We start from the raw sequence: 72,089 nt of genomic DNA, 5'->3' as shown, positions 1-72,089 counted from the left end.
TTCAATAAGACGCCAGCTCTGAATTGCACACAGCTGTTTCTCTAACTCAAAGAGGCCTTTGTTCAAGCGAGACGTGTTTGTGTGTATTCGGCCACCTATCAGATTTAGCATCATGGAAGAAGAAAAAAAGACACGAGGGAGCATTACGTTACGCAGCCAGCCTTGGCAAGCGGACGCTCCGCGAAGCCACAGTGGTGGCCCAACACGTCACCTCTTTTGTCGTCATTACGGGGCAAATTCGAGATTTGCCGAGACGTTTGGTTACCAGTAGTTTTTATTTGGTGCGCCATGGGGGGGGGGGGGGGTGGCAGCTGCTAGCTGCTCAGATGAAGGCCTCCATGACTGCTCAGCTGCTCTGCCTGTATCTCTGGTCACATTTTTCTCCAAGTGCTTCTTCCGCTTCGGTCGTTTCCTGCAAGCAGTGCTCTTCACTTTGGACGAGTTGTGAGAGGTTCACTATCCACCAAAGTCAGCGCATTTAGGCTACAGGTATACTTTGGCCGAAGTAACCAGACCGTTGTGAGCGATAATAACCGATATGTATTCGTCCCCTTTTTGACTGAGACCTTGCCCGTGTGTACTTTGCCCTGTTATGCGCTCTTTATTGATTTACATTGTCGCTGGATCAATGGCATCTTACGCATGAGGATTTGCGTGCATGCGAATGATCGCATTGCTGGAGCGGAGTCATCCTTGGAGGTCAAACGCGGTGGAGCTTATAGCCTCAGATAACGCTGACTCCTGCAAGAAATGGTGAGTTGCACTTGCTACGTACGTGCTGTGCTGTTTTCTCATGAAACGCGGTGCGTTGCCAATTTATCTACTCCAAAGAAAAGCAGCAGCAACTGCAAAGAGAGCTTGTTCCAGCTTTTGGAGTTTCAGACCCATATACGGCCGGGTCATGCGGTCTCGGCTATGTTCCCAAGCACTGACCCTGCTTCGAGCAGTGCGTACTGCAAACATGAACAAGGGGTAGGTCATCCAACGCATACGATGCTATTACAAAAAAACATGGGATTTTACGCGCCAAAGTTACGATCTCATCATCTGGCATGCCTTAGGGGAGGACACCGGTATAATTTGGGCCACCCGGAGTTCTTTAAAGTGCACCTAAATCTGAGTACACGGGTGCTTTCGCATTTCGCCCCCATCCACATTACTATGCAATTTACTGCAGCATGAACCGCAGCGTACACTTACAGCAAAAGCAGTCAGCAGTGTAGCAATGCCACGCACTTTCCAGAGAGGTCTGCAACATTTGCCTTCAGCTTACGACACGCTTGAGAAGCTTTTTCTCTGATGTGGCTCGCCGAACAGACACGCATAGCGCCGCAACGCGATTAGGCGCCACAATCCAGACACATCAGCGCCGCATTGAGCGAAAGTGTGGTGGTCGTAATCATATTTTTTTATTTGAAGAGATTGAAATGGTTTCGAAGGCGCCTCGAAAAAAAAATGATATCAACTGGGAGTACTAGAACGCATCGCGCGCTTTGACGTTTTTACCACGTGTTGGGCCGCCACATAGGCTTCAATCGCGTTGCGGCATGCTCCCACCTATTATTTCCTTGCTCCCTGTTTAGCAGCTTACTGCTCCCGGACAACATGCAAGTAACCAGAAGCGCATACGCTCTTTTAAACACATCGGAACCAGCTCACTGACTCACCTTCATTGCAACCTTGCTCAGCATATATATACGTGTTGGGCTGCTGAGCACAAGGTCGCGGGATCGAATCCCGGCCACGGCGGCCGCATCTCGATGGGGGCGAAATGCGAAAATACCCGTGTAAATAGCAGTGTACTTAGATGTAGGTGCACGTTAAAGAACCACAGGTGGCCGAAATTTCCGGAGTCCTCCACTATGGCGTGCCTCATAATCAGAAACTGGTTTTGGAGCGTAAAACCCCATAATTTAATTTCTTAAAGCATATATATATATATATATATATATATATATATATATATATATATATATATATATATATATATATATATATATATATATATATATATATACACGCATGGGTGTGTGTGTGTGTGTGTGTGTGTGTGTGTGTGTCATCGCTCTGCTTGAATTTGTCATCCCTGTTTGATCATTGAGCACGTTGCTCATGTGCGAGCTGGCTGTACAAGAATTAGGAATTTCACAATTTAGCCAAACAATTTTAAAATGAACACAATAACTGCCTGCCATGCAAGCTGGCTAAGGAGTACGTAGACTTACATATCTGTAGAGAGAAAGAGAGAGAAATACAGGAAGGCAGGAATGCTAACCAGTCAAGAATCTGCTTGGCTACCCTACGCTGGGGGAAGGGAGGAGGGGAAGATGGGGAAGGGAGAGAGAAGGCGTAGAGCCGTGCACAGACTGTACTTGAGTTAAAACCGCTTGCGCAAACCAGACGTTCTGAGAAAGCCCAAAAGTTCCTCCACTGCCTTCTGAGCCGAGGATCGTTGGGGACGGTGCTCTAGTACTCTGTGTTCACTCAGAGGACAATCATCTGATTTCCTCAATGTGTTGAACAAATATTGCCTCTGTGGTTGAAATTGAGGACAATGTCACAATAAATGGTCAGTGTTCTCCCTGCATCCGCAAACATCACATGCAGGACTATTAGCCATTCGAATTAGTGCTGAGTAGGCATTTGTGAATGCAACTTCAAGCTACAACCGACACATAAGAAGCGCTTCCCGTCGGTGTATTCCGGCCATAGAGAGAGAGAGAGACAAATGAGAGAAACGCAGGGAGGTTAATTAGAGTTTAAACCTCCCGGTTGCTACCCTGCACTAGGAGAAGAGAAAGGGGAAGCAAAGACGGAAAGGAAAGCGGTGACAAAAACAAAAGCGTGAAAAAAATGACAAGGGACAGAATGGGATCATTACAGTCTTTCTAAATGCCACTGCCACGTAAAAAGGTCAACAAAACATTGACCCACTTTCGGTGGTAGTGGTGGTGGTGGTGAATTGTAGGAACAGGCGGGTTTAGCCCGGTGATCAAGGCCGGCAATTACCCCGCCCGAGCGTCTCTTACAATACCGCTGAAGGGTTTCACCATATGTATACCAAACCAGACTCTCCTAAGAATTCGATAAGGAGACGTGAAGTTTCTTTGAGGGCTATAACTGATCCCTCGGGGAATATAAACTGGTGCAGGCACGCATGCCGAAGGTCCTTTTTTTTGCAGATTCTTCTGGAGAGCGTCCCTTGCATCTTGGAATTTCTGGCAGGGCCACAAACCACACCATGGACCACGTCCGTGTCTTACTTGTTGTGCAATTATACTTGAGTGAAGTTTGCAATTTCTGTATATGTGAATTTAGGTTTCGAGATAATTACGAACCCTTTGTTCTTATATTTTATGCATTTTGGTTTTGGAATGCCTACAGCCCTAAAAAAATGTTTTCGAGCGCTGGCAGCCGTTTTGTGGCAGATATCGGACATAATTTTCAATACTCCGAGAAAAATATACGCCACACCGACTATACATTTATAGGAAATCTGGGGCACATTAAGTTTAATGTGTCGCGAAACTGTCACATTTCGTGTTTACATTGGCGCTTTCGCAAGAAATAATAAAATGTCTTTCCTTTCTGTATTTTCATGCGTTATAGAAGGTTTTTAGTCTAAGCCTTACTTGGGAATCTAAACAAGGTACCTACTTTATATTTGGTGTAAATGAAAGCGAGGTAGTGGTTGCAGTTTAAATGAAGCTCAAAGCGGGTGGTCTAATTAAGGCATTTTACATAAATCGCTGATGTAAGCGCTCTGGAGCATTATATTTACGTTTAGGAACACCGAACAAAGTCCGCTACACAATGTTGGGAATGATGATGACAATGATGATGGTACTTCGGATAATTCTTGTGGCGATTTGTATTGGCATCTTTTTTCGAAATCGTGAGGTGACAAATATTCATGTAGCCGGCTTGAGCTAACCAGTCTTATCACCTATGGCAGTTTAGCATTTTCTCTCCTATTTCTGCGTAATAGTTATCTCTCCACAAAGACACCTATTCTCGTATTGTACAGTTATTTACGCTCAAGACGATTCCAACTCTATCAGTCTCATCTGTGCTTTTTGTCATTATTACTCGAAACGTATTTCGCTTATCTTGACTGTTGAGCCGTGAAGGCTTTCATCCGATTTGAATCTCGTCTCTTAGGTAAAATGAACGGTCCCTACGCGTTTTACTGGGGATATCTTTATTGCAAGGTATTGAGTCATGTCCGGACTTTCATTGCACCACGCAGCTGTATCATCCCGTTGCGAGTATTTCTTCCAGTATCTTTTTTTTATCCTAAGGCAGCCAGCTTCGGCCCCTAAATTGAAGGCCCTGCCCTTTGCGTTATCGCAGGCAAATTTCCTGCTGATTTCTTTGTAAATATTCATTGTTTTTTGCTTTCAGTTCACTGCATTCATTTAAACATGTCCATTTCACTCTATTTTATTTTGTGACTCCAGGTTGTCAATTTACACTTTTATTAATCTGTATTTGGTTGTGAGCATGCCTCAGCTACTCCACGATTCCGTAATCACTGCAAAACAGTGCCAAAACCAAGCTTTGATTATAAGGAACACCGTAGTGAGATATTGAGGATTACTTTTTGTCTCCTCGAATTCATTAACCTGCTCCCAATGCGACCGAGAAGCTTTCCAAAAGCTCATGTTTGTGCTTATGTTTAGAACAAATATTCTCTGATGGACTGAGGATGGGGCGTGAGAAGGTGCCGTGCCTTCTACTCCCTTATTACGCGACGCTAAGCACAATTACATGCGTAACCGATTGTCAAACAGCGAAAGAGGCGCACATCTGGAGCAATTCCAAGCCCATACGTTCAGGGTGACTCCACTTGTACTAAGCGCATGAGCCGACCATCCACAGGCAGCTAATATCTGTTGCGCAAGTCTTGGTTGTATACATGACGGCTTCTAAACAACTTTAACTATTTTATATTCCTTTTATCTGTGCAGCTTCTTCTTTTATTCCAGTGCATATTGAAGCGATATGCTTCAGCGTTTCTCGCGCATTGGCAAGCCATGATAGAAAAAAATGACCAGTGAGAAATTTAAAGGACGCGAGCCAACCATTACACCCTCACTATGTGTCGATCTACTCCTTCTACTTGTTTGTGTACCGTGTTCGAGCGATCCCCCCCCCTTCAGTAATCAGTATTCCACTCTCCTGCTAGTATATCAGCACTTGTAATCATTGAAAAATGTTTCATAAATACTTGGGCCAATGTCATAACCCATCCCAGATATCGTGAAAGTTAGTTGCATAAGTTAACATCTAGACTCTTCAAGACACGTTCTGGGTGTTGTTCCAGGTAAAGAAAAATGCTAGTATACGAAAACTAATGATACAAAAGAACGTGTATATTTGTTTTTTCTTTAACGATTGCTTAGTTCATCCATAATTCAAGGTGACCGTGCACGGATGGTTCACGCCCCGCCAATTTTGAACTCTTGAATTTGTATACCCCGTGGTCTATAGACCGGGAAATAAGTTATGTACAAGTTTTCTTGGGAATCGCAGTAAAAACAATGAAAATGACGGTAACACTCTTACAGCAGAAACAAGTGGAATTACAGCTTCTTATACATCTGCCAATACCTAGAGGTTGAGGAACAACATTCGGTGGTAGGTAATATTGAAATAATAGAAATATGCGGGGGAACTAAAGTCAGCCAGTACACAAACCATATCGCTCTTCCACAAACTAGGCGTCTTGCACCAGTCTTGTATCAATACTCAAAATACCTACTGAACTGCATTGTTGTTCCCATCAATTCGTTTACCCCTTGTGAAAATGTTTAGAGCGGAAAACTGTTCACGTGAGCACAAATAAATTGCATGTCAACTTTTGAGTTTGTATATTCTAAAAGTAGGGCCATATAGGCACAAGCATGTCGCTTGTAGGTTTGATTTTGACTGCTGGATTACCAGAATTGTACAATTCCTAATCGCTGCCTAAGATCACTAAACATAACAACCAATAAATTTGTTCAATTTGTTCGAAATTTTCAATAACAAAGCATGCGAAGGCAGCCAGTGTTACATGACTCGGTCAGCAACAACAATCTTTTCATCTCGTATCACTCTTCTTTTATATCAAGCACACTCCTCGCAGGAATTCGTGGCATAAACCACGCAATTCAGCTTCGCGAAGAGATTGTGATGATTTCAGGGGTTGGAAAAGTGCATATTCACGGGGCCGTACGGCTCCAATGGTTCGTCATTGATGACAACGCATGAAAGTAGACCCTGCGCGGAACCCATGATGCAAGAGCACTCAGCTTATGCGTTGCTCTAGAAATGCATTCTGTAATTGAATTTCTGCTCTATAGTTGTACATAATTGGCATCTAAAAACGGCATCAACGAATCTTTGTCCTTACAAGTCAACTATAACAAAGACATCGTGCAACATGTTATCGCATTCGTCTTTATTTGTTTTGCTGTGTCCACGAAATAACGAATATAAAGAATATACATTGCAAGGCTGCATCCAAATTATAAGACGTAGAAACGTAGTGCAGTGAATATATACAGCTGTTTCTGTTAGGTCTTTGTCTGACAGCTTGTCACTTTGACAGGCACGTGTCAAATTTAAACACTTTTGTACGATTTCCACAGTACTTCTGGAAATTATCTTCGCAAAGTTTAATGTGCTGTTTTTTCTTCTTTATTTCACTCAGTGTGTTTGCTCTTACGTGCAGCTCACATTCATAGCTTTCTGAAAAAATAAAATATTACCTTGTGTTATTAAATTGTAAACAATTTGGTTATTATTATTGTTAAACAAATCATGAGCCCAGATAAAATAAAATAATAACTATGTAATTTCTAAGGCTTTGAGCCCTTCACTGGAAGTCATTAAATGCATGGTGAAAGAATGCAAGAGGTTTCTTGCCTCAAGCAAGTTTATATAGACAAGTTACTGAAAAAATCGCCGAATACGTCTTATTTATAGGCAATGTGTTGGTGTCACTATTTATTGGACCAACATTGTTGTTCCCTGCATGCTGCGTCAAAAGTGAAATAATATTTATGGGAGTGTGTATGCGTTATCAGCCATATTCTGAGAGCAGGCTCTTCAAATATATCATTGCTGCATCGCCCCCTTTCTATTTGGTGAGCGGTATTTTTCAAAATTGCGCAGCAGAGGGCCGCTCAGTAAACACGCTGGCGGCCAAAGCGTACCGAACATGCGCAGCGGTGTCTCGCCTCGCCTGCTGGAGTTGTTGTTCCCACTTGCCTGCAAGCCCGCTCTGCTATAACTCTCTATGGTGTGTATGGGCGAATTCTCTGTTTTGTAGATTTCGCCCACCTTCTGCGCGTGGCCGTGTGCTCATTGAGAAACATACCTCCGTAAAGAGCAGTCACACGAACAGTTTCCTGGCCGAGCAAGTAAGGGTCTTACCACCCGCCAGGCGGCGTAGCAATGTGTGCTGCCACTTCACATCAAATGTATACGGCCTATTATACGTCTTGCACGGTTATGTCCACGCATCCCGTTTCCATAGAGACGATGATGCTGCGCCGGTCATGTGCCGCTGGTGACGCCCACCCCACTAGCACACTGTAACCCCAATGCGCTTTCCACGCGTCGCCTCGCTCGTGAGGTAAGGGGTTTCGTTTTCTCAGCAGAGATTATTTGGCTGTTTGTTGTGTTAAGAACATTCTCAGAGAGATGTTTGTTATGCTTGGTGGGCTTATTTCGCACGCGTAGCATGGAGTCTGAGCCGAGGCAACCGTTTACCATCCATCCACCAGTTTGTTTTAGCGCCTGTGTTTTCCGGAAGAGAATGTGCAGTATTTCCAACACGTAATTTTCCAAACGCCTCTTGTAAGAACTTTGGTTTGAAGCGCAGAATTTGTTATGTGTGGTTCTGCCGTAACATTACACAAACGTTTCATTTGGTGCGGCTCGAGCATGGGAATTCGCATTTGGGAATCGTTTTCTGAAGCACGTCTGCCTTACTGCAAATGCACGCTGCGTGCGCAAGTGCCACATTTACTTGCCGCGTTGCTTGGCATGGCTAAAACATTCTTCTTGTGGTTTGCGTCTGTATGCGCCTGTGTTGTGTGTGTGTGGGTAATCCAGTACTTCTTCTGTCCGATTCCTTATCTAAACAAGAAAAAAAATAAACTTTTTTGTATGGAACCACTGCTTATTGTTGTGTGCGACTGAGATAAGCGACTCATGAACGGCAAAAGAATTGCAATACAGAGCGCTCTGATCGCACTATTTTTCTAATCTGCATGTGCTGGTCCTGCCTTGCTGGTTCTTCGAGAAGCTTGGCGGCTTTTCCAGTAAAAAGGTTGTAGACCTCGAGTTTATTAAGTCTGCTTGAAGCATGCTTGAAAATTGAGTAATAAAGCTCTTGCACCCCACTTGAGCCAACTTAGTTGAACATTTTAGCAGCCAAAAGTAAACCTGAATCGCAAGCATCGCTTTCAACACCGAAAACAAAACAGAGTTAAACCACGCGTTTAACATCTCGGAAGACAAAATTAGCGGTCCCACCAGCCCCTCGGGACGCTGGCGGCAGGGCACTAGCTGGGTCGCAGGGCCCTGCGGGAGTGTACGCTCTTTACCAATATGTTTCTGTATAGTGCGCTGCTTCTGCGAAATGGACTACTTCACTGATTACTTTATCACCGTGTCCGCTGTTGAGCCCTGTAGGGCGCTGCTTCTGCAGCGCCAATGAAATGGACTGCTTCACTGATTATTTTATCACCGTTCCCGCTGTTGAGCCCTGTAGTGCGCTGCTTCTGCGGCGCCAATGAAATGGACTGCTTCCCTGATTACTTTATCACCGTTCCCGCTGTTGAGCCCTGTAGTGCACTGCTTCTGCGGCGCCAATGAAATCAACTACTTCACTGATTACTTTATCACCGTTCCCGCTGTTGAGCCCTGTAGTGCGCTGCTTCTGCGGTGCCAATGAAAGGCATTATGTCACCGAATACTTTATTACCGTTCCCGCTGTTCCCGCTGTTTATATCAGGAAGATCATCCCGTCACTTTCTGGCCTTGTGCTTCGTACTGCCACCACGGAGCCCATCGCATATTCAGCCGCGTGCCCTGCTAGGATCGCTATTCATGAAGCACTTTTCTTCAGGTTTTGGGTCCTGCGCAGAGAGCAGCCGAGCAGTTTCAGCCGAGCGCCAGGGCGAGGAAAGCAGTGACACCCATAGGACAGGACATGATAGGATATCCTTCTATGAAGGCGCATACCCACTGCAAGGAATTCGCCAAGATTTGGCTGGTCTTAAAAAAGATGCTGTTAATACAGAAATTGGTGAAAGTATCAGGTCGAATGGATAAAAATAAGGATTGTAGAATTTCAGAGAATCGCATTGACACAACTATGAATTCCACCACGGCTAAGCAAACATCCGTGTGGCAGTTTCCAAGAGAGGATGCTCCTATAAGACGAAAATTGAGAAATAAAAAATTGAAACCATGTTGCCTGAACGTTGATTTTAAGAATTTCTACTTAAATAAGAGAAACGGCGGCATAATAAGAGAAATATTAACTATGGTCTCACCTTCTGCACAAATTGGGCACAGCGGGGAGGGCGCCACACTAGTCCTGTGACAATAAAATCTTAATTCTGGTACTCAACTGCGTAATTGGACAAAAATTACTTCAGTTCCTTTCTGTGTGTGAAAGGAATTTTTCTGCTAAGAGAATAGGAGGTGTATACATTAGGTACAGTGATCCTTCCGTCTTTGACTTCTTCATTTCAGGAGCCATGCGACCGCAGTGACGCTCGTGCTATCTTCTTCATTGCACAAGTAGATTCCTGACCCTAGGTATCGACGTCGTATACAAGAGAACTTCCAGCGACGAGTACGCAGGCTGCTGGGCGAACTGTGGAAGTTTTGTGAATCACTTGACCCTTGCATGCAACTGTTCCTCATACGGAGTCCGGTGCATGGCCTTGGCCCGTTCCCGCAAGAGTCATACCTATTCTACGTTTCTCTCGTCCGTTCTGAGTGAGGTGGCCCCCACTAGGGCCAACAATCTAGAAAGAGTTCCCTGCAGTGGGCATCTCTGATGTGGACGCGTCTATCTCCCTGGGCCCACTCGACGCTGCTCTGGCTGCCCTCATAGGGTCGTGTTCGCTGGGTCGAGACGTCGTACACCGCTCCTCATGCTCCGTATGCGAAGACAGCCGACGTAAACGTTTCAAATTGTACAATAAACAAAGGTACAACAGTCTCGTTCCTGAACAGTGGAAGTTGAGATGCCTTGTGCACTGAACTACCACTGTTTCAAAGAACAACTGAGACGCCTGTCATTCGTAATTTTCGTGAATGTGAAAGACACATACAATATAGCAACACACGACGCCATCCTTGATGTTAAACGCAATGTTTGAATTGGTGGACAAATATTTTCTTATATTCGGCGCTACCGAGCCAGGAAATTGTTCATTATGCGAAGCACGGGTAGTCGAACCCCTGGCCCTTACATCAGCCATGTCGTAGCAAAAAGAATGGTCCTCAGTCACATTTTGTTCTCGCCTGCAGTCCTTTCAGTTGTCGGCACTCTGGTGCAGAGAGTTAACCTTATCGTGCCCACCGACGGCATGAGCGTTTTGACCTCAACTAAGAAATGTCTCCAGCTGTCTGCACATATTTAAAAGGTGACAACATTGACGACATCGTGCTAACGCACTCAAGCTTTTAGCATTTCCACTAAGAAGGTCGTCTTAGTGGCTTTTACCCTAGAGCAGTGACCTGGCACTCCATTTAAAATCATTGCCATTCAAGTCGGACGAGAAATCTCGCCCCGATCTCTCGGTGGTATTGTCGACGAAGACAGTCGCATAGCCTACATTTCTCGCCAGAACTTAAGGCTGAACTGTAAGGTTGACATACTTGAGTTTTGTGTCACTGAATCGCGGAACACATTTATCAGGTATATGATTTGACTACAGGAAGTGCTCCTTCTAGCGTTCTTGCTATACTGCATACCAGTGGTGGCAACGCTGGTGAAATTTATTTCGCATTCATGCAGAGCCTTACAGGCGGAGCCTTTTCCACATGTTACCGCTGCTAAGAGGTTACTACATTGTGGCTTAGCAGCTGAAAGAACTTCCATTGCCAAAACTACCCACTAGCAACGCATAGTATCGTCGACATACTATTCCCACTAGCAAAATAATAATAATAATAATAATAATAATAATAATAATAATCGAAACGCTGTTCATGCACTTGGACGACTAACTTTAACTTTCGCTCTTTTTCTTGTGGGTATTATCCGTTAGCTTGCCTTGTAAAATTGAAATAAAGTTTCCTGCCGCACACCCTTACAGGTGGCTTCCTCATTTCCTATTACTTTTATGATCGTGTTTTCTTTATCTTAATAATCTAAACTTAAAGCCGCATAGCTTCGTCAGAGGATGCTAAATATCACTGCTCATGAAATTGCGGATAGACTAAAGTAACTTGGTGTGTTATTATATGATATGATGCAGGCTGCCAGGCTCAATAACCCTGCTGTAGTGTCGGTTTGTGCTCACGTTACAATGATGTCCTGAGAGAGGCAGGCCTCTCAGCTGGCTTCATTCTTTGGTTCCACTAGGTGGACAAGTCAGAACTGCGCGTTCTGTGGATTGCCATTCGCCAGTCAGGCACGGGCATGCCCAGGCTTAGAAACGTTCGCAGAACGTGGGCTATAACTTTTCTCTTGGTGTGCATTGTTTCGTGAATGCGAGACGATGAGCACAACGAGATGCCTCGCCGTCTTGTGCGATCGGTTCTCCAATCGCGCAGTGCGTATCCGGCGCAATTTCACTGACTGACCACATAGGAGCGGGCCAGCAAGAATTGGTGCTCACAGACGCTTTGAGAGCAATCACACTGCTCCCCTATCTGACCCTCATTACCTATTCTGCAAGCATGTGCTCAAGTCAGCATCATATCAGCGATTGAAGCACATCCTGAACACGGTAGCTAATAGATGGCGCCCCAATCCTGTGGTAGCGGAAATTCAGTCGCATTTGTCAGATGGCCTTCTAAGACTGCTGCACAAGATAACTTTTCAGCCGGAGTACCTTTGTGCCCATTTGAACCAGTGGGTGCCCGGCGGCAGTGGGAATTGAACCTACAACCTCCCGCAACCGCGTCGAATGTTCTACAGCACGCCGCCTAGCATCCTCACGTGCACACTTTGCATTGCAGTTGCACATTATTGTACCAGGTGCCACACCGTGTAACAGTTGGATAGATCGCGGTACAAGGGAAGTTTTCAAGAAGAAAAGGAACATTAAAGAGATGTATAAAAATACTAGAATTAAGAACACCCCCAGCATGACTCAATAAATCAAGCAGGCTAATCAACTATTTCTCGCCGCCCCACTTCAAAGCGGATGGCATAAATCATCATCAGCAGCACTAGCAGCAGCAGCATCGTATCGCGCCACTTGTTACGCGACGTAAGATGCGAGCCGCCCAGCATCGACATGTGCCAACTTCACATTGCACTTGTATTCCATCAGGTGTCACGACATGTACCACTTGCATCGTATCGGCCTTAACTGTCAATGGATGTGACATGAGCGCCGCCTAGTCTAGCTAGATCCGTATACTCTTCCGTACACGCAATGGTGCGCCCTCGCAAGGTACGAATTGCTGCTGAAGAAGGGAATCGGAGAGCTACGTTCCCGGCTGCAACAAGCAACGTTAGGCTCAGCGGACTACGGTGTAGAAAGCAGCACAAGCCGCAGCGGGCCGTCGATGACGGGCGCACAGATCATTTCAAGCGCACGACGACGGGCGCACGACGAGGCGCACGCACCTTAATCCTCTGTGCGTCTGCTTCCTTCCTTGTCAGTTCCTTCATCGGCAGCTGGGTCTTGGGAGCGGCAACAGTCAACCATGGACTGCGATTGGCTGTGGCAGATACTCCACACAAGGTCTGTACCCGAACTCTACATCCAAGGTAACATGATCTTTTCTTCTAGGAATGGTGTTTCGTCTAAATGATGGCCAAAGCACCAATGCACTTGAAAAAAGCTCGGCTAGGCGAGCACTTGTGGCTATATGAAGGAATGAACAATCGTCAGCGGGTGCGCGCGCTCTGACTCCACTTCTCATATGTTCCCCCCTTTCGGTTTCTCCACTTGTTGGGTTGACATCATCATCATCAGCCTGCTTTATATCCACTGCAGGACGAAGTACTCTCCTTACCAGTCTGAAATTCTTCCTTTATCTCTCTCTTTTTCTCTCTGTCTCTTTAGGCATTTGCGCTGGCTTGACGCTGAAACACCGTCCAATCAGCCACAATATCCATCAACAGACCTGATTTAAGCCGGGAGTACTTGAGCAGTATAAGTGCTGTTACAAAAATGAAGAATTTTTTGAAGATATTGTTGCACGATGCATAGCTGCCCAATTTTGCACAGTTTTTAGGGCCGTTTTCTTTCTCTTCTTGCCCTACGGTGGATCTACCGAGCAAAAAAAGAAAGTTTCTGAACAAGAAGAATACCACTGTTCACTGCGGTGTGGTGATGCGCATGATGTGATATTCTTTTCTTTAATGCGTTGATTAAAAAACTGGTTCTGCAGAGATTGCATTCCCAATGTTAGAACTCAATGCATTAGCATTTTAACCATCATTATCATCATCGGACAGGCCGGACAGGCCGCCATTGGAATCTGAACCTGGCAACGTTTAACGTTAGAACGCTATCTAGTGAGGCGAGTCTAGCAGTATTATTGGAGGAATTAGAGGGTAGTAAATGGGATATAATAGGGCTCAGTGAGGTTAGGAGGACAAAAGAAGCATATACAGTGCTAAAAAGCGGGCATGTACTGTGTTACCGGGGCTTAGCGAAGAGGCGAGAACTAGGAGTCGGATTCCTGATTAATAAGGAAATAGCTGGTAACATACAGGAATTCTATAGCATTAACGAGAGGGTGGCAGGTCTTGTTGTGAAACTTAATAAGAGGTACAAATTGAAGGTGGTACAAGTCTATGCCCCTACATGCAGTCATGATGACCAGGAAGTCGAAAGCTTTTATGAAGACGTGGAATCGGCGATGGGTAAAGTCAAAACAAAATACACTATACTGATGGGCGACTTAAATGCCAGGGTAGGCAAGAAGCAGGCGGGAGACAAGTCAGTGGGGGAATATGGCATAGGCTCTAGGAATAGCAGAGGAGAATTATTAGTAGAGTTTGCAGAACAGAATAATATGCGGATAATGAACACCTTTTTCCGCAAGCGGGTTAGTCGAAAGTGGACGTGGAGGAGCCCGAATGGTGAGACTAGAAATGAAATCGACTTCATACTCTGCGCGAACCCTGGCATCATACAAGATGTAGACGTACTCGGCAAGGTACGCTGCAGTGACCATAGGATGTTAAGAACTCGAATTAGCCTAGACTTGAGGAGGGAACGGAAGAAACTGGTACACAAGAAGCCAATCAATGAATTAGCGGTAAGAGGGAAACTAGAGGAATTCCGGATCAAGCTACAGAACAGGTATTCGGCTTTAACTCAGGAAGAGGACCTTAGTGTTGAAGCAATGAACGACTATCTCATGGGAACCATTAAGGAGTGCGCAATAGAAGTCGGTGGTAACTCCGTTAGACAGGAAACCAGTAAGCTATCGCAGGAGACGAAAGATCTGATCAAGAAACGCCAATGTATGAAAGCCTCTAACCCTACAGCTAGAATAGAACTGGCAGAACTTTCTAAGTTAATCAACAAGCGTAAGACAGCGGACATCAGGAACTATAATATGGATAGAATTGAACAGGCTCTCAGGAACGGAGGAAGCCTAAAAACTGTGAAGAAGAAACTAGGAATAGGCAAGAATCAGATGTGTGCGTTAAGAGACAAAGCCGGCAATATCGTTACTAAAATGGATGAGATAGTTCAAGTGGCTGAGGAGTTCTATAGAGATTTATACAGTACCAGTGGCACCCACGACGATAGTGGAAGAGAGAATAGCCTAGAGGAATTCGAAATCCCACAGGTAACGCCAGAAGAAGTAAAGAAAGCCTTAGGAGCTATGCAAAGGGGGAAGGCAGCCGGGGAGGATCAGGTAACAGCAGATTTGTTGAAGGATGGTGGTCAGATTGTTCTAGAGAAACTGGCCACCCTGTATACGCAATGCCTCATAACCTCGAGCGTACCGGAATCTTGGAAGAACGCTAACATAATCCTAATCCATAAGAAAGGGGACGCCAAAGACTTGAAAAATTATAGACCGATCAGCTTACTGTCCGTTGCCTACAAAGTATTTACTAAGGTAATCGCAAATAGAATCAGGAACACCTTAGACTTCTGTCAACCAAAGGACCAGGCAGGATTCCGTAAAGGCTACTCAACAATAGACCATATTCACACTATCAATCAAGTGATAGAGAAATGTGCAGAATATAACCAACCCTTATATATAGCTTTCATTGATTACGAGAAAGCGTTTGATTCAGTCGAAACCTCAGCAGTCATGGAGGCATTACGGAATCAGGGTGTAGATGAGCCATATGTAAAGATACTGGAAGATATCTATAGCGGCTCCACAGCCACCGTAGTCCTCCACAAAGAAAGCAACAAAATCCCTATAAAGAAAGGCGTCAGACAGGGAGATACGATATCTCCAATGCTATTCACAGCATGTTTACAGGAGGTATTCAGAGGCCTGGAGTGGGAAGAATTGGGGATAAAAGTTGATGGAGAATACCTTAGCAACTTGCGATTCGCTGATGATATTGCCTTGCTTAGTAACTCAGGAGACCAATTGCAATGCATGCTCACTGACCTGGAGAGGCAAAGCAGAAGGGTGGGTCTGAAAATTAATCTGCAGAAAACTAAAGTAATGTTTAACAGGCTCGGAAGAGAACAGCAGTTTACGATAGGTAGCGAAGCACTGGAAGGAGTAAGGGACTACATCTACTTAGGGCAGGTAGTGACCACGGATCCGGATCATGAGACTGAAATAACCAGAAGAATAAGAATGGGCTAGGGTGCGTTTGGGAGGCATTCTCAAATCATGAACAGCAGGTTGCCACTATCCCTCAAAAGGAAAGTGTATAACAGCTGTGTGTTACCAGTACTCACATATGGGGCAGAAACCTGGAGACTTACGAAAAGGGTTCTGCTGAAATTGAGGACGACGCAACGAGCTATGGAAAGAAGAATGATGGGTGTGACGTTAAGGGATAAGAAAAGAGCAGATTGGGTGAGGCAACAAACGCGGGTAAACGACATCTTAGTTGAAATCAAGAAAAAGAAATGGGCATGGGCCGGACATGTAATGAGGAGGGAAGATAACCGATGGTCACTAAGGGTTACAGACTGGATTCCAAGGGAAGGGATGCGTAGCAGGGGGCGGCAGAAAGTTAGGTGGGCGGATGACATTAAGACGTTTGCAGGGACAACATGGCCACAATTAGTACATGACCGGGGTAGTTGGAGAAGTATGGGAGAGGCCTTTGCCCTGCAGTGGGCGTAACTAGGCTGATGATGATGATCATCATCGGCCTATATTATGTACACTGCAGGACGAAGGCCTGTCCCTGCGATCTCCAATTATCTCTGTCCTGCTCCAACCGATTCCAACTAGCCCCCACGAATTTTCTAATTTCATCGCCCCACCTAGTCTTCTGCCATCCTGGACTGCACTTCCCTTCTCTTGGCACCCATTCTGTAACGCTAATGGTCTACCGGTTACCTTGCCTACGCATTACAAGACCTGCCCAGGTCCATTTTTTTTCTCATAATGTTAATTCGAATATCGGCAACACCCGTTTGCTCTCTGATCCAAACCACTCTCTTTCTGTCGCTTAAGGTTATACTTAGCATTTTTTGTTCCATTCCTCTTTTCGCTGTCCTTGTTCTCAGGCTTCTTTGTCAGTCTGCAAGTTTATGCCCAGTACGTCAGCACTGGTAAAATGCCCTAATTGTACACCTTCCTTTTCAATGATAATGCTAAGCTTCTATAGTAAGGAGCTGACAATGTATGCCGTATTCGCTCCAACCAATTTTTATTTGTCTATAAATTTTCATCTCATGATCAGGCTTCACTGTGAGTAATTGACCAAGGTAAACGTACTCCTTCAGACTCTAAAGGACGAATGGCGATCCTGAAATCTTGCTCCCTTGCTCGGCTATCCATCATTATCTTTGTCTTCTTCATATTAATCTACAAGGCCACTCTCACACGTTATCTGTTAAGGTACACATTTGTTGTGAATCGTCTCCAGTATTGCTGAAAAGGACAATGCAAAGGGTTGTTGAGATATTCGCCGTTGATCCTTAGTCCTAAGCCTTCCCAGTTTAATAGCTTGAATACTTCTACCAAGCATGCCGTGAATAGCATTGGAGAGATTGTCTCCTTGTCTGACCCCTTTCTTTATATTTATCGTCCCACTTTTCTTCTGGAGGATTAAGGCAGCGGTGGAAACGCTGTAGATATCTTCCAAGATATTTACGTAAGCGTCCTGTGCTCCTTAAATACGTAATGCCGCTACGACTGCTGGTATCTGTCCTGAATCAAATTCCTTTTCGTAATCTATAAAAACCATCTAGAGGGTCTGAGTGTATTTGACGGATTTCTTGATTACCTGATTAATGACGTGGATGTGATCCATTGTAGGGTATCCCTTCTTGAAACTAGCTTGTTCCCTTGGTTGACTAAAGTCTAGTGTTTCCCTTATTCTACTGGACCTTATCCTGGTGAATATTTTATATTATACCAGAAGTGGGCTAATGGGCCTATAATTTTTAAATTCTTTGACGCCACACTTTTCGTGGATTAGTATAATATTGGCATTCTTCCTGTTTTCTGGGACCCTTGAAGTCGATAAAAAGTTCGTATAAAGGGCCGCCAGTTTTTTAAGCCTTACGTCTCCTTCAACATTGAACAAATCTTGTATCCTATCTTATCCTGCCGTTTTTCCACATTTCGTGTCTTGCAAGGCCCTGCTAACGTCATTGCTAGTTATAGAAGGAGTCTCTGCAACCTGTTCATTACTGCTTCGAATGGAGGTATCGCGGGTCCTCTGGGTACTGTCAAGGTCAGTATATAATTCTTCCGCTGCTTTTCTGTACCTTCGAGATTGCTGATGATATTACCCTGTTTATCTTTCAGTGCATACATCTAGGTTTTTCCTGTGCCAAGTTTCCGTCGGACTGATTTCATGCTGCCTCCATTTTAATGCATTACCTTTAAAAGTGCCACAACGAAAAAAAAAACGTGCGTGTGTGTGAAGTGTGGAAAGCCAGTCACGTGTTAGGGGTGATGAGGTGGGAGAGCTGGGGAGTAGCGTTGTGTGTGTCTAATATATATTAGACAGTAAAGTAATGGTGCACTTTTGAACGATCACAGGCAATCAACGAAACAAAATCGAAATGTGAAATTTTCACGAAATAAAAGGAAAACAAGTTTCGCATCCGTTCAGTGCTGTTCAATGAGACCTCCATTTGTTGCCCTACACACATCTAAACAATATTTAAGTTATTCCCTCACATGGTTAAGGACGTCTGGTTAAACAGAGTGAATAAAGTGTGATTCTTTGTTTTGCTATATTAATGTTGATATGTTCACTGTACACATATTGCTTCACATAAGCCCACGACTAAAGGTATTATGATGCGCAGTTCGTGGTGCCACGTCATCACCTGTGTTAGCACACCCTTGCAAGCGCCATCGCAACCTCTTCCGCTATTTCTGGGTATTCCATGCTGACACTACACGCGTGCGTAAACTGGGAGTTAACGCCTATGACTACCAGCGTGAACCGGTGTTCTAATGTGTATGCTGCCGCGTCGACGAAGCGCGCAGTCTTCTTCTCGCTAAAGGAGCACAGCAGTGCTTTGGGACGGGCCTGGATTCGGTCTCCGTTATCCTCGGGACGCCTGTTTCGAGGTAAAGAGGCGACTATCAGCGTGTTTCTGAGGTCGGGTGGAGTGGCCTGTTTCTGCCTGCGTTGAACGTGGTAATTTAAGCTGAGTTTCTGCAGGATGTACCGACCCGTGGCTGTCAGGGACATGCGATAGAGTTGCGAGGCTCTATGCGCATCCAGGATTTCCTCAAGCGTCTTGTATACCTCCAGCTGCAGCAGACGAGCAGTGCTTGTGGACTCCGGTAGGCCACTGGCGATATTGTCAGTCTTGTGTATAAGGTTGTTGAGTTTCTCCCTTTCGGTGACATTCCTGTTGTGGAAAGCAGCCAGATAAGTAATGTGACTGATTGCGAAGGAGTGTATGAGGCGCATGACGCCGTCGTCCTTCATGCCCGTGTGCACCTTTCGCGTTTGATCAGGCGAGTTGCCACGGTAACTTTGCCATTGATCTTGCGGATAGCTTCTGCATTTGACCCGTTGGCTGCTATATACATGCCTAGGATGCGTATCTTCGGGACTTGGGGAATACAGGAGCTGTATTGTGTATACAGGAGTATTTCGTCACATTGGCCATATTCACCTGCAGGCTTGGGCCGGCAGCGCGGGCGGTAAAGTAGCAGTTCTGATTTGAGTGGAGATAGTCGGAGATCCGTGTTTTGGAGGTAGGTTTCTACTGCAGAGATCACTGCTTGTAAGGTGAATTCCACCTGCCCATCACTGCCCTTGTCGACCAACAGGGTAATGTCGTCTGCATACAACGCTTCTCGGAGGCCGTCAATTTCGTCGAGGTATGCCGGGAGACCCACAATCAGGAAGTTGAAAAGGACGAGGGATATGACTGACCCTTAATGAGCGTCGGTGCTTCCCTATGCATGTTCGTCGGATGTCATGCTCTCGTCCGCGAGGGTGATGGTGCGGCACGACAGGAAGCTTGTTAATTCGGCTCCCGATTGCTGCATGTGCTACAGTGTCCAATGCCTTTTCCAGGTCTAGGTCGAGGATGGGCCGGTTGCTCTAGTTGGGTAGGCATTTGTGTGCCTAATTCGCGAGTAAACCTGCCCGTCCTTCCGTCGGTCTGTCTATTCCGTCTAAATTTAATTATAATGATTATAATTATAATTAATGTGTAACACAAAATAAATTTGAAAAGAAAAACACTGTTAATGGCGAGTTAAAATCTACGACGCTACGTCCGGAAATCGAATGCCTTAGGCTAAACATCCGTCCGCGCTTGCTGTAAAAAATGCAAATTTGGGGTTTTACGCTCCAAAACCACGATTGAAAGGCATTCTGTTGTGCAAGACTCCAGATTAATTTTGACCACCAGGGGGTATCAATTCCCCAATTCACTGAACACGGGGGTTTTTATATTTCGCCACCATCAAAATGCGACCACCGTGGCCGGGATTCCATCCCACGACCTAGTGCAACACCATAACACCTTAGCGGCTAAGCCACCGCCACGGGTAGTGAATATGTTGGTCCTTATGAATGCGTTGTACAGGCGGTACAAAACAAATTTCAAAGGAGAAAGTTTCTATGAAGGCTTTGTTGAAGTTTTGAGGGGTGCGCAACAAAAGCCACCTCTAAGGCCATATGTAGAGCCGACTTGGAGTAGTGCAGACATCAGGGAAAACTAATTTTTCGAAAATGTAATGCAAAACGCGCCACATGCCCGATACGTACTAGTAGTCGTGCGATGATCTTCCGTTGGAGCGTTCCCTCACAGACCTAAATGCCACCAGTCTCCGATGGCTCATGCCCTTCGCGTCGCACAATACACACAGATAAACAGTTAATGAGCGGAGAAGGAAGATAAGGTGTGATGAGGGGTTATATAGGTCTCATTACGGTTGACAATGGCACGACGCTGGTGCATAAGGTGCTAAAGAGCGACAAAGACTTTTAATGGTCAGAGTAAATGTGATAAAGTTAATAAATACCGATAAGGGTCGGACAAGTACGATAAGGTTGATAAGGAACAATAAGAGTTAAAGAGGGTTGGATTATGTCCGATAACGTTGATATGGACAGATGAGAGTTGCTAAATATTGGATCGATTACGATAAGGCTAAAACCAACTAATAAGGCTTGATAAGGCTCGTATGGAGTTCGATAAGGTAGATTAAAAACGATAAGGATTTATAAGGGTCGGCGCTATTCCGATAAGGTTGATAGCAGCCGATAAGGGCGGATAATGGTTTATACTGCTCTGATCACGTTTCTTAGCATTGATAATGACACCGGGCTGCGTGGAGATGAGCAAGTGGCACAGTGCTTAGGCAATTAATGTGCAACCTTCCACAAGAGTTTCTGCACAAATCCTTTTTTTTTTACTTCTACCTTTTCTTGTTTACCGGGCTGCGTGGAGATGAGCAAGTGGCACAGTGCTTAGGCAATTAATGTGCAACCTTCCACAAGAGTTTCTGCACAAATCATTTTTTTTACTTTTACCTTTTCTTGTTTCGACGTTTGTGCCGTATTGCCGCGCTCAGAATAAATATAGAAAGTCATTAGGCTAATCTGTCCCGCCACTATGTGGCACTTGCGTTGTTAACAGACACCAGTGGTAAGTAAATTTATAGCCTTCACTAATTCACCAACACATTTTGTACCTAATAATATACATATATTTTACTTACACGAGGTCATGTCACTGTAAATAAACTTAGTGTGTCTATGATTAAAATGAGCGTTTTCCATAGAGCAGAATGTAAACTCAAAAAACGTGCTGCCAAGAATACGGCCTTTTCCTGCGACAGTTTTGCTAAAACTTCAACGACAAGGAAATGCTATGATATTGATAGCTAGGGAATTTCTTTAATGTTAACCCTTTTTCTGAAGTACTGTTTTGTATTTTATTTCACATACTTTTCCTCACTAGGTATACTGCTGTGATAAATAACCAATTTTGTGCTTTGTCATACTTATATTAAGTGAGAAGAAAGTGCGATCACCGTGTCTTCTTATTTCGCACAGAAAAACGGACATTCCTTGTGATAGCTCATGGAATATTTATTTATGCTGCGTTATGCCACACAAAAATCAAACAAAATCTTTTAGTTTTTTGAAAACGCGACAGTTTGCTGAAACAGTTCCTCGTGGGCGCTATCATTTGACTGATCTTTTCTTTCTCTTGCAGCTCTCGCTGTACTGAACGAATTGAGTATAATTCTTGCAGTGTTTGTAGAAATCTTTTTCACAAGTATTAAGATTTGTCACGTCAACTTTTCTTTGCTCCAGTGTCTTCTGACGTGCGTGAAGTTCGCATCTTCTTGTACCTAGTTAAAAAACATAACATCATTTCTGCTTCATAAGATTCAAACAGTTTCAAGCATGTAAGAACATTGCCGAATTTATCAGCTAGTTTTCTGAGAATTTCTTTTTATTTTATACAAGAGTCTTGTAGTTCACCTGTTGCGGTCAAAGCAATTTATTGTCGCAAGTGGAATACTTTCATAGGTAAATTATAGGCTAATCAAGTCACATTATCCGCCTATACCTAATACAAAATGCGCTGTGGTCGTCACCACCATCAGCGCTTCAATCAGCGTCAAAATTTGCACTAGACACTTCATTTTTTGAGGTGACTGTTTATTTATTTATTTATTTATTTATTTATTTATTTATTTATTTATTTATCATACCCTCACGGGAAATAGTTGTATATTGCATAGGGGAGGGGTGAGAATACTTTACAAGAGCGAAAAATACGGGGTTAGTTCTAAGAATTTACAGTGCAGGGAACAAGAAAGATATGAAAAAACTGGTAATGTATTCTTCATAACAACCAAAGAAGCTTCCAAAGTGTTACATTTATGTGACAAACATGTCTCAAGCTTTTGTGCTCCACAGATGCCGCCAAATTCTGTCGGGTCCTCATCCAGAGACATACAGTCCTGGAAGCTTTGCATTCGGACTGTTTGTAATTACTAAGAGTGCACGAGCCTCTACGATGTCTGCTTCCTTCTCTGTAAGGGGGCCGTGACCGAGGTGGAATTGAGTGCAGGCGTCTTCATCCTCGAAAGGTTGCTTCAAAGCGCTCCTTTACTCGTTTCTCCTCGTAAAATAACAATGTTCTTTTTGTTTCACATCTTTCTGCGTTTGGAGAACTTGGCCCCCCACAATATAACGGCTCTAATTTTTTTTTGGTGCCGATGTGCCACTTAACGGAGGCATGACTTGATAATCATTGTTATGGCGTATCATTGTACCAATTCTTTTATGTTTTTTCGTTTTTTTTCACGGGAAACTTAGTGGTGGGGAACCGGTTACAGCGTACTTTTATAGAAACTAGAGCCGTTTGCCTGGAATATTTTTTCATAACCAATAAAATTAATTGTGTATCTCCTTTGCGCTAGTTTGGTGTGCTGCTCTCTGTGAAATGTGATTTTATTTTCTCTCCAAATCATATGTCCATTCCAGTTCCTTTTTTTATTTGTTTCCGTACTAAAGGCTCCAGGAAGGAGGTTTAAATATTTACAAGTAAACAAAGACGTATCGAATTACTAAAAGGTAAAATAATGCTCAAATACACTGCTTGCATTCTATTAAAAATAGTTAATGGTGATGCATAAGCTGTGAAACAGTACCATGAATACAATATGTACTCAGTAATACCAGCTGCTCACAATTCCGTAGCTTAAAATTGACAATAAGTGTCTTGTCTAGCTCGTAGAGACTAAACAAATTTGCACGCTTACCGTTGGCGTCCAGTACAACGTAGACGCCACATCCTGAATACTGATACCAGGACATGAGTACTCTTCGCTCCAGTTCTTTCACTGCAAGTGAATTTACACTGTACCAACCTTCGTAAACCAACTTTTCAAGCCACGAGATGCGACTGCGGGAACTAAAAACTGAAAATTTTAAAGGTAGACGTTTCTGCATATCGTCATTATTGATCAATCAGAAATGAAGGCTAATTTGTAATATTTTATATAAATTACAATGTAATCGTGAACGTTTTGAGTGAATGAATTTTATATATATGTTAAAATGTCTTATTGCAGTAATGGCGTTTCATATTGTACTACACTTGGCAATGCGCTGCGTCACAGACACGAAAATAACTACAGAACTGGCGAAATCTTTCGCTCATTTTAGAGATGCGAAAACTGCGGCAGAACCTTTGTAGTGACGAATGTTGAGGTTAATGCGATGTAAAATAAAGCGGTGTCGTGACACATCGTATAGCCACTGCAGAGACGGATCATGTATGAAGCGGTTTGTTAGTAACTCGTTTATTCCACTTATTTGCGGTCTTATGCACTGTGGCGGTGAAAAATACGGCCTAAAGGAGGTAGAGCGAGCTACTTCCACATTGTTGAGTGGGCTTCGAAGCACCATGGGTGACGCGGATCCTATCATGCTTAAAGGGTCCTTTAAATGGTTTGAACAATTTTTGTAGAGACGTAGGGTACAGCTACAGTTAAACATTAGCACTACAATCGAGTACGAGCACCACAAGTGGAGAACACAAGCGGAGAACATAGCACCACAATTTAGTTCGAGCATCACATATTAAGAGAGCTACAGTTTATTACAACTTGACCTGGTCCCTATCCACGCTCTTCCTCCTCAACTCGTTCGCCGAGCGATCCGAACTGTGCTCCACCTTCGCTGCCTCTGCATCATGATGTAGTAAAACGCTACAGCGCGTGAACCGACGGAGACAAAGGAGGCACACGAAGTACTCAGACGCAGCACAGACTTTAAACAAAAAGTTTATTTGGTCGCGCGCAGCTAGTTTTATAGTGAACACTTGGCAAAAAAAATATAATGAGATGCCACATGGGCACAGAACCTGCTCATAACGGTGTCGCACCTTGGCATTTGAATCTAAGAAGGTCAGCTCTTTTTCCCACAAGGCTATCGGCGGACAAATCGCAGTATGTTCCCGTACGTGAAATTGTGCTAGCCTCGATAATTCCCGTAGTGAGGATTAATTTTCTCCTACATATAGACGTCCATTTACTAATAAAGGTTCATGCCGGCAGTCGCGACAAAGCCCACCTAGATGACCTTGAACTGTATTGTGAACATTGTTGCGGTGTTCCCTAAGCTGATCGTTCATGCATCAGCCGGTTCGCCCGATGTAGACTTCACCACATGAGATAGGTACCTCATATACGACACACTGGGCACATTGTGTGAAGCGCTGTCTGTGATTAGTTTCACACTGGGCCTTCTCATGGAGGACAGTGCAAGTTTGCTTGCCAGTGACACCAGTTTTTCAGGCACAGAAAAAACATTAACGTTCGCACTCCAGCCAACTTTCTTAAGGTACTATGACATTACTTGAGAATAGAATAACTGCATTCTTAGCGATACCACAATTTCATCGCGGTGGTATGCCTGCGAATGAAAGCGTTTTTACGCCGTGTTGACACACGACTTGTTCAAGGCACTTGCAAGAAAAGAGACTACAAGAATTCTTTTCAGAAGTTTAGAGTGTGCAGATCCAACTGGAAGTAAGCCATTAGCTCAAACGTCCAGCGCACATTTTGTGTAAAGAAACTGAAAGCTCAGGCCTAAAACCAATGCTATTTTCTTCTGAAGGCTTATGCGGGGATAATTAGTGCCCTAAAAATATATTTAAAAACATTCAGCACAGTTTTAACTGCTGCAGTAGAATCAGCGTTGTTATTTGGAACATCAAGGGTAGCTGAAAATCTTCAACGTATCCAAACATAGGAGCAACCTTTATACCATGCTGCTGGATGTTAAGATTCCTATCACATTTCGCTAAATCTAGGTCACTGGGTATATTAAAATAAATGATGAGGTTTTACGCACCTAAACCACATTCGGATTATAAGGCACACCGCAGTGGAGTACTCCGGAAATTTCTACCACTTGCGGTTCTTTAATGTACACCTAAATCTAAACACACAGGCGTTTCCGCCCCCATTGAAATCCGGCCTCCGCGGCCGAGAAGCGATCCCGTGACCTCGTGCTCAGCAGCCCAACACCATAGCCACTGAGCAACCATGGCTGGTGTCACTGAGTAGAGTCGCTGTCGAACTACCTATTCAAGGTCATCTAGGCGTGCACTGCCGCGACTGTGGGTGCAAACCTGTCTTCGATAAATGCAAGAGTGTACGTAGGAACCAATCAAGCTTTCCTAGGGAAATTATTGAGGCTGCCACAATTTCACATGTCGCAAAAAAATCATGAGCCATTCCACTCTGTAAAGGTGGACGACTAGCGAAGCTGTTTAGAACACGACACTGGGGTGGCAAAGGTACTGACTGATTTGAACTCATCTTGAACAAAGGTATGAACTCATTTATTGTCTTGATGGGTCGTCACAGTGACGAAAGGTACGCACACACATTTATTGTCTCGATCAGCGGGTCAATATATTTTGGTCGTCATGGTGCTGGCGCTGGCCTTGAGGTCGCTATGGTACACATTGATCGGCTCGCGTACAACGTTGGACACGTTGTTAGCCAGAGTCAAATCTATGCATGACCCATGGCTCATGCTCACTGAAGTGCGCGCTGCTTGGAAGCTGCTGGTTTTATTATTGTGTTCCAGTGTGCGCTACTACCGCTACCTCGGAGACCCGCAGGAAACTAGCCATGCATATTATTGGAAGTCTGCTGCCCAGAAAAACCGGCGGAAAGGAGACGAGCGCGACATATGACCCACCGGCGCAAAGCACACACAGCCGACGTAACCACCACCCAGCGAAAGCGGCAGGAAACTAGACACGCACGAGTTTGGAACGACGTACGGCCCAGACAGGGCGCTGAGTTGTTGCCTGCACAAAAGAAAATTTCACGCCATGCTAGCTATAAATAGTTTCGCAGTAAAACTGTGTCATTTGCCTATCGACAACCTTGTGTGAAAAAGAGCTGACTTTCCTAGATTCAAATGCAGGGGTGCCATAGTGTTATGAGCAGGTTCTGTACCCATGTGGGATTTTGTTGTTGTTTTTTTTGCCAAGTGTTTACTATAAAACTAGCTGTGCAGCGGCAAAATAATCATTTTAGTTGAAGGTCAGGGCTGCGTCTGTGTGCCTCCTTTGTCTCCATCGGTTCCCGCGCTGTAGCCTTCTGCTATGTTCAACCAACAAGCCGAACAGGTTGCTCTGCTCAACGTCATGATGTGATGTCGTGTCGTCTACTTCCGGTTGTCTTGAAGACAGGGCGCGAAGCCTCTTCACCTCGCCGCTAGCCGGCTCGCCATCGATCCCCCGTGAAGGCTATGTAAAGAGCGCGCGTTGCAAGCGTTCTGTTGCAGCGCCGTGCGTGTCCTGTATTCCGGTAACCGCAGGCGAGTTTGAAGTTTTGGCGAATGGGTGGAGCCGCAAACTGAAACTCCCCGATAACACTACCGCTGCGATGAAGGGGCTTTAGCATAAAGGTGAGCGGCCGGAGAGCCTTGCACGGCGTAGCCGCCTGGGGGCGCAGAGCTTAACCAGCCAAACACGGAGCTGCTATTACGATAACCAAATGTAAAACTTTATAAGCCTTTAAGAATATCATATGTTCGCGATTGCACTCCCGTCGACGTTCACACTAGGCACAAAGTAGAATGTAATTGCTGACTGCTATATTAGCGCTGTGTTCGTCTTGTTGAGCTCTGTGCCGCCGGGTGGCTGCACCGTGCAGGCACCGTGCAGGTGTTTCGGGGTCTCTTTAAAGACGGCACGCGCGCCGCCTACCACGGGTGGTGCCGCCGGTTCCCACAGTACTGACAGGAGAGCCCGCCACAGTTCCACAGCGGGCTCTTTCGATGATGCTGGCGAGAGGGTGCACCCGCGCAAGCCTATGAGGCGTTTCACTGCCAAGGATCCTGATCTGTGCAGATATTGATTAATCACTGAGTGTCCCAGACTTTGGAGATGGCCTACCCCTTGTCGGAAATTATGTAGCGGTTCGTTGCGATAGAGGGTGTGGGCACATGCTCTAAATTGCTACAGTGAGTCAGCATAAATGCTGTGAATGAGACCTAGGTTTCGCGTTTTGTACAACCGCTAGTGCCAGCGGCACGTATTCCTTCACTGATCGCACCTCTGCCTGCAACATTCGCCGGCTGATGCATTTGTCAGCCGTGTTCGTCTGTGGTGCGGCATGGCTTGAGCGAAGTCGCACCTGCTGCACGTTACTATGTGTGGCCAATAGCTCGCTGAGGTCATTAACGCCACCTACTATTCAGCGGTTCCATTCCTGTGTACTCTGGTAGGAGTATAAAGAACCTCTTCGCTTCATCTTAAGCGTCCGAGAGTGCAGATCTAAGCTTTCGTGTCCGGATAGTGTGGAAGCCCATATGGCATGCGAGAGATTATGAATGCTTGAACACAACGCAGACTTTCTCGTTCGTTCACACCACGCATACTGTTTGAGATGTGAGGGACTATGTGGTGGGTTTGCTTGCACGACTGCACGGTTCTTCCGTGACCTGTAACGGCAGTACAATTGTCACCCAGGTACTTAAGGTTTCAATTGTTGGTTTCCTAGCTATGAGACACTGGTTTATTCTGTGGTTTCGCATCCTTTCGTTTTCCTTTACTAATAGCACTCACTCACTGAGGTAGATCTGCCAAGATTTGGATAGTATTACAAAAGAAGCTGACTTAATACTTATAGCAATTCGCGACTCGAGCTAAATGCTCGCCCCTTAGAGGCAGTGCCGAGAAGCAGCCGATCCAAGTTGAAGCTTCAAGCGAAAGATGGCTGCTCTTTTATCACGGCATGCGCTTAATGCCTTGTTGTTCTCCAATTGTTGGGTGCCACAACGTACAAGCCCGTAAATGAAAAAAAGAACGGTTGCCGAAGGGCATCTTGTTTCCCATTATGCGTGTCATCGTGGTGAAGAAAGCAATATATGATTGCATATTATCGTGAAAGAAATAGACGACGCGCATCGGAGAGCAGCTTCGATAAGAAACTCCGCATTGGTAAAAGGTGATGGCTGATGCTATGCACGTTTGTTCGAAAAACTTCCCTCGAGACTTGTTTCTTCCCGGCGAGCAGAACATTGCTTTCAATGTCTTGCTGGTGTTTCAAATTGTGGAGTGTGCTTTGTTTAGGCAGACGGTTTGATTATGATGATAAATTATGGCGATGTACATTTAAACTTCACTTCGTTTTGTTCGTTTATAGCTTTCTCCCCAGCATTAAGGCTACTAATGCTTTAACCAGCAGTAATGTTCTCAGTACTTTACTTTTGTACGCAGGCAATGTAGCAGGAAGGATAACTGCATTCTAATCTCGGTATTTGATCATGACACATGTTATGCCGCAAGGTTACATAGCGTTGTCATAGCTTGTTTTAATTTCGTGGTGCAAGCAGAAGATGCTGGTTTCTCATTCAACGTGTTCAGTTATCAGTTTGTTTGCTCGTAATAAATTCAAAAGCAACAGCAAACAGCGCTAATTCTAGTTTCGGAGCGTTCGACCTGCGCACAGCACCTCTAGTTTGCTTTCCAACACTTTGCACACACACCAAAACTCCTTAGAACTGCTTCGTGCCGTTTCCAAGTCATGCATTTACACTAGTACAAGTGACTTGAATACAACAATAAAACCCCGGCCCTCAGTCCACAGCAGCTGCGAAGCGACTGACCGCAGCGGCGGTCGGAACTGTGACGCAGCAGAGGGTGCTAAGAATACCTTGGTCTAAACAGGCCGTCATTGGAATCTGAACTTGGCACCATTTAACGCTAGAACGCTAGCTAGTGAAGTGAGTCTAGCAGCGCTATTGGAAGAATTAGAGGGCTGTAAATGGATACAATAGGGCTCAGTGTAGTTACGAGGACAAAAGCAGCATTTACAGTGCTAAAAAGGAGGCATGTCCTGGGCTATCGGGGCTTAGCGGAGAGACGAGAACTAGGAGTCGGATTCCTGATTAATATGAATATAGCTGGTAACATACAGGAATTATACAGCATTAACGAGAGGGTGGCAGGACTTGCTGTGAAACTTAATAGCAGGTACAAATTGAAGGTCGTACAGCTTTACGCACCTACATCGAGTCATGATGACCAGGAAGTCGAAAGCTTCTATGAAGGCGTGGAATCGGCGATGGGTAAAGTCAAAACAAAATACACTATACTGATGGGCGACTTCAATGCCACGGTAGGCAAGAAGCAGCCTGGAGACAAGTCAGTGCGGGAATACGGCATCGGCTCTAGGAATAGCAGGGGAGAGTTATTAGTAGAGTTTGCAGAACATAATAATATGCGGATACTGAATACCTTCTTCCGCAAGCGGGGTAGCCGAAAGTGGACGTAGAGGAGCACGAATGGCGAGACTAGAAATGAAATTGACATTATACTCTGCGCTAACCCTGGCATCATACAATCTGTGGACGTGCTCGGCAAGGTGCGCTGCAGTGACCATAGGATAGCAAGAACTCGAATTAGCCTACACAAGTGGGGGAATTCGTTCATGCTGAGGTCGCTCCTCAGCTTTCATTGCTTTTCATTTCGGCTGCCGGGCAAGCACCCTCGCCTAATTCACTAATTGAGCATCTCACTAGTTATGGCTGATGTTGCAATTTACGAATTCCAGCGGGTGAGACTGCAGCGCATATTTACTGTAATATAATTTTATTGTTTTACGAGATATGCGCTAGCTTGCGGTAATAAAGCACTGTCTTTCCACTTTCTCAACAAAACGTCGTTTTATGCATTGAAGTACAAAAGTAAAATGTCATTGCATGCTCCTCAAAGCAAGGGAATTATTATCTCGAAGCTCATGTCGTCCTGAACATTCGTTTCACGTAAATTCGCCTTTCGAGCTCCCTGGCTAGAATTTGTAAATTTTAATATGTGCGATACAGTTATTAGTTCAAAACTTAATTAGTGAATTTTGAGCAATTAGTCCAGTATTTTTTTTTCCTTTTCAATTTCTTGTGCAAGTAATGTATGTCTCTGTGAGTAGACCTGCTCATGGACTAGAATTGTGCAATCTGCCACAGGCAATTTTTTTTTAATTGAGTCTTCGCTGTAACACCCGGTATATGCTCTTCTCGTTTATACGAAATTACTTTTGTTTGATTTCAAAGCGGATGGGATTGGTTACCTTTGCAAACTATTACGTAATCAGCTGACAAGAGGCAAGGAGCGCGCAGAAGTGAAGAACGTCTCGGTGGGGCGGAACTGGCGTAGTGAGAATAGATAACCTGATGAGAATAGTGATGCCGGCGGCTGCAATTGGTCCACTTTTTTTGGTTAGCTTTCGGTGACTGGTGGAAAAAATTAGCGGCGTGCAACGGGGGGGTTACGAATGCCCCTCAGACGGCTGCTCGGTGAAAAAGAGTTTTCAGAGTCATGTCGTATACTTGCTGGAAGAAGCCGATTATATTGTACCGCTACGTAAAAACTTCGATTACGCGTAAGGAAGCCGTTTCTCCGCAGCAGCGTCGAGTAGCCAGCAGCGGAGCGATCGGCAGACATCCAACTTCTTTTCCTTTCGGAATGAGGAGCTATGTTCAGCTTTGTTTGGCGTAATTGTGCATTTTTGCTTCCTACACGTCACTTTTAAGAAAGGGTTTTCGCGGCATTGGAACGTCCCATGACGGGCAGGCGAAGTGGGTGCGCCGGAAAAAAATTTTTGTGTAGCGGAGGGCTACTGGCTGAAACGGCATAAAATCGGTAATAATTGCTTTCCGTTCTCATATCAGATGGTGACTTCACGGTCTTGTGACTTCGCGTGACAGACTGGCCAAGTGGTCTTTGCCCAAGAGTTTTTGACCAATCATTGAGGGCTTATGGTTGAAATGGAATAGAATCTGTTTGAAATAGCTTAAGGTTATAGCGCCCCAAAGTTGTGGCAGGAATTGTGAAAGTACGCAATGGAGCGAAGCTAGAACTAGGCTCAGTTGTAGATCTACTTTTGTAACATTATCTGTTATGCTTAACAGAATAGTACGTGTATGGGAGTAGCCGGGTTTGCAAGGACGTCCTGCTGTGCGGGCGCTGCGAGGCATTGGATAGTTTAAATGCCGCGACTGAGTATCTGACAGCCCTTCTCGTTTCCTGCCACCCTCTGCTACTGTGGCCACTGGAGGAGAGGCTACTGGCACCACCGCAAACTTGTGGAATAGCGGTTATTTCATATACGGAATCATGCAATAAAACAACCAACGCTACCAAACGTTCTCTCTGCAACAACTGTGCGCCATCAAGGGCGTCGTTCTTTTAATAAAGCGGGTAACTTTCTAGAAGGTTTCAGCTGTTCGCTTTCATCGACATTGATCGTCGACGGTTTCTGCCAAGTTTTCTCGAGAGATCTGGCACAATCACTAAATTCCTGGCACCTCTGAGATGAATTGACTATACTCGGCCCGCTTACCTGCTGAGGAATCACGCATTACTCATTCAGTTGTACTACGATGTCACATTTGACTTATTGCATCCACTCCAGCTAACATTATTCTGTGTTTTATGAGCGACACGTATATGCCGATCAACTGTGGTACCACGAGAGACGCTGCTGCCAGCCAACATTTCCACTTGTGTTTGTGAGGGCCTGACAACATGTCACAAGCCTAACAAAGACATGTCAGGGGCCACTTCTTGATAATATGTCGGCTCGAGAGACATCTCCAATTTGATCACCGCCGATCACTTGAAGCCTGCACCGTCCTTCATTGATTATGTACGCACGGAGCCTTCCGTGTGAGTTTAAAGGCAACAGCTGGTTCCGAACCGTTACTGAATGCCCAGTTTATGTTGGGCGTGATGACCGTATTGTGGGGCATAAAAATAATTTTCCCTACCCCAGATAGATAGAAACGTAGTAACTTACCTGTTTTAGTAGTATTAAAATCTGAAAAAAAAACATATACTTTATTGTTATTTTCTTGGCATGTTAACTTTTTCTTAGCCATTGTTCACAACTGTAGTCAGAATTGCAAAGTGTTCTTGGGATATTACTTTATACCATCTATGCTTCGAATGGCAGTTTGCTATGCTCGAAATTATGAAGATTCTTGAAGCTAAATTTACAATTGTTAACTGTTTAGCTCCGTACAATATGTAGCCACTAGACTGCAATTTCTTACGACAGTAATTCAATCTTCTTTGAATAGTGTAAATGCTATACAGAAAAATTTGTTCTTCACTTACGTAAAAAAAGCACTAAAACATCTAGTACTCGATGCGGAAAGCCTGCGACAGTAGTGCTTTCCACGTAACCTGATGCCTGCACATGCAGTGGAACGTAAGTTTTTTCGCTGCAACAGGTTACAGCTGAGACATTGACAGGTTGATGTCCTTAACTTGTACATCATGTGCGCTCGTATCTCGTTACAGCTATTAAAATTTTAGCCTGCTAATATCGCCACCCGTTATACGCACGCAAGAAGTCGAATCGACAAGTTCCATGTAGTGATGAAAAGACTAGATATGCTAAGTAATATCCGTGTATTTCACCGCTACTTTTGTTGAGCGTAGTAAAATCTCAAATAAACGAAAGTTGTGGCAACATGCCACATAAATCTTAGCACTAGTAATACTTCTTACAGCTTTTTGTGACTACCATTAGAGCCAGGAAGGTCGATCGATTCATTGATTAAGGTATTCTTTCTTTTTCGACATCCCAGCAGCGCAAATGATCTAGGGGAGACGCCTTAGGGCGGTAGGCAAGCGGATAGATTTTGACACCATGGAGTTATTTAACATGCTACCGACATCTCCGTAAACGAGAGGTTCTTGCAAATAGCCTCCATCAGGAAATGGTGCCATGGTCGACCATGAAAGCAGCGACCGCTTAATGAACACTAAAATACGATAACCAGAGAGCCAACGCGGAGTCCACTCGAAAAAATTATGGACATCCCGCGCCCTGTTGGAATCGATTTTACGCGAAATATTTCGCAGACAGCTTGATATTCAGCGTCGTTTGGAGTTCTGAAAAGTGCTGCAAGATGAACCAACATGTTTGCCGCATTTGCGCAATGTGAGTAATTGTGCGTGTGACGTAGCGTGTTTGTGCCTGCAGCACAAAAGCGAACACGCTGGCGGCGATGTCTCGACGAGCTCTCGACTAGTATGTTGTGCTTCTGCCACGAAACGTGACAGCCTGTTCCATTACAAGCTGGGGTTATCCCGAAGGTGCCACAATGTCAAATAGCGTCTCATAGCGCTAGCTCCCATTTAACAACGAGTGGGAAAACTGGTATGTTATTAACGCAATAGCCTTAAGCGCCCCGTGTCCAAGAAAATCCGGCATCGGTGCCCACCGTCTGCCGTCCGTCGCCCAGCGCCGACCATCATTTCAGGAATACTTATTCCAAACCACGCAAATATATATACGCAACCACGCATGCACTAATACGCTGGCTCTCCGTGAAGCGCAAAGAAGTTACTGAACTAAGTGAATTTCTGAAAGTAAAATGAGCCAGAGAAATCGTAAAGCATGACACACACACAGCCTAACGGCATGATAGCGTCGGATTGTAATTTGAATATACGAGAAAACATAATTATGTTACGCGGAAACTTAAACACAAACCCCTCTTAACGCGATAGCCTTTCCCCGCTGCCGTTTTTGGTCTGTCTAAGCAGGAGCGGCATGGCCGCCTCGGTTCTTTGCACACCATCAAAACATAAAAAAATCGCAAAGCTTGCTTTTGTGCATAGCCTTCGCCGTCAGCGTTTCTTGGTAAACATTACGGTTACACTCAGGGATCTTTGAATGCAGTCGCGTTCTACTCTTAAAGGCGAAGCTTAAGCATCCTCCAAAGTTTTTGCTTTCATATGCAACGGGTCGGGACGCATGCGAAGAACAGTGCTAAGGTGTACAAGCATTCGCGTTTTCTTCGTCCTTGGCTAAATTGAAATAGCACGGACTCGCGTGCTGTCGTTTCTTTAAGAAAATTGTTGCTATACGATGCAACATACCTGCCCCTTTCTGAATACGCTAGTAGTTGTTGACACGACAATATTGTGTATGCGCCTCTGACCCAATAAATAGTTCATACAGCTCTTGCGCTTGGCGACAGTGGTTCATTTCCGCCACTTCACATTAAATCGTCACATTAAATAGGTTGAAAACGTAGCGCGGTAGTAGCCTACGTGCCACAAGATGCCTGGAATTAGGCAAACATTCCATTGCATTAGAAAGAGTGTGTTAAGCAGGAATGTACGTGCACGCAAGACAGCGCTAGCGCTCTGGCAGTAGATATGTTGAACCACTGAATAAAACATTCCGATACCGGCGATATTATGGTACGGGAGAACCAAAATCTGACAGACGCCGACCTTTATGACCGACTACTACTACTGCTTCTTCATACGAATCGCATCCTACGTGCTGCACCAGTGTCAATGACTGTTTTGGCACACCAGGCCTATTGGTATTGGTTTTTATTATGCTTAAACTTACCTGAGGCGTCCATTCTTAACAAGCAGGGATATTTGGAGTAGCTCCCTTCGACGCGGCATGGGTTCTGAATTTCTCCATACTGGTACATACTCGTCCTGCACGTACGTAAAAAAAAATTTAAACAAAAATCTGGCTTACGAATAAGTATATTCTTCGCTTTTATCGGCGGAGCTGCACCTGTTTCATTACTTTAAAAGACTAATTCTTCAGGCAAAACACAAATCTTAATGAGCAGTGAGGATCGAATATCTGTGGCGCCAGAAACCTGATTTCGAACTCGCCGAACGTAAGTGAAAAATATATATCTAGGTGCACTTGCGCTTCTTATAGAAGGAAGACAGCACAGCCACTGATTTAAAGATCGTTGCAATGCTTTCTTCTTATTTAAATTACATTTAAAGAAAGAAATGTGAAGAGAGAGAGAAAGAAGGGAAGGAGGAAAGGCAGGGAGTTCAAGCAGACTGAGTATCAGTTTGCTACCCTACACGTGGGGAGGCGGAGTGAAGAAGAGCGAGAGAAGAGGTTAATATTTATCGCACTTTCGCTTGCACTAAGCTAGGTGCAGCATGCCTACAGTCAGGCACTCAAGTAGGTCGTCTACAGGTACTGAAGAAGCACTCGATTGGCTTTCTGGGCTAATGAACTGTGACGCCAGGCTCCCAAGAACTTTGCTTCTGTAAATGGCCTATCGTCCAGTCTATTCAAGGCATACTGGAGAGTCTTACTTCGGTTATCGAAGCGACAGCAGTCGCACCGAAGATGGCTGATGGTCTCTTCACACTTGCACTTAGCACATATTGATGAGTCCGTCATTCCAGTACAATAGTTGTAGGGCTTAGTGGATGCCACTCCTACCCACAGTCAGCACAGCAGTGTGGCGTCACGTCGTGAAAACGTTGGCTAGTAATTTCAGTTTCAATGATGAGACGAGACTGTATAATCGATGGCTAGAGTTGTGCGCTGTACGCCAGTAACTCAACGTGATGGTACGAGCAAGATTGTGAAACTCTCTTGCAGCGTCTACTCTCGATAAAGGTATAAGGAGTGTCGGTGCTCCTATCTGGGCACGTCGGGCAGCGTCTTCGGCGAGGTGATTACCATCGATGCCACAATGTCCCGGCAGCCGCTGAAAGATCAGATGTCCTCGTTCAGAAGCGCAATGGCAAATTTCGCTGATTTGCCACACCAGCTATTCGTAACTACAGCCTCGTAAACCTCGCAAGCTATGGAGGGCTGATTTCGAATCACAAAATATTGGCCACTTGCTAGACAGTTTCCCCCAATGTATTCCACAGCAGCGCGCAAAGCGTCCAGTGCGGAACCTGTAAATGTCATGACGTGGGAAGCTAAAACTTGATGACGACCGATTGCGACAGTACAACACTGGCACTATTCAAACTTTCTGACACCGAACCGTCCGTGTAAACATGGATTCGGTTAGCGCACGAATTATGTAAAAGTTCCAAAGTCATCTGCTTGAGACCCGCTGTGGTCAGGCTAGCCTTCTTCGCTATTCCTGGAACATCAAGGTACACAGGCAGCTTTTCAAGCACCACAGAGGGGATGGCATTCATGTCGCGGGCGAGTATCTCAATGACAAAGTGTGCTGGTTAGCCGAAACTGATCTGTAAAACCCTGCCTTCGGTCTTTTCTCAGGCACGCAAGCGATATATTGACCAGCAATTCTGGATCGATGGCGAACGCGCGCTCGGAGTTCGTCGACAGCTATACGAGTCATTATTGGGTGGTTTCTCGCGGCGGCAATTGTTGCTTCGGTCGATGATGACTGGTGACGGGTCGACGATAAAATCTGAATCAAACGCTGAGCTAGCTTTTGTGCGCTTTTCATCTGTAACACAGCAATGGGTCCATGATGCAACCACTTTTGTTAGATGTAACAAGAAGTATTCATCACCTCATAACCCGTGGTTCACAGATGGTTTACTAGTGTGCATTCGCAAGAAAAAAATATGTAGAAAAAACTACACGTTACCCATTTAACTTCAAATTGCAGAAGCGATATGTTGCTACAAAATGTCCTGAACAAATTGTTCAAAGGTATCACTAGACAGTGGAAGCTCATAAACTTTTGGAACGGAGACTCAAAAGGCTGACTAATGAGTGAGATTTCAAGCTCTAGTGGTACGTATCGAAATCCATCAGACATCGCAAATGAATTTAATAATTTCTTTTCTGATAATAATAAGCCCCTTCCTACCAGTCCTATAACAACACCCCAGAGACAACCACAATATCTTTCTTATATCCTACCATTCCGGATGAAATCTACCATGTCATACAACAACTAAAGCTAACAAGTGCAGGTGTTGAAGAAATACAACCAGTGCACCTAAAATATGTTGCTGATATTGTTGCTCTTCCATTTGCTTATGTAATTGACTGTTTATTTAAATGCGGTGTATTTCCACCTAAACTTAAGAAAGCCAAAATAGTCTCTGTATTTAGAAAAGGTGATAGGGGGTTGATTTCTAACTATCACCCTAATGCTATATTATTCGTGTTCAGCAAAATTATAGAGAAATTTATTGAAAAGCGTCTAACTAAATATCTAACAAAGTTTGACATTTTTTGCATCAGGAAGTTTGGCTTTCGTGCAGGTTACTCTACTAATCTTGCTCTTGTTTCATTCACTTATCGAATTAAGCACCACATTGACGAAGTTTATTGACATTTATTGACCTCACCAAAGCGTTTGGTTCAATTCTTCATAATATTTTATTTACTAAATTAAACGCAATCGGTGTAGTAGGACCAGCGCTGGCTTTTGTTCGCGATTATTTAACTGACAGACAACAGGCTGTTAGCATATCTAATCACCTTTCTAACTCCAGACTAATTCATAGCGGAGTTCCTCTGGGGTCTATATGAGGCCCATTACTCTTCACTACCTACATTGATGGTCTAACTGTCCATCTTTCGCATTGTGAACCTTATCTCAAGCAGATTATACGTGCACCAACACGTGTAACCGAGAAAACGAGCATTACATTAGACCTCACCTTCTTAAGCGGCAGTATTCCCGATAGCCCAATCTCTTGGGAAACAGTCAATGGAATTGCAGATCACAAAGCAACCATATGTTCATTATCGTTACACAACCGGCCGCGAGCGCGAAAGAAAAAAGAGTCAAATACACGACTGGACAAACGCCGATGACGTTAGTGTTCTTAACTTCCTAGAAGAATCTTACCCCGAATTCCATCGGTTTTTCCACGATGGAAGCATGCCAACTGATAACCTATGGGTGCTTTTCAGGGCCAATGTTGAGCACTGTCTCGCAAAATTAATTCCTAAGTAAATAAAGACCGTACGCAAAACGAACCCATGGATATCAAGAGAAATTATACATTTAAAACGCATAATTACAAGGCTCAGGAAACTTAGAAACAAAAGAACTTCTTTCTTCGATTGTGCAAGAGAAATTAGCGAACTTTCTCACGCGTTGAAGATAGCAGCAAAAACGGCTAAAAAAGTACTTAGATGAAAGCTTAAATAACTTCATTAAAAAATCCCCTCATAAATATTGGCACCACCTGAAATGTAGGGTTCCGAAGAAGAGCAACTTATTGGCAACAGAAGCCTTAACCAAGGCTACCCAATTTAATTAATTTTTCCAATCAGTTTTCCCAGTTGACAATAACACTATCCCAGACAAGGTCGCACAGACAAGTGACATAGGTGAGGAACCGGGTGAGCTAAATAAAACGGAAGCGGGAATTCTTTCTTTATTACTTAATGTCGATATAAAAACATCAAGCGGCCCAGATAACATTCCAAATGCTTTTCTCAGAAGGTACGCTGAATAAGTTTCCAAATACTGATTGCTAATTTTTACAAAATCATTGCAAACTTCCGAAGTTCGTCAAGAATGGAAAATTGCTAAATATATTCCTATACATAAATCAGGTGATGCTACAAATCCTTCGAACTTCCGTCCAATTTTACCCGCTTGTACAGCGGGGAAAATTTTTGAACATTTAATATTGAAACACATCGTCACTTTTGTTAAAAGTCATTCTTTAATTAACCCTAACCAACACGGATTTAGGAGTGCTTTGTCTACAACTCAATTTATAGAGACTATTCATGACCTAGCGTTCACAATCGATAAGCGTAGACAGGTAGGCATAATTTTCTAGACCTATCAAAAGCCTTTGATCGGATATCGCATGAAACAAACACGTGACATACGTAGCAACAAATTGCTCTCAGCGCTTTTTTCCCTAAAACGGTTCCTCAGATACGCCTTCACCCAATACGAAACTGCTCGTGTACACTTTACTGATTCGCTCCGTTATAGAATACGGCGCCATGTGCTGGTTCTCATATACTAAATGTGCAATAGCGAAGTTAGAGAGCGTACAAACAAAAGCAGCTAGATTAATTTATAATAAATACCGTCGTCATGACTCCCCAACTGAACATCTACGCTTAGCCGGACTCCCAACAATTAGTGATCATGCTAAATATCTCAGACTAAAATTCCTCTTCATTCTCCAGAGCAATGCTCTAAAAATAGACAAAAACAAGTTTTTAGGACACTCTAACGCTAGAATTTCAAGAACGAATCACAATAAAGAATTATCTGAGCCGAGATTTTACAGTAACACCTTCAAGTATGCGTACTTCCTACAAGCTACTAGAGAATGGAATCTGTTACCACAAGGGGTTGTCGATTGTACGGCCCTCAGTTATTTTTATCTAAGCTGTCTGAGCATATCTTTGTTGCTACATGATGAACTGTGGATTTTACAATGTGTTCTATTGTCACCAAGAATGTGCATTATCTATATCGCTGTACGTGTGTTTGAATAAGCTTGTTTTTAAACCAAAGCCAAGGCCTCTTGTAAACGATTATCGTTGAGCCCTGTGTGAATTATGTATTTTCCCTTTTATGAATGTACCCTTTTCTGCCAAAGCGTTCGTAAAGGCTAGCAGTATGCACCAAATAAATAAAGAAATAAATAAATCTATATGCGGACGACACTACGATCCTAACTGCTGACACCTATATTAATAGCCTAACTTCTAAGCTCAATACCGATTTGGAACATATTATTCGCTGGTGTCGTCGGAACTATTTAGAAGTTAGCCCTAGTAAAAATTCTTCCATGCTATTTCACCCCACTCAAAACAAAGCAATAAATAATCCGACCATACCTATCGTAGTTATACCATCAAACCTTCCAGTCATTGTCGTTTTTTGGGGGTTGTCCTCGATTTCAACTTAAAGTACATTACCAATATTTCACATCTAAAGCAAGAAATTGCATATGGTATCTGGATTCTTTTAAAAGCACGTCCATACTTTAGTCTACCAACTTTTTTTTTTCATCATGGATTCATTTACTTCACCTACTGCATTGCAACTTGGGGGAACACATATAGCTCTCATCTTGTTCCTTTAGAATACGTCCCGAACCAGGCCATCCGCATTATTACTTTCCTGTCGCCCAGATGTAGAGTATCTGCTCTTTTGGAAGAGCATCGCATTCTCACAATTCACAAACTATTTCACTTAAACATGGCAATCCTTGTCTATAATTCCCTTCACTCAAACATTCTTTAAATAATCTTGAATACTGAACAACTTGCTAATCATAATAAAACTCCATTTGCAGTAGCTAACAACTTCTTATTACCTATAATCTAAACTAATTTTCGTAAATTCACTTATGCGTTCACAGCGATATTTTTCTGTAACTGTATTCCATCGGACATAAAGCTTTCCCCTAGTATATACAGATTTAAAAAGCATTTGTTCTCATATTTACTCAACTTGTGAAAGCTGTGATGTAATTTAACATGTTCTGTTTGCTTCATTATGTGTAAGCCATTATATCTCTAACATTTCACCATATCTCAGTCTACTTGTTCCCTTGTGTGAGTACTTGTTAAAACTCTGTCTCCAGGCTACATTTACCTTCCCCTGCATTGTTTTGTTTTAATTCCTACAAGATGTAATTCTGTACAGCATTATGCCATGGTATCAGTTTACTTATTTTCTTGCATTCATACATGTTGACAAATCTACCTCTTTGCTGTATTTGCATTACCCTGAATTGTTTTGTAACTTTTTATTTGTTCAAAAACGCAATTCTGTATACTATTATATAGCGTTTCAGTTCTTTTGCTGTCGTGTGTAATTATTTGTAGACAACTTTACAACTTTGCTGCATTTGCTCTAACCTAATTTGTTTTGTTCTTTCTAATTAGAACAGCAGGTCCCCTTACAGCCTTGAGCTTTGGGACCTCCTTCTGTATATCTTGTTACGGGACTTTTATTTTCGTGAGTGAATAAATAAAATTCTTCTTCGTCTTCGAACACATCAAGGCAGCCATAGACATGTTGGAAGGGGTATGCCTGGAACGCTCTACAGGACAGGAACGTTAGTTTTGTTAGCATTGGACAGCATTAGCGTGGTATATACCAAGTATCCTAGGAAGAGCGGTCCTCTATATTTGGAGCATAGATGCCGCGGATGTACCCCACGCTTTACCGGCAAGAAACCTGAGTATACGGTCAATAGAGGTAAGCCTCTTCTTCAAGTATGAGATGTCGGGGCTCAATGAAAGGTCTCTGTCGATAATGCGTCCTAGGAATCTGTGAGATGTTGCGTAAGAAATTGTTTGGTGGTCAATAGAGATGGGGTACCAGGTCACGGGTTTGTGGGTAAAAGCGACTAAGGCGCGCTTCTCCGTAGAAATGCTCAGGCCTTGAGCACGCAGGTACGATGATGTTAAGGTCACTGCTTTTTGGAGCCGTGCACACGCATAGGGACGTGTAACTGCCGAAGTCAATATGGCCACGCCCGCAGCAAATATGGAAAGGTTGACTGTATGTGGTAGAACATGCATAGTTTGAACAAAGTGGGGCTAAAAACCCCGCCTTATGGGACACCACGGCAAGCGTAATACTCAGCAGTGCGGCCATCCGCCCTTTGCACGAAGCAGGATCTTTTGAATAGCTCGCTCCGCATCTGTCGAAACATTCGTCCAACAATTCCATTATAGTCTAGGGCATCACGGATGGCTTCATGTGTTACATTATCATAGGCACCTTTCCCACCGAGGAAAAGTGCAACCGATATACAAGGGAGGTGGTTTTCTTGTTGCACGGACGTCACGAGGTCAGTGACGTTGCCAGGAGAGGAACGGCCTTTTCTAAACCCAGCCATGGCCTCGAGGTATATGTTGTGACGATCAAGATGCCCGTCTGGGCGCTTGAGAACGCCCATTCTTTCCATTGCTTTCCCGACGCAGCTGGAAAGCGCAGTGGGTCGGTAGGATGCTAGGTCGAGGGGCGACTTTGCAGGCTTCAGGAGTGGTATCAAGCGGCTGGACTTCCACCGTTCCGGAATGACGCCATCACTTCATCTGTGATTGTAACATTCCAGAATTCGTTCTCGGCCATCTTTACCTAGGTGGCATAAAGCTGCGTAGGTGATGCCCAGCGGGCCTGGCGACGATGAGCGCCTGTACGTTGGCAGAGCGGCGTACAAGTACAAAAAATACTAGGAATGAAAAAAATGTAATATGAAACAACGTCTTAGGGCTAAGAATCTTCAGCATACAATCTTATACGCACGCATGCACATAGTGACAAAAGGCGAAGACATGTTGGCCCGACACTTAGTTTGTACGTATATGCATATGCAAATGTGAAAACACCTACACGAGGCAACGACGCAGTCCGGGATCAGAAGATCAGAGAAGACATACTGATGAAATAATGTACGCACAAAGATACGACCGCATACACCGTGGTGGCTTAGTGACTATGGTGCTGCGCTGTTAAGCACGAGGTCGCGGGATCAAATCCTGGCCGCCGCAGTAGCATATCGATGCGGGCGAAGTGCAAAAAAACGTGCCTCCCGAGCATTGGGAGGTGCTGTAAAGATCTCTTGGTTGACAAAATTTACCCGGAGTCCCCTACTATGGCGTGCTTCATAATATAGTCATGGTTTGGCACGTGAAATCCCATAATTCAAGATACGACCGCCAGAACTAAGCTTTATTACAAAAAGAAAGAACATACCCACCATCATTGGGGACTCAGTGAACGATATATGCTTCAGCTTCTGCACGCATGCCGGGAATGTTTATTCCTTTCATATTCTTTCTTTTTCTTCATACTTATCTCCCTGCAGGGAAGCCATGCAGATTCAGCCATTTCTTTGCCTTACCTTTCCTTTGCCTCTTTCATCACCGATAAAATGTGCTCATTTTCGATGTGTTCATCTTTTAACATTTTATTTCACGACATAGTAGTCGCAACATATACTGCACTACATAACACTATAGCCTGATCACTCTTGTTTTGAATGGATTTGTAGTCGTTATAATTGCTCGGAATTCTTTAGAATGTATATCTGAATTTTTATGAAGCACCTTAAGGAACGAAAATTTGCTGCCTTCAGTAAAACTACTGAAAGTAAAAAAAAAATTGGAGGTGTACAAAATATGCACCTTGTTCCTAGTTCCCAACCTTTCTCAATCAGATCACTCGAAAACATTAGTATGAAGCTATGTTGATTGGAATACAAGCCATGGGGATGCCTATGCAATGCGGGAAAGCAGTACCTTCGCAAATGTGGAAACGGGTATGTTCCTGTTGTAGAGGAAGTATTTACTTTTACCCATTGCAGCAGGTCCCTTGTTTATTTTTAATGCGAAAGCATCAAATGGCCCATTGATCGAAAAAGCCGGCGTATTTTCTCCGGACCAGCAAAACGGAACCTAAATTCCCATTGACTGCGATGCCACGTAACGTCAGCGCCCCGACGGAGGGGAGCGTGCGAAAGGGAACACCTCCAGCAGTGATAGCGTGCCATGTGTTGCGTGAGAAGAGTGCATCGCTCTGACGCCACATCACCATCATTCTCGTAAGCATTGTTATACGCGCTTTCCTTGTCCACGCAAGCTGTCACCAGCTTTCTTATTTCGCATCGGTAGCTTGTGTAAAAAAATAATGTATAGAAAAGAATAAATTCGAAACGAGAAACGTTCGCGGTAGGGAGTTTCGAATCTACAGCCCCACGATCATAAAACAAGTGCCTCACCCATTGAGCTAAACCAGCGCTGCCTTGATTGCAGGCATGTGCCCTCTGCTTTATAACATGATAATTGTACTAAATTTTCAATTGCCAAGCCCGGCGTGACGATAGCGGTGACGCCAAAGCCACCATTGCTTACTAGGGAGCGTCACCATTACATTATATCATAGTCAGGCAAGGCAGCATGACGTCAGGGTAGACGTTCACCGGCCTTGCGCTGTCTAGGGGCATTGGCCAAGCGTCTCAATGCGCTCGCTTGCTCACAAGGAGTTCATTACTCGATGGACTGCTCGGCGGCGTTCAATTGCGCAATATTGCTTTCGTATTCACAACTCGTAAAAGTTCTTAGGTGTACTCAGAATTTTTACTACATTTTTGAGGCTCCCGAAGCAATAGCTTTCAGTTCACGGAGGATGGAGAAACCTCGTCATAGTAGACTATTAATTTTGATCAGCTTTCTGTGCAAGCGAAGAGCTCTGATGTGCGTTCAACTTGCGCTGCAGCCCCCGCGTGATTTGTTCAGTTGCTGTACAGTGGTGTATAGCATAGTGGAGGGTTGCACAATATTGTAAAGAATAAGGGCACTAGCACAGGTGGTGTTTAAATTGTAAGAGATTAGGCTGCTTGCCAAGTTTCGGCTGAATGGTGGTCTGAAACCGCATACTGTCAAAGCACTGATGGATAAAAGCAACCCACCACGAGGAAAATAAAGTTGCAATTGATATTACACGAATATAATTATCAAAAAATCCCACACCTATGAGCATGTGCCCTTGCTTGAAACATTGTTAATACAGCCTAGTCACCCGAACGGCAAATTGACTACCCGAGAGAAGCTTACGTTCCGGCACCTGCTGCTGTCATTCCTTAATGCAAATATCATCGTCGATTTACCGAGTGCACCGAGTTCAAACTTCCCTGTGATGGATCCCATAATAACTGACTGGGTTGGTATTAGCCGGCTTATCAATAATCTGCAGATTTCGTCTGCCAGTGGGCCTGATAGTATTAATTCAAAAATATTGAAATGCACTGAGGTGTTTTCATCTGTTATTCTTTCTAAAATTTTTGCGCAGTCGTTGCAGTATTCTTCGCTCCCGCGTGACTGGAAGAAAGGAAAGGTGGTTCCAGTCCCAAAATCAGGCAATGCGCATGCTCCCGAGAACTACCGTCCCATTTCATTGACAAGCATCTCATGCAAACTTTTGGAACACATCATTTACTCTCACCTTGTCGAATTTTTGGAAACAAATTCATTTTTTCATTCCTGTCAACATGGCTTCAGAAAAATGTACTCGTGCGAAACCCAACTAGTTTGCTTTACTAGTGATCTTTTTGCTGCATCTAACAATAACTTTGACGTTGACTGTATTTTCTTGGACTAGGCTAAGGCCTTTGATACCGTAACACACGATCTACTAAACCTTAAACTCGATCAGCTTAACATTGATCCTTTAGTATTAGCCTGGATTAAGGACTTCGTTTCCAATCGAACTCAGTACGTAACTGCCAATAACGCTTCCTCTGCTTTTTCATCAGTTACATCAGGGGTCCCGCAGGGATCCGTCCTCGGGCCCCTGCTCTTTCTAATTTATATAAACTATCTCCCTGATTGCGTGAAATCGTCTTCAATTACCCTATTTGCTGATGACTGCGTAATATATCATAGGATTAGTGACCCCGCCGATTCCACTAAACTACAAGAAGACCTTAACAATTTATCTAAATGGTGCAATGCGTGGAACATGAAACTAAACGTAAATAAATGTAAATATATGCGCATATCACGCCGCTCTAACAATACTGACACACGCACGTATTTTCTGAATAGCGCTCCTCTCAGTCAAGTCAATTTTTACAAGTATCTCGGCCTTTACATCACTCACGATCTATCATGGCGCAAGCATGTTGAATTTATAACTTCTAACGCTAATCGCACGCTAGGCTACCTACGCAGAAGCTTTTACGCCGTTCCTGCATCTTTAAAACTGACGCTTTACAAAACACTCGTTCGATCAAAATTAGAGTATGCCTCGGCCATCTGGGATCCCCCTCAAATATCACTAACCCTCTCCCTCGAAGCCATTCAGAACCGCGCGTTCCGCTTTATTTAATCTAATTACTCTCGTCATGCCAGCGTAACACTCATGACGCAAACCCTTAACATACCGGAACTTTCAGTACGTCGTGCATACAGTCGCCTCTGCCTTTTCCACAAGATTTACCACAACCCGGTATTAAAAGCAAAAATTCTTACTCGTCCTTCCTACTTTTCATCCCGCAGCGATCACCTTCATAAAGTTTTCGTGCCATCTTGTCGCACGAACGCGTACTATTACTCATTTTTACCTCGCACCTGCAATGACTGGAACCACCTCCCCGCATCGGTCGCTACTATTATAGACTCATCGGGGTTCAAGACTGCTGTTTTCCATGCCATCTAACAAATGTTTTATTCATTCATCTGCATTTTTTTCTATGTATATGTACCACTCCTTTCTGTAGCGCCTACGGGCCTTGAAAGTATTTAAAATAAATAAATAAATAAATAAATATAAAAATTATGTCGCCTAGTGAACCGAAGCACAAACTATGCGTCTTTACATTGAAAACGTGCCAGGAGCACTGCAGAATCGTTTGAACGGTAGCTGCAGTCGAACTTTCCTTTTTTCCGATTCGTCACGCTGCCAAAAATTTTCGAATCTGAAAAATCGTTAAAATTCAGTCGCCATTTCTGACACGGCATAATGATATATACTGAAGCATTCTAAAGTAAATAGTTGCCAGCCCGTACAAAGAATGTTCATCAAACTGAGCGATTTCTATGACGCGCTAATGAAAGAGTTGGTGCACCTATCTATCCCACTTTCTTACTACCCAAGTAGGCTACTGCAAATGTTTTATATAAGGCATCACTCAAATGTAAAGGCTATAAAGTTCGAATTGTGCACATCAGGTGTTGTATATGAACACATTTCACTACAAAAACTCATGAGCCATTCCATTCTGTGAAGGTCCACGACCAGCGAAGTTGTTTAGCACACGACACAGAGGTGACACAGAATTTTGAACAAACGTACGAACTCCTTTACCGTGATTTTTATATACATTCGCGCGGACGACGGAACCGTCGCCCCGAGGAGACGGAGGAAACTAGACACGCATAATGCTTTGACGGAAGCGACACCATAGGAGAGCGCAAAGAAACGAAAGTAGATTCTCCAGCGCTTGGAACGACGACAGAGAGAGGCTGGTGCGAACGTAGACATGGCCGACGCAGATCAAAGTGTAGTATCTTTTCTTATCAGCTTAATATCTGAGATGGGTTCTATTTGGGCCCAAGATAATAAACATATTTTTGCAACTTGGCGAGGTGCTTGAAGCCTGCCTCACCTGGGCCGCGGATCGGCCCGGTATTGCACTATCTCCGGGATCGGCCCATGGTTTTTGCACCCGCAGAACGAAAATGCACGGAACCCTATCCATAAATAGCTTCACTGTGCAATAAATACAAAACCATGGTACTTTTGGATCCTTCTCTTATATCCCTTTGTATTACTATTCAGGTTGTGCCCTGTACTTCGCAACACTGCGCCACTTCTCAGGTTTAACCACGTAAACTATGAATTGCTTTCGCGTGTAATCAAATGTACTTGTAAGTTAAGAATAACCTTCGTTCGTTCTTGCACTCTGGACATCTCCTATTTACTAGATTGCCTATCCACTCACATTTCACTTGTTTGAAACGAAATTAGATTCGCTACTGTGGAACAACTGCATCAGGTTGCGCCATGACGCATCATAACTGTAACGCAGAGCGCCTCATGGTCATTCAGCGAAATTTTTAGGAAGTGAAGGTATAGTAAAAGCGTGTCAGACATCTGCACCATGATCTAATCTCAAGAAAATGAAATTTCGCGCATTTGGCGATTGCTTCAGTGATGGATCCCTTGTAGTCCACACTTTCATACTGGCTTCCAAGAGACGATATAACAGTGAGTTGCTGTCTAACTTTCGCCACCTCGGCACTGCTAAAGCTATTCCGAAATTGTACACTTTTACAGCAGAGCAGTTAGCTTCCAGTTGGTCGGCATTTTTCGTGTCCTCGTCCGTGGGCAAAAATGTGCGCCGATCTCGGAGGTGGTACGATACCGGGCCGACCCGCGGCGGAGCTGAAGTAGAGATCAAGCACTGAGCAAAGTGAAGCGAAGAGGGCCTACATTCTTTCGAATCACGCATACAACATACAAAACTGCATTTGTTTAATTAAAGAACAAGTACAAAACAAACATCCGAGCCACATATTAGTAAGACGTTCTTCGCAATAATGCGAAGCACGTAGCGCTACCTACATACGTTTCCGGTAAAGATTACTGTTTCGCAAGCTGCCACCACGACGGCAGCTTGCGACGCGGGGAGTGACGCCACTATATAAAAGAACCAGACTAGCAACTCATTTCATTCTTTTTACATCACCGATATGGGAAAGCAACGCATAGTTACGCCTCCCGAGGAGCAGTATGAATTAAAGGAGCGGCAAAGGGAGAAAGAAACGAAAATAGGACCAGCGGTGGCCTGCTGTCCAAATCACTAGTACTGCAATTACTACAATTACTCAAAATTACCATTACTACCATTTCTCTAAAGCAACACAACATTACACACCCAACTTAGCGGTTGCACTGGTGGTCTTCAACAGCTTCGCTGGCCGTCGACTTTCGCAAAACAGGGATGGCGAGTCAAATTTTTAAATCCGCCACCATCGATATGCGGGGGGAGAATCTAAGGAACAACGCAATCGACAAAATTATAACACTGAAGCATGTGATCAACCATGGAGATTAGTTCTTGACTTGACATAGACCATCCGGAATAATTATAGCTACATAGAGGGAAGCAGGGACAATTAAATTCACTACTGAAGACACGCTACGGTGTTAATGTGCAACTAGACACATGTCATTGGTAAAAAAAACAAATCTCAGGTAAGGAGAACACTCCGAAGAAATTGCCCTCTATAGACACTTTTACACTATATCCTTTATGTTTTCAGTGTAATTGAAAGAAGACGAAGTGAGGACAGAATGAGGAAACACGGTCCGGAAGCAGTAAAACGCACAAGAGACTACAATCGGGTACAAAGGCATGTGTTGCTCAAAAACTGCAGTAACTCACGAATAGCTTCTTGCGCCATTAATATACGTGGTCAAGGTCCAGGAATTCTCGTCCGAGAAATTGTGATAAAGTCTGGTCATCTTAGTGTGGTCGTTAAGGACATGCACTAGACATCGTATTGAGGGCAAGTGCACAACATGTTTTTGAGAGTTCCTTGAGAACGTTGGTGCATCGGTCATTCCAGGACAAAAAGAATAAGCTTCCGAATTAATGCCACACCTAGTGATAGGCCGTACAGTGCAGTTACATTTCCATGGAATAGCTAAAGCTGGCACTTGCAGCCGTAACGAAGAATCCAGGGTATGTAGGCACTTTTTAGTGGCGTCATGATATGACAGCAGTCATGGTACTGCGGACAGCTCAAAGGTGTGGCGGGACATGCAATGCTTCTTCAGAACTAGCGCCAGGCCGCAAACAAGAGGAAGTTAGTTTTCTGTCGAATAACATTGGGGCTCAACGTTCTATGAGTGAGTGTGCGGCACCTGCTAGGATATTGCATGCGACGCAATTGAACTTTGGCTCCATTCCTGCTCATCTCCTGCTTTTACACAGGGAGGTGGCAACGCTTGAATGTTCTTCTTTTTTTCCCAGCCAGATTCGGGTCGTATTGCACGCATTTCCGGCGTCGTCTCACTGGCCGACTGTTCATGGTGCCTTCTAGAGAAGACAAGAAAACTTGCTTGTTTGATATATATATACAACGTGAAAACTTGCGTATTTGCAAACCTGCGTGATTTTTTTTTTCAGGACAGTCAGTAGTGCTGTATAAATTCGTGTGAAATGCTCACCTCGTCATTCTTTCACCTTTACCATATATAAAGAGCGCTCAACTTTACAGTCAGTAGTGCTGTATAAATTAATGTGAAATGCTCACCTCGTCATTCTTTCATCTTTAGCATATATAAAGAGCAGTCAACTTTACTTACCTTTTAGATCTATTTCCATGATAATAACGAATATAATAAAAACAATATTGGTACGGACAGTCAATTTTAATTGTTTTATAGGAGGCACAAACGTACTCTTCGCTGTTAAGTGATGCAGAGTATATATAGGTCCGCTCTGTTGTGTTTAATGCCTGTGCGAATGTTTTAAAGAATCTATTAACGGGCTGCTAAACGGAACATCTAATACTTGTCGCATATTTCTGACGAAAGAATGTCTGCTAAAAAATAATAAACACCTGCAAAACCACTTATGATTGTCTACAAAAGAGGCGATAATCTATGGCCCTTTCTTGTACTCTTGTGCTTCAAAATAAACCTAGTACTTCTACTTCTCACGGCACATTTTGTAGTGTACTTCCTAATGCACCAACTTTCGTGCAGCAGCGAAACAACTCAGTGGGCCTTAATATCAGCTTGATCCCTAAAGATTATGCGGACATGTCCGCATTCAGCTCTCACGGAAACGCGTGTACCTGCCTACGGACCCGCTCTAAGATTACAAAAATGTTTGACACTCTTTTGTGCGGACCAGAAAAGCAAAATTCATAGGTGCTATCTGAATCAGCACGTCACGCCAGGTCTGAAGCAATCGTCCGTAGGCCTGGGCACTAAATGCAAGCCTCTCAGTGGCGACGTAGCATAGCCTAGCAAGGAGGCGCCAAGCCCATCTGCTCAGGCGACTGCAACATCGGCTCTGGAATCTGCACTGAGCAACGCTAAGGCTGGTGTCCGGCCTCGCATGCAGGTGATGTCGCTTGGTTTTTTTTCTTTGGTGTGATAACTAAGGGGATGGAAACAATACGATAGTCAGTTTCTCCCGCAAGGCGAAGCGCTGACTGTGCTAGCAAGGTTAGCGTTGTGCTGGAACTTCTAGGACAGTGTTCTATATACATATCAGTTCGACTAACGCAAATGCGACATACGCGGGTGCAGGAAAATTTCTGGTACCCTTAAAAGCGTTAACGCGACGTCTAGGGCCTAGAATGAGATCGCATAGGGTCAATGGATTAAGCTGCCCATAATCATCAGCCGCGGTAAGATAGCATCAATTTCGCGTTTGAGTGATAAATATTGCTTGGCACATTTTATATTTAATGCTCTGAAAAGATTTAAGATAAAATACATGCACTGTGCATGTTATCTTTTAAGAATTTTGTTTGTGAGCTGCAATTCTCAAAATTCAGAGGGTTAATTTAGTCAAAAAATGTAAGACCTTGTGTGAGCAAGTTCATTCAGTAAATAGTGTACGAATATAAGCCGCATATACGGTATCGATAAGCATATAGGATATACATATACCTAAAATTCTGCGGAGTTCAACGCGTGGCTAACAGCGAAAGTTAGCTTGGAATGTTCATATTATTGCTATTGCAGTTATAGTATTATTGACGCCCTGACGGAATGTCGCCACGGCTATAATAATCAAGGTGACCAACAACTCCCGCTTCTCATCTTTCCCCATTTTTGGTGCTAACGAACTTACTACGGCTGATAAACAGAGATAGGACAACAAAATATTGCATACCCTGCTGAAGTATACACGGTGAATGGGGATCCAGGCTTTTGTACTTCACGAAACGTAACCGTTGACGAGCGATGCCGAGACGAACCTCGTTCTCTTCTTCTTCAGTCCCCTTGCAGTGCCACATCATGTGGCACAACACCCTCTTCAAAAAATAATAAAAGAATGAAAACATACTAGGCTTGACGTGAGAGCTCTGAGATGGCCTAGGGCGAACACATAGGCTGTAGTCACAATCACTGTGGTGTGCGACGTAGTCAGAAGCCGCTGAGGGACGAGCAACAACAAAAACTAACTAAGCGGCTGAAAACGTCGAATTTTAGTGGCTTTAGTACGGTTTCAACCGCACAACGTGCACAACCTCAGATTGTGGTTGTCGACGTCGGGGAGGCTGGCTTCTATCAGGAAGGACTTCGTAATTCACGTCATTAATTCGCTGCAACACTTTGTAAAGTCCGAAGTAGCGACTCAAAAGCTTCTCGGATAGTCTTTTTCAGCGCACGGGAGTCCAGACCAAAACTTGATCGCAAGGTTGTAACTCGACTTGTCGATAGCAGAGATTGTAACGTTGCGCATCGATGCTCTGTTGTTTCTTTATGTGCACTCGGACAAGCTGACGGGCTTCTTCCGTGCGTTGCACGAAAAGTTCGGCATCTTGGGTGAGATCGAGGTGATCGATGTTGTCGCATGACGGCACTGCTTCTAACATAGTCTGCACTTCACGCCCGTAAACGAGGTAAAACGGCGTGAAGTGTGTTGTTTATTGCGTAGCACTATTATAACCAAACGTTACGTATGGGAATATCTCGTCCCACGTCTTGTGCTGTACGTCTACGTACATAGACAGCATGTCAGTCACCATTTTGTTCAGTTGTTCGGTCAAGCCGTTTGTCTGCAGAAGATAGGCAGTTGTGCTTCAATGGGTTGTGCAGCTGAATTTGAAAACGTCTTCAGTGAGCTGCGCTGTAAAGGCTTTGTCTCGGTCTGGGATGACGTGCGATGGGGCGCCAGGCCGTAGGACGATGCTCTGTATGAAAAACTGGGCAACCTCGGAAGCAGTGCCTCGAGGCAACGCCTTTGTCTCGGCATACCGCGTTAAATAGTCTGTGGCGACGATTATCCACCTGTTGCCAGAAGATGAAAGTGGAAACGGGGCCAGAAGATCCATGCCGACCTGGTCGAAAGGTTTGCCAGGTGGGTCAATCGGATTCAGCAATCCCGCAGGCTTCACAGCTGGCGACTTTCGGCGCTGGCATTCACGGCAGGCTTTAACGTACCGCTTAACGCACTCGGCAAGTTTCGGCCAGTAGTAGGATTTGCATACTCTATCAATCGTTAGCGTAAAACCCAAATGGTTAGACGGATGCTCGTCATGAGAGGCGAATAAAACTTCGGCACGGGGGTCTGCTGGAACGATCCAAAAGGTATGTCTTACCCTCGACAATCCTCGACCGATGCGCCGGAGTATTGATGGGTTTCGGCCGTACGAACTGGAGCCCCGTTCCAGGGCAGCGTAACTTTTTTCAGAACGCTCGCCAGTTTGCCACTAAGAATAGGGTAATCGGCACCGGTATCTACAAGTGCACTCATTTTTTTCCGTCGATCAACACAGGTATGTCCAGTGAAATCTTGTTCGCGGAAACTGGTTCTGGCGTCGTCGTGTTTTCGTTGTTCTGTGGTCGGCACGATACAAGGTCTTCAGCGCGTCGATTATAAGCGGCCCCACCTCGGAAGGCCGCTGACGTCAGTTTTCGTGGCGTGGACTTGGTGATCTTTCTTGCGGCGTCCTCGAGGTGGTATCACGAGCAGGGAAATATCACCGCGGTGAGGGTGAGCGTGACTGCCGCTGCAATTTGCTCGGCCTGCGCTGCTGTTCGATGAATTCTGCGATGTCGGGAGGCCTCTGGCCAAACCTGGGTCGAGGTGAATCGATGCAAAAATCTCGCAGGCCGATTCATCGATACAGGCACTCCCGATACGCATGACCAGCTTCGCCGCAGTGGTAGCACAGTGGTCGTCGGTCGGGTGCTCGCGAAACCTCTTATTTCCTCGCGGGTGTTCGGCCGTCGTCAAAGTACAGTAGCGGAGTTGTCGGAGCGGCTTGCGCCGATTGCAACGCGAGTGGCGACGCAGCTTAAGTAGGTGCGAAAGCTCGGGCGGAGCTCAGTAATGTTTCTGCGTAAGTCTTGCGCCGGGACTCACTTAACAGAGGTGGCGCTTCACCGCTGGAAAGAGATGCCTGCAGTGCCTGCTGTACTTCGTTGCGTACGACGCTGGCGAGGGAGCTGACTGGCGGTGGCGACGTACCGTGGTGCTTCTGCAGCTCGTCGCGAACCACTGAGCGAATCATCTTGCAAAGCAAGGCGACGTCACACCCGAAGCCTACCGGCGTATCCGGAGTGCAGGCGGAATTCACTTGTCAGTTGTACATGTTCGACCGTTGCTGAAGGGTCTTCTCCATTGCGGTGGCTTCGGTGGTGAACTCCGCGACAGTCTTGGGCGTATTCCGAACAAGACCTCCAAACAGCTGTTCCTTTACGCATCTCATCAGATGACGCACCTTCTTCTCTTCCGACATGCTCGGATCGGCACGCTGAAAGAGACGCGTCCTCCACGTACATCGTAACGCTCTCGTTGGGCTTTTCGACGCGTGATTGAAGGGCTCGCTCCGCTTTTTCCCGGCGATCGAGGCTGGACTAAGTCTCCAGTTGTTTGCGCTGGAATTCAGGCCAGGATGACAAGGCACTTTCACGGTTCATAAAGCACGTGCGAGCACCATCCTGGAGGCTGAAGTAGACGTTCTTGAGTTTGGCGTTGTTGTCCCACTCGTTAAACGCAGCCACGCGCTCGAACTCCGCCAGCCAGTCTTCCACGTCTTCAAATAAGTCGCCATGAAAATCCGTCGGCACTTGGGGGTTCAGCAGCGTTAGATAAGTCGGTGTCACCCTTTCCGTAGAAGTCGCAGTGGTCGTAGTCATCACTTTTTGCTGGAGGGTTCCAAATTCTATGGCAAGGCTTTGGATTCGCCGGCTTGTGCGGTGAACTGGAGTCAACTCCAGTTGTGCGAGGTTCTTTCTGCCCAGTGGGGTCCCCTGCGTAAGTTGGGTGTACCCAGCAAGCTCCACCAAATTGTCGCGTATACCCTGCTCAAGTGTACATGCTGAATGGGGATCCAGGCGTTTGTGCGTCACGAAACGTAACCGCTTACGCGCGATGCCGAGACGAACCTCATTCTCCTGTCCTTCAATCCTCTTGCTGTGCCACACCATGTGGCTATATTTACGTGAAGCTTCAGGCTCCGCAAAAAAAGGAGGCTGTGAATGTTTACTGCCACCACAGCAGTAAATAAAAGGCAGCGGAGAATATCTTGTCACTGAGATAACTCTCGATCAATGACCGTATTCATTCCTAAACAACGTGCGCTTCCGTGTCCCCAACCACGCCCATGCCATGGCAGTCAACAAGATTTTACCGACGCTAAGACCAGCGATGAACGATACATCCATGACTGACGTTTCGTCAGCATACGATGACTGGACAAGACACAGACTTTCCTCCTGACAATAGAAGACCTGTAATAAGCAAATGTGCAATTTCTTGGTGGTGTTTTCACAATGTATGGGTGACCGAAGCCAAAAATAGCCATCCATGCTAGAGCTGTTCCCACCGAATATACACTTGTTCGCAGCGCAGCCACCTAATCTGTTGTCTTGCATGTGAAAATCATTTCAAACTTGCAAGAATCCCGCCACGACGGAACAAGACTGTGGCCATAAATGTCTGAACTGTAATAGTGAGCATGCTGCTTGCGCATGTCCCGAACACGAGGAAGCTGACAAATTACCACTACGTCCCACGCGTTCGCCTAGACGCCCCAGGCTGCAAATTTTTCCACCGCTGGAGGGACACGTATGCCTGGCATTGCCTCTGAACTTGAAACCCATTCGCGCAACTCAGACCCTAAGACCGTAGACTGAGTCGCAAAAGGAGTCGCCACAGACCGAATCGCAAGAAGTTATCTTGAAGAAAACTCAAATCCCAAGCCCAGTTGGAATGTCCTACAGCCCGCGAATCATCGATAGCGACGAAACCAGTGGGCATGAAAGCCCCTAAATGTTCCACTCACGTCCTTTTGCGGCAGATCTGAAGCTAACGCCACTTTCTATAACGAACAACTGGCTTATTCGGGCCTAAAATTATAACATGAACCTGCGAATAAATCAATTCGAGCTCATTTATCGCCCATGGCAACGGCGAAGGGTTCAGTTCCCCCTTCATTTTTGTATCCCTTACACACAATTTTCAATCTCATCATTCTCTGAATCAGAGAGCTTTCACACTAACATACATGTGTACCGCACAATAGGAAAAATTATAGAAAGAATGACACGCAAACGATTGCAACAAGTCATTGCGAATGCCTTTATTCATATTCCTTTATTTCTTCACGGACATAATACGAATATCACAACAAAACATAATGACAGATTCAATGCAAACGAAGGTGATAAGCAACCTCGTAAACATGCTAGCGTTCCCAGTTCAAATATTTAACATGGGCACGAACTCACCCTTTACGGCAAAGCACGCAACCTACAAATAACGAATACCATGGTGCATTAAGTGTCGACGCTTGCCTCTCAAGCTCCTCAAACTGAGTTAGTGTGCTTAACTATTGAATGCGGGAGTGCTAGAAAGTTTATGTAGTGGATTACTAAGGAAGTACACAAGGTTAACGGGTGCACTTCTTTCACAACGACAATCATTAGCAGAAAAGTAAGCTAGAGGCAGTGAGGCCTTAAGGAGTGAAGTCACATTATGTCTAACTGCGTTTAGCTATGGCTCGATTTCCTGTGACGAAACAGCTTGAAAGCCATAGCTATAAAAATTTTGTGCATATCAGAAACACATCTTGGAATCTGTGGCTGAAGTGAAGCTTTCGTGAAGCCTGTTAATCAAATTCTCTAAATTTGCCTGTTTGATTCGTGCATCTTTGGTGCAAACTGACTTACGCGCGTGCGCTAGTGCACAGGGGGGCTAACACACAGTGAAACACTCGCGGTGGTCATGTCAAAAAGCAAGTTGGCGTTGCGAGGGCAAAATTACATGGGTGAATGTAGCCTAATGATTAGAGCATCGGGCTGCTTTGTTATGGCCCAATATTCTATCCCACCGTAAGGTACGTCAGCATCATCATCACCCTATTTTTTATGTTCACTGCAGAACAAAGGCCTTTCCCTGCGATCTCCAATGGTCACTGTCCTGCGCCAACTAGTTCCAACTAGCGCCTGCAAATTTCTTAATTTCTTCACCCTACATAGTCTTCTGCCGTCCTCGACTGCGCTTCTCTTTTCTTGGCACCCATTCCGTAACCCTAGCAGTCCACCGGTTATCTAACCTATGCATCACATGACCCGCCCAGATCTTATTTGTTTTCCTAATGTCAATTAGAATATCGGCTATCCCCGTTTGTTCTCTGATCCACACCGCTCACTTCCTGCCTCTTCGTTGCACCGCTCTTTGCGCAGTCCTTAACTTCCTTTCTACTTTATTGGCAGGCTCCAAGTTTCTGGCCCATATATTAGCACTTGTAGAGTGCACTGATTGTGCACCTTTCTTTTCAGTGATAATGGTAGCATTCCAGTTAGGATCTGATAATGTCTGCCACTGTGAATTTCCTTCTCGTGATCAGGGTCCCCTGCGGGTTTTGACTTAAGTAGACGTACTTCACAGACTCTAGAGGCTGACTGGCTATCCGGAACTCTTGTTCACTTGCCCAGATATTAATAATTATCTTCGTCTTCTGTACAAAAATCTTCAACCCCACTCTTATACTCTCGCTGCTAAGGTCCTCAATCATTTGTTGTAACATGTCCCCAGTGTTGTTGAACAGAACAACGTCGTCTGCAAATCGAAGGTTGTTAAGATATCCGCTGTTGATGCTCATTCCTAAGCATTCCCAGTATGATAGCTTGAATGCTTCTTCCAAGCACGCAGTGAACTGCATGAGAGATTGTGTCTCCTTCTCTGACCCCTTTCTTTACAGGTATCTTCCTACTTTTCTTGTGGAGAATAAAGGTAGCTAAGGAATCTGTGTAGATATTTTCCGAGATATTAACGTTGGCGTCCTGTACTCCTTGATCACGTAATCACTCTGTGACTGCCGGTATCTATACTAAATCAAATGCTTTTCGTAGTCTATGAAAGCCATATAGCAGGGCTGATTGCGCTCTGCAGAATTCTTGACCACTTGATGGAAGACATGGATATGATACATTGTAAAGTTTCTCTTCCTGAAACCAGCCTGTTCCATTGGTTAACTGAAGTCAAGTGTTGCCCTTATTCTTATTCTTAATAAGCAAGACAGCAGTAGCATTAAACAGCACCCAGTGCGAAAGCATGGGGGTTTTCGCAAAGAAATTTTTTGAAGAAACAACCCACAATTTTCTATATGGCAATGGAATCGCAGGGACCTAAGACGATAGCGTAAACACCTACCGTACAAAAAACGGAAGACACTTTATCGAGATTAAAGTCTGAAGCCGCGGAAGCCTGGCACCATTGCCAATGGCAATTTGTTGCTTCGGAAACACCACGGATTCACAGAACTCGTACACTGTTATGTGAATGTTTGTTTGTTTATTAAATGCCTGCAACATCGATTGCGCCTATGTCTATGGTTTCGATGTCTTCTGAGTCCATCATTTAAAAGCTGTCATCAGGGAGGATGTTGGCTTGCAACTCATGGCTGGTGAACTCCTTGTGCTTTAGTGGGTCCACATCCAGGATGGCTGCTTTATGGTCACTGAAGTGCACAGATATGTAGTCGAGGTTGTTCACGCTACTGCGAGTGCTGAATACGAGGTCTAGCCAACTCCCATGGTTGATAGTGGCTTTGCTGGGCGGGGTCTCCAACTTGTGCATAAGGGAGGTATACATCCCTTCGATGAAATCGTGTTTCACTCTAGCATCATGATTGAAGTCACCGACCAAAAACCACTGCGGTTTGGGGATCAGGAGGGGGCGCGTCTTCCATGGCGGTGTCGGGGTGTAGTTGGCCATCCTCATCATCCACTTCGCTCGATTGACTTCCATTTGCTCGGCTTGCCGCGGCAAGATGGCGGTCACGGCGCTTCCGAGCTTCATTTGCCTTGGTACCCGGAGATGCAGCGAGTCGTTTCAAACGCATTGTCTCTCTTGCGTTGTCCCGTCGCGCCCCTGGACTCTGTGGTGTCAGACACGCCTCGCCGCCCTGATGCATGCGACGTATGCGCTCAGCCTCCCTTGAGCACCGCTTGCGTTCAGGGGCTGCCGCACGTCGCGTGTTGGGAGACACTGGTTTGGCGAGACGAGGCATCCTTCCCACATGATACCGCAGAGTAAACTGCCGCCACCGCCGCCGCCAAAGCACACCAAAGCAGACGGCCGCCACGCGCGCCTCGCGACAGTGATGTCAGGCCACACAGCGCCCAATCGGGAGGCCACCTCAAGCGCCCGACGACAGTGACGTGAGGGCGCACCGTCGAACCCACGGCCGCCACGCGTGCCGATGTGATGAGTCATCCCGCGCGGCCGAACCACCCCGACACAGATGATGACAATGACTTTACGCACGCGACCTAATCAGGAGGCGCACACCTGTGCCTAGCGATAGTGACGTCACTACAGAGAGGAGACCAATCAGGAGACCGGAAAGCTGTGGCAGTTTATGCTAATGGCAGATGACCCTGACAATGAGCCATTAAAGGCTTCCGCCTTTATATTTTTGTCACGAGGACTGAACCTGAGGCTACTTTACGACTGCTGGAGTTCTAGATGTCATATATTTGCAGAAGGGGAAGTAATGTACGAGAGGAGCGAGGGAACGAGAGGACCTTAAAGGTGGTGTTCATCGGCCGGTGACATGACCGCGCCGTTCTTGTGTTTGTTCCTAAAAGCAAAATTTTCGCAGCTAACCAAAGCAAGATTCGACTAACCGAGCAATATTCATTCCTTCTTTCTTTTATCCACAGCTTGCACCTCTCTCACACTGCGATGATGATAATGGTCATGATGACTTATTGCCCTTCCCTTTAAAATGGGGCGGTGACGAATAGTCACGTAGCCTTCCTGCGTTACTCAGGTATACTATACATGCTTTCGTTCTAGCATTTTTGTATACATCACTTCATACATTTTTCTCTTCCTCAGAACTTGTCGATCTACCTTGTACCGCTACCTATGCCTTTAACGTTTTCGGTCGTATCAATCTCTTCCCCACTTTCTTGCCACCAGTACTCTAAAATTCTCTTGCTACTCTCGACTGCTGAGTGGTTGATGCTTCCACTTTAAATCCAAGAGCCTATGGAAGGTCCGCATATTTCTTTTCCACCATATGCTTGCATCACCTAGTCGGGAATACTTGCTCCAGTAGGTTTGGTCCTTAGGCAATCAGCTCGAGCTTCAAATAGCAAGGTGGTTCCTCTCCTCCTAACGCACATATTTTCGCTTCTAATTTCTTTCTTGCTATTCTTGTAAATCTCGGTGGTTGTTTTGTTTCAATTCTTTGCATCCAATTCTTTGTCTTTCTTTCTCCAACTTTCTTTCTGATAACTCCTGGTTTTCTACTTAAACTTCCAATTACTCTGTACATCCCACTTTGTTGATGTCTTCCTCCATGACGAGCTACTGTCTGAACTTATTGCGACATCCAGTCGCGCGTCTTAGAAGTCTGCCCGAATCCCCCCCCCCCCATCTTTTGTGCGTTGCTTATGAGATGCTTGACGCGATGGTGTGTTGGAAAGCAGGCCTAAAGCGTTGGCTGCTGTGCTTGAGAAACCAGGGTGATGAACGTTTGATTACGTACTGCACTGTAGAAATTTGGTCAAAGATCTTCTTAATTAAAGATCAGCGCAAAGAGGCTAAATATAGGGACGCAACGTGACTTAAATAGGCTCAGAACGATCATTCGATTTGACAAAAATAATTTTACAGCAGGAATAAGCTACAACTAATGCGCCCTGCACAAACACCCAGACAGTATAAATTTGGCACTAGACGCAGCTTCTTGAGCATTTGCAGATATCCGCCGAATAAGCATATCAAAAGGAGGCAGACAGACGTGGAGCCTTATTTTATAGATGTAGATGGTGTCAACTCTTCACGAGCAAACCTATCTTTGTGTTTAGATGCCACTGAAGTGCTCGGAAAAGCGGTAAACATTCGCATTCGCGACAATGAAGAGCCAGTTGTGGACAAAGCTCACCCTTTGCAAACTGCGCTGGTCCCTGAGTGTCATATTTCGGCAGTGCACGCAATCTAATTGCAGCTACATGAGAAACGAACGCGGTAAACAAACCCGCAATTACGCGGAAAACAGGTTATGTACATTGTGCCTGTTTTTTCATATGCGGGCGCCTCTCTCGGGCTCGGCAAGTAGCCTTTGGCTCGTTGATGTTCGATAAAATTATATCGACATTGTATCTAGAGGCCAATTTCTTTATCCAATGCTATAGTTCATATATGTATCATGTTCGCGTGAATGATTTTTCTGTACCACCTAGAGTTTTTAGCACAGAACCTTTAGATGAGACGGCAAGAAGTTGAGACACATACAAGAGCTGTGCTTTTCTTGACTTCTGTGTGTCTTCTCTAAAGTTGGTTGCGCTAGAATCTAGCGATTAGTAGTGCCAATGTGGCCGAAAATCGATGTTTGCACAATATCGTTGTCGTCATGCCGTCTACGTCTTTAAGCGTCATCACCCAATTCTTATCGTGGCGTCGTCTTTATACTGTCGTTAACAGCTATCACGCCGTGGCCATCACTCGGTCGCAATCAACCAGTCATCGTCATCCCTTCATTCTCATATTATCGACATATCTTTTTCGTAATCATGCCGTCATTCATTGTCATAATGCCGCTGTCGTAGTTATGCCGTCGCCACCATACAATCATCTACATTCCGTACATATCAGCTCGTTGCTGTTGTTCATTCAGTGATGAGCAAGGGGAGAAATTACTCACATAAAGGCAGGTCATCGTAATTATCAAAACTAAACACCAGCGACTAAGGGATGTGCGAAAAGAACGAAAGAAAGAAGAAAACTTAAATAAATCAGAAAGCTTTGGGGAGAAATATAGCATCACTTGCATCCGACGGAGCCTGTCATACAATATAGAGCGCACTGTATGGGTAACATGTGTGTACACTCAAGGCGTAAAAAAGCAAAATACAGTCAACAATAAAACACATAACAATGGCGCCTGTTTCTATTAAGGTGCACAAAATCAGACAGTGGGCATGTTCACAATGTATTGTATTTTAAAGAGACCGCACGCAGTCCCAATCTATCAGAAAATCACAAGGAGCTGTGACCGTCTGTTTATTTGGGCATGGCCAAAGACTGAGGACTTTGATCAAATATAAGAGACGCCTATCCAGAAGTTGGTCTCACGCCTGGCCTCACGCTGGCACTCCTAATGGGGATTCTCGAAGGGCAGATGTTCCACAGACTCATACCGAGTGTGCCAGAGTGTACAAGCAGCACATGGCCTTTTCTTGCTCCTGTGCTATGCGTAAGGCATTAAAGCCACTTCCTGGCGTAGTTGATATGTAAGTGTATCAAAGGTACGACCATCGTGTTATGTTGTGAAGCGCAAAATCTGGTCATTCTTGAATAAAGGAGATTCCTTTTCCTGTTTCTCAAAACAAGTGGCTCCAGCCAAAGATGCAGTCTGTAGTGCTTTTGAGATTTCACAGAGAAAAAACTACTGCCATCATAATTTGGCAATGTAGTTAGTATTTCTAGAGCAGTCACCAAGTTAGAGTAGGTCACCTATCTACCAATGCAAGGATTTTCTGATATGAACGTTGCCAATTACATTAAAGTAAAGAATTCGGCCATTTTAAAGGATGCCTGGTGAAATAATTTGCAATTTTGGCTCCTTTGATATTTAGAAACGTAAACTGCGGCGGCCGAATCTTTATGGTTGTTGAACCGTCTGTGAAAACAAATGTAAAGAAATTTTGCTGACAGCTAATTTGAAGGAATGTTTAGCATTTTGGCTCAAGAGTTCAGTAGGTGACCTCTTTTCGATGCCCAAAACGGTCAGTTAACGCAGGTTCTGGAAGTCGCAAAAGAGAATGATAGAATGCAAGGAATACCGGCTGATGAAACTGGTGCAGAATGACCTGATGACCTTGTACATCATCACAAACCCTCCTATACCTGTAAAATGCCTTGTTTCTAAGAGCATGATCCGTGTGACTGGCCAACTGTCTCACGTAATGTCAGTAGACTGCTTGAATATTAAGTGAACTGCAGGTTCCCTTGCTTCTAGCAATTACAAGAGTACATCGATTAATCCTCGTTTTAGGAGGCAAACTAGGGCATGGTCTTCGACTGCGGTCCAGTATTCTTGGTAAATTTTCTTCACATTTGTGACGTCGTCGTTGTCATACCGTTTGTCGCTCTTCCGTCGTGAGTCTATCATCATCATTTTTTTCTCCGTAATTGCACCATAGTCATATCAGCATCAAAATCTTATTGTCATAATACAGGCGTCGTCAATACAGCGGCGACATCATGTTGTCGACATGCTGTCGTACTCATTCTGTCGTTATCGTGCCATCGTTGCTGTGAACACGACAATGCCTTGTGAATGCAACAATGCAGAGCAGAACACAAAGTCGTGGCTCATGGTACATCCAGCGCACGATGTTGTATGTACGCCTCCCCCCCCACACACACACACCAAGGGAGGAGCATTTTGAAGCAATTTGAAACGGTGCATCGCGGTACGTGTAAAGGGGTCTCATTTTCTTCAAAACTGGCTGTACAGTGGCTGCGGTCAGCTTTTCTCCGGCGTGGATGTCGAACTAAACCTTGACGACAAACGAAAAGGCTCAGAAATTTGTTTCATCCGGTTGCCTGGCTACCTGGCATTTGCGGGATCAGTGCTATTGATCACACTGACAAACCTATTGGAGCGTCACATCGAGAGCGCGATAGCGTTCCAAATCCTCTTTCCAGTACAGACACGACAAAGCAGCTACGCTGCCTGGCACGCAAGCTCTTTTAGAGAGCGGCGTCCGTTACTGCGGCAAGCGTCGGCGGCGGCGGCGTAACCGAGCGAACAAGCACAGCGAAAGGTGAAAGAATGAACGCTGTGTATGAGATGAAAGTCCCGTACCACGTACGGTGGAGAGCTATTAGGACGTCCCCTTCGGTGATGTGCACGGTGGAAACTGGTGTCATGAGGACCCGCCGAACCACTCGGTGCGTACTGGTATGTTGTCTCAGCCCGGCCACGCATTTTGTGCAATCGTCTGCTCGCGTCAGCTATCGCTCGTGCTTCTTTGGTTAGCTTAGTTTGTTCTCGTTCGCGCTTGTTTCAAGAGTCATTGTTTTTAATTGTTTTTAATCTGATCTTATGCGCGACGCGAATCGCATAGCACTTTCTGGAAGCCACGCGCCTACAGCGGTTACACTGGAACCTCTGACGAGTCATGTGTAAAAGCCCACGCGCTTGACCTGTATATCAGATTTTCGACGATCGCGATTCTGCTACATGTCTCTCTAAAATACTTTGCCTCAATGTATTGCGAAATCAGAACAAGTACAGAGATGCGCTCAAATTTCACATTACAGTGTAGCCTAATTGTCAGTGAATTTTTTTAGCAAATTAGAACACCCTAAATATGAGGCGCACAGGCTACACGATTCCTTCGGCACAGCTCCGTCTTCCACCCGGGCTTCATCGACCAGAGGTATCACTTCTCTGCCCGCTGCATTTACGAGTGGCTTTCGCAAACACTTACATACATTACTTAGAATGATCGACAGTGCTGCATACGAAGTGTGCGGCAACGAACATTTACTGTACCAATATCCCTTCTCTTAGACGAATACTCTCGAATTCACTGTGACGACTAGACGATCGGCCACTGTCCATGCAGGTGTTACTGGAACACTGGCCCCAACTCTCGTCGCCCGACGGGGCTGCGAAGGCACTTTTAAGTTTCTTGATGGTCATTTGCCCGGGTGCACACCTTTGACTCAGTTGTGCTCTTCTTGCGCGTGCGCAAACGCAGTGTATTTCTTTCCCTCTCTCTCTCGCTCTCTACTCGACGTGGTCGCTTAGCCATTATAATGTTGTGCTGCTAAGCACGAGGTCACGAGATCAAATCCCGGCTGCAGCGGCTGCATTTCCACGGAGGCGAAATGTAAAAACGCCCGTGTCCCGTCCATTCTGGGCAGGTTAAAGATACCTTGGTGGTCAAAATTAATCCAGAGTCCCCCACTGCGGCGTACCTCATAAGCAAATCCTGGTTTTGGTGCGTAAAACTCCCCAACCAAATTGATCCTCTCTCGCTATCTATATGTCATTTTACTATTCCACCTTTGCCGTCCCCCAGCGTGGGCTAGCCAGCCAGGCACTTTTCTGGGTAAAATTCCCGTCTACTTCCCTTTATTTCCCTTTCTATGCTCCTTCTTCAGCTTTCGCTATGTCATGCAGCTCGTAGCACACGGGAAGTAGTAAAGAATATCAAATTTCAACACATAGAAATCTTAGTGCAACACTGCTGGAAGAGCAATCACGTAAACGCGTTCGAGAATAAGCGTTTTTACGAACCTCGAAAATATTGGGAATCCTTGCTTCATTCGCAGCCGCAAATAGCCCAAGTACCAGCATAAATGTGAGATGCGACATTTTCCCTACGCTGGCGATACTTCCAAGAACAGTCATATGCTGGAGATTCAGTCTATATAGTGAGAGCCGCCGAAGGGCACACACCTCTGACTTACAGTTGTATTCTCTCCGTGCGTAGGAACTATAATGACAAGGTACTAAAGTTTAAAGAAATTAAAGCTATCACGCCAACAATCTAGCTGAATACATTTGAGGCACTAGATTTAAGCCGGAAATTAAGTTTGCCGTGTTTTTAAAGCCATGTTTAACTAAAGTGTGGTATGTCCTTTTGATGAATGGCCATCAAAAAGTGGTTTTATTTTCTGGTTATTTTTTTTCCAAGCATGCGTACTATAGTTATCGGGATTTACAAAAAGGATGTTGTGCCCTCCAAATCTTAGAATTGTTCACTATTGATGGCGGTTCTAGTAGTAGTGCCCATTTGAGCTTTAAAGGACACGGCACCATCCTAGCAAAATTTTTTATGAGAGGTTTCTGCATTCCAGCGGTAGTTTTTTCTCTTTTACCAAATTTTGCGATTGTCTGTGCCATCACGTTGCGCTGACAAAATCTAAAACGACGATTTTTTTTTAGCACCGATTTCGTCCCAAGGGCCATTGCCCCGGATTTCTTCTTTCATTTGTTATCGCACACGTCTTCTTCATATCTCCGCCTCAAGACGTCGAACATATAACCGTGTTTACCTTTCTTCCGGCGTAGCGGTATGCTATTATACACTAATTATCACCACAAGTGACTTGCCCAAGCTGACGCGTCGATGTCAATTGTCATCGCTGACACGTCGGTGATACGTCGCTGTCTAGGATTTTTTAAGGTTATAGTGATAATTCGTCTCATATCCTCCCTGTTATGTCTACTGCCGCTATAGAGGAGCAGTCCGCAAATGCAGACGCAATGGAGCTGTTTTAATATATGTGCAAAATACTTATAATAAAATGGTTCAAAATGGAAAACTGAATGGGATACGTATGACTGTTTCTTTTCACGCTATGTTATCTAACACCACGGTTATGTTAACGCATCGCAACTTTCATCTCATGCAATCTTTACTTTCGTTTGCTGCAGCGCTCACAATTTAAGCTGGAATGAATGCGCCAAGTCAGGCGGGTGTACCGTGACAGATGTCGATAGAGCGACGCGACGAGGGCGACGGCGTAGCTTGATAATTCTTGAGGGAAAAGCGGTGACAGCAGGCGCATACAAATAAAGCACGGTGCATGCGTAATCACATTTATGAATTCTGTAGTGCTTCCGTCATTGTAAGACCCACCTATTTAGGAGAATTGTCCAAAAATGAACACGTACCTATTGGCCTAACAGTGGGGAAGGACAAATTCAAGATATGTGCTAACCATGCTACTAACTGAAACCACCACTGCTATTAGACAGAGACGTCTGCCGTAGCTAGTAGTTGGCATAGCATTCTTGTTTTGTTAGCAGCTGCGTACACCCATAGCAATCAGCAAACCCGTCTACCGTTAATAATCTGAGTTTTTAGGCATGTAGGTTGCTGTGGGTTGGTCTTCTGCGCCTTAAGGTGGCCTCGCCGCCTACATGATTATCTGCCTGAGCTACCTCAGAGGCCATACTCGAAACTCTGAATCTTTTTTAGAGAATTCAGCCGCCGCTGGAAATTAGCCTTTGGCTAGCATGCGAACGGTTTTAAATTATTTCGGTGGTGTGTGATGGCCACTAATGCACATGATACTCAGTACTCACTTGCCCAAATTCAGTGTCATTCATGCGGCGTTTTGGGCGGCTTGGTAGAATTCCTCGGCTTCCGACGTCCAGGGCAGTGGAACAGACAGAGCTTTAGTGATCTTGAGCAGCTGCGTCAGCAGTGCAACTTCCGGTGATGTTACGGAGAAAATGGCGGTGGAAATTTAGCAGCGCATGAAACTCACGGAGCTTTCGCAGTGACGTTAAGCGAAGGAACTGACGCAAGGCTTGAACTTTAATTTCCAAATATCTGATGCCTCCTTGAGTCACCCGGTGTCTGAGGAACTCCATGCCGTGGACACGAATGACACAATCTGCGGGATGGATAAAACGGCAGTGTTCTTAGAGCCGTAAAAATAACAGTCGCAAATGGTTGCTTGCTGTTCGGGGGAAATACCAAACACCAGGACGTACACTGTACGTTGCAAAATTGGTGCACACTGTTCTCCTGCGGCTTCCAGCCATTGAGGGCCTGGGCGTACAGAATTTTGTTGGAGTGTTGGCGGATAAGAAGTTTGAAGCGGTGTATCCCCGATCGTTCACTGTTTTCGTCATGATATCCGGCGAATACACCAATCGTTTGAAGCCGGAAGCTTCGCCTTTCGCCATATACACACCTCGTCGTGTTGCCATTCCGCTAATGGATGCGGTGAAACCAGAACTACTGAAGATAGAATAAAAATGAGTGGTCAGGTAATTTGATGAATCAACCAAGTGGTGTATGCGCATGGTGCCAGTACTCAAAATGTCAGGCGAAGTGCGCACCTACGTATACTTAACCAAGCTTAACGATAGTATGTTGCGGGAGCGCTTGGTAAAAGGGCCGAAAGTTGATGATGTGTTCGACATATCGACGGGAACCTCATATTTTTCGAAGTTGCATGCTAATTCTGACTTCTGTCAAGTTAAACTGGCAGATGTGTGTTAGCTGCTCACCACATTTAACACGCCTTTTAACCGCTGCTGTTTCTGCCGGTTACCATTTAGGATAAGTTACGCAGCAGGTAATTTTCAGAAGCGCCTGGGCGAAATCTTGGATGGTTTTCCGGGGGTAGTGAACCTAATGGATGACATATTGATTTTCGCACATGAAATAGTGAGCAGGATGGGCGGTTACATACAATTCTAAGGAAGCTCTCTGCTGCCGGTGTCACGCTCAATTGGGCTTGATATTCGTTTGGCGTTCGGCAGGTAGTGTTTTTCGACTATGTTGTCTACCCAATGGGCATCAAGCCAGACCCTGAAAAAGTGCAAGCAATCAAACAGATGGTTGCAGCGTCAGTGGTACCAGACACGCGCCGGTTTTGTGCCATGGTGAATCATTTGGAGGGGTTTATACCAAATCTAGCTAAGCTATCTGTGCCGCTCCATGAAATCTCCGTGATGCACAGCGTGTCATTGGGAGCAACCACAGGAAACAGCGTTTGCTTGCTTGAAACAACTGTTATCGTCAAATAGGTGTGTTGCGAAGTTTGATGACATGCTTCCCACAGTCTTATCGGCTGATGCGTCTTCATTCGGCATCGCGGCGGTGTTGCTCCATGTGCAGCCAAATGAGCAGAAGCGAAATGTTGCTTTTCTCTCCCCTGCTTTAACGCCCACTGAGCAGAGATACGCAAAAATTGAAAAAGAAGCGTTGGCTCTGACGTGGTCGGTTTTAGCTATGGTGAATATTTGGAGAGGTTTGTACCAAATCTAGCTGAGCTATCTCCTCCACTCCATGAAATATCCGTGATGCACACAGTGTCATTGGGGACAATCACAAGAAACAGCATTTGCTTGCTTTAAACAACTGTCATCGTTGGCTAGGTGCGTTGCGAAGTTTGGTGACACGCTTCCCATGGTCTCATCAGCTGATGCGTCTTAATTCGGCGCCGCGGCGGTGTTGCTTCAAGTGCAGCCAGATGGCAGAAGCGAGCTGTTGCTTTTCTCTCCCCTGCTTTAACTTCTGGCTCTGACGTAGGCGGCCAAACGCCGGGAATGTTACGTACGAGAGCTGCACTTCCAACGTGAGACGGATCACAGGCCACCCGTTACGTTTCTTGAGAAATCTCCGATACACGCCTTACCAGCTAGAATTCAAAGGTTCCATTTGGAGGTTACGCTGTTTTCTTTCACCTTCGCCTGTGTCCCGAGGAAGCAGATTGTCACGGCTCATCCCCTTTCTCAAGCTCCTGGTAAGTTAGTCAGTCTGGTGCGGACCCACTTGCTGCCTGATGAAGTTTCAACATTTGTTGCAGGTTGCATCGGCGAAGTTCATTCTTCAGCACATCTAGACAAGGTGCGATTGGTGCAACAAGATGGTGCCTCATGTCAAAAGCTTTTGTTCTACTGCCGCAATGGTTGGCCATGGTTCGCAATCGTCAAGAGTTGGCTGAGGTCCTCACAAAGCACACATTACAGAATGTTAAGCGGTGCTTATTTATGGACCTCGCCTAGTTATTCCTCAAGAGATGAGAGGTGAAGCGCTGGCAGCGATGCATGAAGTTCACCACGGGGTCGTAAGATGTAACGGTCGACCTCTCGAATATGTTTTGTGGCCTGGAATTAGTTCAGACTTGGTTACTCTAGCGAATAATTCCCTAGAGTGCGCTAAGCTGCGAGTTCAAAGAGCAGGACCAATAGTACCGTCTGGATTCCCTTCCTTGCCCTGACATAAACTACGATCGGACAGGTTTTCTTCCCACCAGATGCATTATCATGTTGTTTTAGGCTGCTTTTCGCATTTTGTTATGGTCTCGTCTTTACCACCAGTCAATTCTGTTGATGTTATAGCCCAGCTCAAAAGTCCTTTCGCCGGGCTTGGCACACCTGAAATTTTGGTGACGGATAACAGCAGCCAATTTGTGTCTGTAGAACTGAAGGCTTTCGCACAAGCCTATGGCTTGGCGCATTTTACTTCAAGCCCAAGGTATCTGCAGTCCAACAGAGCAGCGGAACGTGCAGTTTAAACAATCAAGAGACTACTATGGAAGTAAGTATATCCACATTTCGCGTTTTTGACGTAAAGCAACACCCCATGTCTCTCCGAGAAAAGCCCAGACGAGCTGTTTGTTCATAAACAGACGCTAGCGCTCACCGCTACCAGAGCACCCCAACTGGTTGAGGCCTTCACAAATAAGCAACCGAAAATACGTTGTTAGGACAGAGGAGGCAGTAATAGAAAGGCAATGGTGTAACCTCAACAGCCATCAAGGGGCTATGCTACAAAAGAAATAGCAAACCGGAAATGAAGTGTGGAACAAAGACAGTTGGGCCAGGGCTACTACTTCGAGATTGGCCTCTAGTGCACGGTCTTGCGTGGAAAGAGCATACTGGGAATAAAGCTGGAAAGGAACTGCTGAGCACTGGTTCATTAGAGATCACAGCCAGATGAACGCTACGTTTCCTCGTATGAAATCCCCGACGTTCCGAGAACATTGGAATGAAGAGCAGGGAGGAGGGAGGGCGTCCGCGGAAACTTCAGGGAAGGATCCACTCATTACCACTCCTATAATCCCTGCTTCTACCACAGCCTCTACCCAACCAGTGAACAGCCCTGCACTTGAGGATTATGTGACGTCTTATTGCCGCGACGAAGCCGGAACGTTGTGGTTTTATGTTAGCCTGTTGTCACTGTTCTATTGTCAAAGTAGCTGTTGTCAAATATTCTCACACTTTGAAAATTTTCGCTTGCAAACTTTGTAACTTCCACTTTTTTATTTTAACTGCTTAACCCGTGCTGTATTTCATGGTTTCTTGTTCGTCCTTTCCTGGCTCCAGTTTATTGTCTAAAAAAAGGATGTAGTGTCGCTCCAAGTTGTGCACGCGCGGTCCTGTGCAACCGTGGTAACGCACTACATGTACTTCCCTTATGCTGAGCTGCCGGTATATCAGCAAGGCAGGAATAAACACGGGGATTCTTTTGCATAGCACCTGTGAGCTGGCGTGTCTCAGTCTGCTCTTCGGTTCCGGCGTGCGATCAACACGACACCGATCTGCACAAGGTAATCATACTTCATTATTTTCGCCATGACTGATCTCGGTCCGTGTACGCCAGTCTTCTCAGTGTAAGCGACCCTTCGTTCTTTGCTACTGCCATGATTAGGGGGCTCAGTTTACGGGCAGGATTTGTCCAGTGGTGTGAAGAAGTGGTATCGCGTAACAAAATTAATCGGCAACTTTTGCGAAACATACCTAGGTGATCATTTTCAATACATTTTTTTTCTGTAAGAAAGTTAGAGGGAAACATATTCAATTTGGGACAAGGAAATAAAAAAGTGTCTTTGTTTTCTGGTATTTTACCAGATAAGTAGCGGGACTTTTAAAAGAAAACAAGACAAAGAAGAGGATGCAGACAGGCGAAGCAAAATTTCTGGTTGATTCGCTATTGTAATTTGCGCCATTTTACTGAAGAACAACCACCCAACCAATGGTCTGTGCGCCAGTACAGCGTTAAATACTGGGTCTTCGACGTTTTTTCTTTTCTTTATAACAGTGTTTTAGTGTTTTAAAATGGTTTCCATTCGTGTAAAGAGAGAGAGAGAGAGAGAGGGAGAGGGGGGGAAAAAGGAAAGGCAGGGCGGTTAACCAGACTGAGTCCAGTTTGCTACCCTACACGTAGGAAAGGGAATGGGGAGGGAAAGAGAGAGAGAACTTAGGTGTAGGATGTCTATAGTCGGGCACTCAAGTCTGTTTCCCTCAGGTAGTGAAAAAGCGCTCGAACTGCTTTCTGGGCTAATCACCTGTGA

General features: G+C 44.9%; 1 protein-coding gene and 1 pseudogene across 1 annotated transcript; one reads left to right on the top strand and one right to left on the bottom strand.

Moving 5' to 3' along the window:
* Nucleotides 1-21,875: 21,875 nt before the first annotated feature.
* LOC142564784 (uncharacterized) lies at nt 21,876-65,638 on the bottom strand. Its single transcript, XM_075675937.1, has 5 exons — nt 65,563-65,638; nt 35,227-35,321; nt 32,647-32,667; nt 23,581-23,661; nt 21,876-22,158 (listed from the first exon to the last, which is right to left on the bottom strand). Exons 1-5 carry the CDS (start codon nt 65,589-65,591, stop codon nt 21,989-21,991), a joined length of 396 nt encoding a protein of 131 aa, XP_075532052.1. The 5' UTR covers nt 65,592-65,638; the 3' UTR covers nt 21,876-21,988.
* LOC142565053 (U2 spliceosomal RNA) lies at nt 47,569-47,750 on the top strand (annotated as a pseudogene).
* Nucleotides 65,639-72,089: the final 6,451 nt, after the last annotated feature.

The sequence above is a fragment of the Dermacentor variabilis genome, chromosome 11, assembly GCF_050947875.1.
Source record: "Dermacentor variabilis isolate Ectoservices chromosome 11, ASM5094787v1, whole genome shotgun sequence".
NCBI lineage: Eukaryota > Metazoa > Arthropoda > Arachnida > Ixodida > Ixodidae > Dermacentor > Dermacentor variabilis.
Note: the sequence above shows the minus strand (reverse complement) of the source record. Positions and strands in the feature narration are given on the sequence as shown.

Bases quoted from the DNA above. Each gene is read 5' to 3' on its own strand.
- LOC142564784 (XM_075675937.1), bottom strand. From the start codon at position 65,591: ATGAAGCAAGGATTCCCAATATTTTCGAG. The intron at 32,668-35,226 runs GTAAGTTTAAGC...TTTTTTTTTCAG, and splicing joins GTTAAGAATGGACGCCTCAG to ATTTTAATACTACTAAAACA. The intron at 23,662-32,646 runs GTAAGTTACTAC...ATTCACTTGCAG, and splicing joins TTTTAATACTACTAAAACAG to TGAAAGAACTGGAGCGAAGA.